The 72,089-nt window shown below is 36.6% G+C and overlaps 2 protein-coding genes across 5 annotated transcripts in view; one reads left to right on the top strand and one right to left on the bottom strand.

Annotated features, from left to right (window-relative positions):
* Nucleotides 1-1,587, top strand: part of LOC122314713 (clathrin interactor EPSIN 2-like) — a 9,667-nt gene extending 8,080 nt beyond the window's left edge. For both annotated transcript variants that reach the window (XM_043130277.1, XM_043130267.1), the window contains exons 13-14: nucleotides 1-506; nucleotides 695-1,587. The exon at nucleotides 1-506 is cut by the window's left edge and continues 419 nt beyond it. In XM_043130277.1, the coding sequence (XP_042986211.1) occupies nucleotides 1-506; nucleotides 695-1,167 (979 nt within the window). In that variant the 3' untranslated portion in view covers nucleotides 1,168-1,587. The remainder of the gene's footprint in view (nucleotides 507-694) is intronic.
* Nucleotides 1,588-42,508: 40,921 nt separating this feature from the next.
* LOC122314701 (2,3-dimethylmalate lyase) lies at nucleotides 42,509-66,199 on the bottom strand. 3 transcript variants are annotated; one of them, XM_043130236.1, is made up of 8 exons: nucleotides 65,721-66,198; nucleotides 63,657-63,868; nucleotides 62,037-62,318; nucleotides 59,181-59,303; nucleotides 48,312-48,462; nucleotides 47,645-47,865; nucleotides 42,954-42,990; nucleotides 42,509-42,856 (listed from the first exon to the last, which is right to left on the bottom strand). In XM_043130236.1, exons 1-8 carry the CDS (start codon nucleotides 66,055-66,057, stop codon nucleotides 42,738-42,740), a joined length of 1,482 nt encoding a protein of 493 aa, XP_042986170.1. In that variant the 5' UTR covers nucleotides 66,058-66,198; the 3' UTR covers nucleotides 42,509-42,737. The 3 variants fall into 3 exon arrangements, with proteins under 3 accessions (XP_042986170.1, XP_042986178.1, XP_042986186.1); XM_043130244.1 differs by lacking the exon at nucleotides 63,657-63,868 and having other exon boundaries at nucleotides 62,037-62,305; nucleotides 65,721-66,199; XM_043130252.1 differs by lacking the exons at nucleotides 42,509-42,856; nucleotides 42,954-42,990 and having other exon boundaries at nucleotides 47,700-47,876; nucleotides 65,721-66,199.
* Between the last annotated feature and the right edge of the window lie 5,890 nt (nucleotides 66,200-72,089).

Raw genomic sequence — 72,089 nt, 5'->3', positions numbered from 1 at the left:
ACCTGTAGCACCTCAGATTCAAGCTGGTCCTCCTGGACAGCTCAGCAGTGGAAGCTTCCTTCCACATGGTGGATCTATGTCTCCCCCCACTTCTCAAATGGTTCCTCAAACTCCAGCTGGACCAATTGCACAGCTTAATGGTGGAAACTTTTTTCCACAACAGGGAGGATCTATCACTTCACATATGACTCAAGCATCTACTGGACCAACTGCGCAGTTTAACAGCATGAACTTCCTTCCACCACAGGGTTCTGCACCTGCAGTTACTGCACATATTGCTCATCAAACTCCCACTGGACCAGCTTTACAGCAGAACAATGATTTCCTTGGTAATTTGCTTCCTCAAGCAGGACCAAATGCCCCTTTGGCTTCACAGCAAACTCTTTTGTCTTCAACAGGATCACTTTCAATTGTTCCTCAACCGGCCAAGGACAAGTTTGAGACCAAGTCAACTGTTTGGTCTGATACACTAAGCAGAGGGCTTGTCAATTTAAATATATCTGGACGTAAGTGCATGCTGGTATCATTGTTGTCGTCGTCATCATCATCAGTACTACTATTTTACTACTGCTACTGTTACTACATATCATAACCGACATTCTCAGAATATTAGGGCACCGGGAAAATCTTTGGTTACAAGTTTTTTGAATATCTATTATATATGTGGTATTTGACGTGGTTTCTTTTTCAACAGCTAAAATAAATCCTTTGGCGGATATTGGAATTGATTTTGATGCGCTTAATAGGAAGGAAAAGAGGATGGAAAAACCTACTACAAGTCCTGTTACATCTACTGTCAACATGGGTAAAGCTATGGGATCTGGTTCTGGGATGGGCCGTGCTGGTGCAAGCGCCCTCAGACCTCCACCAACTCCTATGATGGGCTCTGGAACCGGTATGGGCATGGGCATGGGCATGGGTGTGGGCATGGGTGGTAGACCTGGTGCAGGCATGGGCATGGGCATGGGCATGGGGGGTTATGGAGGCATGAATCAACCCATGGGTATGGGTATGGGAATGGGAATGAACATGGGTATGGGCCAAGGAGTTCAGATGCAACCACCAACTGGATTACCTCCTGGTTCAAGCATATCTGGTGGTTATAACCCCATGATGGGCACAGGTGGTTATATGCCTCAGCAGCCTTATGGCAGCAGCTATCGATGAGTTTGAGCCAAAGTCTCTCATTTTGTGTGGGAAAAAAGTAATTAATACCTGTTTTGTTATAGGGTGAAAAAGAAAAGATTGACATAGCAAATCCAGCTTTACTATTGAATCAGTCTACAATCCACTCTGGTCCGACTTTTGGTATACAGTTCTGTATTTTTGCTCAAAAATGTCAATCTTCTGGAAAAGGGTGGAATGGTGTATGTCAATTCATTCTCTCTCTTCCTTACCCAAGCATTCCTTTTGGGTCAGGAGAGTTGTGTAGGATTGCTGATTTCAGCTGTTGTGATATTGTCTGTTGGTGAGGATGACCTGTCTCTCTCTCTCTTTCTCTCTCTCTCCATATATATTTTTGTTACCTGTCAAACATGTTTGGCTGCATACTGAACAATAAATATAATGATTCATTTTTCTACCTTATTTGATTCTTTGCCTCTTTGTGGAATAATTGATTTTGCGATTCAGGTGATGAACATCAGATGTTTTTCCCTGCTAGCCACTGAATGTAGCATTTCACATTTATAATTGTGTCCGCAGTTATTCCAATGTATATATACATTGGGATTATAGGTTATTTTACCACAAGCTGCATCAAATGCCATTTTAACACAATCTCCTGTGCCAAGCTTAATCTTTTAGATAAGGTCTCTCAAAGTGGTAACAGTGAAAGGTTCCTTGAAATAATGGTACTTTTGTTATAGGAGTTTTCATCCCTTTTATTAGTTATTACTCATTACACTCCTAGTGACTCCCCTTATTTTAATGTGCAAATAGTTGTAATTGCCAGAGAAAGGTTTCTAACTTTTTATTATGGTGTCTAATAGCAACTGAAGGCATGAATCCCTCGTGATCATAACCCCCTCATTATCAAAACCCTAATTCCCTCGTGATCATAAACCCCTCATGATCAAAACCCTAATACTTGACTCCCAGTCTTAGCCCCGTTTAGATGTGAGATGGTTTTAATTCATCTTATCTTATCTCAATATTCAAACACTATTCAAATATAAACACTTTTCAATTTAAAATTTTTAACTTACTTTTTTATTTCATCATTACTTAATCATTTCAGCTTTTTCAAATTAAAAAAAAAAATATATATTTACTTTTTTAAATTTCAAAATAAAAATAATATTCTAATTATATTTTAATTTTATATTTTTTTATTCAATTTGTTTTCTCTCATTTCTAAAAATTTCATAGAACATGTCAACTCAAATCCACTTTTATTTACAGATTTTCCATCTCATTTTAACATCCGAATGAGTGTTAGTGATATTGTCAATTATATCCATATAACAATTGTATTGGTCATTACGAAACTCAACTTGTCTAAAGTTTATTTTTGTTTATTAATAATTAAGCTAAGATATTTTGTTATTAACATCTAGCAAAAGAAGCTTGGTCAGGGTTGAGTTTATGAATAGGCTGGGAATTCATTTTTCTTCCAACTTGATCTTGCATTGCACGCCTACTGCTCGAATGTATTGAATGGACTCAAGGAGTAGGTTAGATTTTATACCTCTTCACTAATTGAATAATATTCTCTTTTAATAGTTTTGCTATGTATAAGCGAATTCGCATACCAATTTACGTATTAATGCTGTTGTCTATATATTCAAAATTCAAATTTATTAGACAGTGTACACAAGGCCCAACTCCCAGCTCCAAAAGCCCATGATCAAGACACCAAAGCCCATGATCAAGCTACAAACTGCCTCCACGTTACAACAAAAATAAATCACCCAGACACATTGCATAAAAGAGAAAAGGGATGATTACATTTGTATCCCTTACCTTTTATTTCATTCTTTGTAAATACTTTTAGATAAATGAGCTGTATTCCATTTTAGGAAAAGGACATTCTGTTAGGTTGTTAGGGAAAATCGTGTATATGAGGACCTGCTGTACATTCTTTTTAATTCATTCAGAAAATGACAGAGCACTAAGCCTTTTCAGCCTTTGCTGTGCACTTGTCCTCTGCACGTCAGTGCCTTCTTCTTCTATTTTCCTTCACTGCTCTCTGCACGTCAGTGCCTTCTTCCTCTACTTTTCATTTACTTACATGGTATCAGTCGCCTGAGAGCACATTTACATGGCCAACTCCCCTGAGCACTCTGCCGATACTACCTCCCACCACTCTGATACTCACTCAGTTCACTCAAACGAAAACACAAACACCTTTCATGCCAACAATATGGCTCATTTCTTGAATCTCAGTGACCATGGCAACCCTTTCCGCCTTGACAATGGCGATAACCCTGCTGTCATTCTTGTGACTGACCTGCTCACCACTGACAATTACACCACCTGGTAGCGTGCCATGCGTCGCGCTCTTCGTGCCAAAAATAAGGTGGGTTTCATCACCGGTGATATCCCACGACCCCATGACCCAGCTGACCCCTTGCTTGCCCTTTGGGAACGTTGTAACGACATGGTCGTTTCCTGGATACAAAATTCTATCAGTTCTTCAATTAAATCAAGTGTTGTGTTCGGTGATGATGCACGGGATATATGGCTTGATCTCCAGCACCGCTTCTCTCAACAGAACGGACCACGCATATTTCAACTCAAGAAGACCCTTGCTAGCCTCCTCCAAGAACAAGAATCTGTAAGTGTTTACTATAGTAAACTCAAAACATTATGGGATGAGCTATCCATTTATGATCCTATTCCCGTTTGCAATTGTGGTACAATGTCAACTCTTTTGGATCGTTATCAACGTGACTGTGTTTTCCAATTCTTAATGGGTTTGCATGATAGTTATTCTAATGTACGTGACCAAATCATGTTATTAGATCCCATACCCCCTGTTACTAAGGTTTTTTCACTGATACAACAACAAGAAAAACAGCATCAACTTACCCACCATGCTCCATCTTCTGACTCAATGGCCCTCACCATTAAAAAGCCCTTTTACCCTAAAAAATTCCCACCCCAACCATGGCCTAACCAGAAAAGAGAAAGGCCATTTTGCACTCACTGCAAAACTACCGGTCATACACTTGAAACTTGTTTTAAAGCTGGCAATGCTGAAGCACCTCTGTGTGCTCACTGCCATTTGTTTGGTCACACAACCGACAAATGCTACAAATTACATGGCTACCCCCAAGGCCACAAACTTTTCAACAAACCTTCCACCAATGCTGTTTTTTCTGCCCAATCCTCCATATCCCCTTTCCCACAGCATGAGGAAACCAGTGAGGACAAAGTGGGTTTCACTAAGGCACAATTTCAGCAACTAATGGCTTTGCTTCAACCAAGGGAGTCTTCCATTGCTGCTCAGCATTCAGCTAATCAGATTCAGTCCAAGTTACCTCCTACTTCCAATTTCTCTGGTATATCTTTTTCCCTCTCTACATACACACACAATGCACTGCCATCCAAGACTTTCCCTTGGATAATAGACACGGGTGCAACAGACCACATGGTCTGTTGCCCCTCCTTGCTCACTTATGCCACAACACTTGTTTCCCAATCTGTGAAATTACCTAATGGAACCGAAGTTCCTGTCTCGCACATTGGCCAGGTTCAGGTCACAGATTCCATTTGCCTCACTGAGGTGTTATGCATTCCTTCCTTCACTTTTAATCTTCTTTCAGCAAAGAAACTTGCCTCTTCTCACACTTGCTGCCTCATTTTCTTTTCTGATTTCTGCTTTATTTAGGACCTTCTCTCTTGGACAACGATTGGGAAGGGTGAAGTAAGGGATGGCCTCTACCACTTGCTCCAAACTCAAGTCTCTCCTTCAAGTCTAGCCACCACACTTTCACAGTTTTCCAACAGCCCTTCTACTATTTCAGCTTCTGTTCTGAACAATGTTGGTGTTCATGACCTTTGGCATTGTTGCCTAGGTCATTTATCTTCTCCTTGTCTTAGTTTGATTACTGATCCTATTGTAAAGAACAGTGCCTCTACTCTTAATACTAAGCCTTGTTACATTTGTCCAATGGCTAAAATGCATCGTCTTCCTTTCCCTACCAGTCAACATAAAACATCTCATGCTTTTGAGATAATACATTGTGATTTATGGGGACCTTGCTCAACAATTGCATATGATGGATCCAAATATTTTTTAACTATAGTAGATGACTTTACTAGATGTACATGGTTATACCTTCTTCAAAATAAATCTGAAACTAGAAAATGCATTGCAACCTTCTACAATCTTATTCAAAATCAATTTAATCAGAAAATTAAAATTTTAAGAAGTGACAATGGGGGTGAATTTCAAATGACTGATTTTTTTAACACCAAGGGCATCATTCACTAGAAAAGTTGTGTTGCCACCCCCCAACAAAATAGGATTGTAGAAAGAAAACATCAACACTTGTTAAATGTGGCTCGTGCATTGAAATTTCAAGCTGGTCTTCCACTTGAATATTGGAATGACTGTGTTTTAACAGCCACTTATTTGATTAATAGAACACCTAGCCCACTTCTTCAAAACAAAACACCATATGAGCTTTTATTTAACTCCCCACCAACTTATGCTCATATGAAAATTTTTGGATCCTTATGTTTTGCTTCTACCCTTTCTCATGGTAAAAAAAAAGTTTGATCCCCGTGGTCGCATATGTATTTTTCTTGGCTATCCTTTTGGTATTAAGGGTTACAAACTCCTTGACCTTGAAACCAAAACTACCTTCATTTCTAGAGATGTTGTGTTTCATGAATCAATCTTCCCTTTCCATTCATTATCCTCACTCACTTCCTCCACCAATGACCCCTCAAATCTGGTTTTTACTAAGCCTCTATCTGACTGTCTAGATTTTCCAGCTTCACATTCTACCTCTGACCTCACACCTCATGCAAATCATGATGCCCCTTCATCTTCCATTTTACAATTGGATTCCCCCTCCCACCAAGACCCCCATATTCCTATTTCTCCAATTTCTGGTTCCACTCCTCTTCTTTGCAGGTCCACTAGACTAAGGACAGCACCTCAATACTTGCAAGATTTTCACTGCAAGCAGGCCTCCCTCCACGAGCCAGCTCAATCATTGTTTAATTCCTGCATAAACATAACTGGTACATCTCATCCTCTAGCTCACTATATCTCTTATCAGAAATTTAGTCCTTCTTTTAGAGCTTTTTCAACCTCCATTTCTACTATTTCTGAACCAGCCACTTATAAACAAGCACTAAAACACCCTGGTTGGTGCCAAGCTATGGAAGCTGAATTACATGCCTTAGAACAAAACCAAACTTGGCTTCTCACTGATTTACCCCCTGGAAAACAAGCCATTGATTGCAAGTATGTATACAAAATTAAATTCAACTCTGATGGGTCGGTTGAAAGGCTAAAAGCAAGACTTGTTGCCAAAGGTTTTACACAACTAGAAGGCATAGATTACACAGAAACTTTTTCTCCCGTTGCCAAATTGGTAACTGTCCGGGTTCTACTTTCTGTGGCAGCAATACAAGGCTGGTTATTACATCAATTTGATGTACACAATGCTTTTCTCCATGGGGATTTAGATGAGGAGATTTACATGAGAAAACCCCCGGGTTAAACTAAAGGTCAACCTCATCAAGTTTGTAAACTTGTTAAAAGCCTTTATGGCCTTAAACAGGCTTCAAGGCAATGGCACTCCAAGTTTTCCTCTTCTCTCATTGCTTTTGGGTTCAAGCAATCTCGGGCTGACTATAGTCTCTTCACTAAAGCAGATGGTACCTCTTTCACTGCCTTATTAGTGTATGTTGATGACATTATTGTGGTTGGAAACTGTTCAAATTCCATTGCATCTCTGAAAAATTTCCTGCACACCCAATTTAAGATAAAAGATCTTGGTTGCTTACGCTACTTTCTTGGTTTAGAAGTTGCACAATCCTCTAAAGGAATACATTTATGTCAAAGAAAGTATGCATTGGACATACTTTCAGATTCGGGTTCTCTTGGATGTAAGCCACTCAAACTGCCCCTTGAACAAAACTTGAAGCTGAGTAAGGATTCTGGGCAGCCCCTTTCAGATCCCAGTTCATATCGTAGACTTGTTGGACGTTTGTTGTATCTCACAATCACAAGACCTGATATAAGCTTCACTGTCCAGCTTTTGAGCCAATTTATGGATCACCCCACATCTGTACACCTGTCCACAGCTCACAAGCTCCTTCGATATCTCAAGACAGCTCCTGGTCAGGGAATACTACTGCCCTCCACATCTCAGTTACAACTTAGAGCATATTGTGATTCAGATTGGGCTTCATGCCCCAACACACGTCGATCCGTCACGGGTTATTGTGTTTTTCTTGGAAACTCTCTTATTTCTTGGAAAACCAAGAAACAAACAGTGGTCGCCCGCTCTTCCGCTGAAGTTGAATATCGTTCCATGGCTTCCACTTGTTCTGAACTTACTTGGATCAGATTTTTACTAACTGATTTGCAGGTCTCACATCCACAAGGTGCCTTGCTCTATTGTGACAATCAAGCAGCTTTACATATCGCCGCCAATCCAGTATTTCACGAAAGAACAAAACATATAGAGCTGGACTGTCATCTCATCCGAGACAAGATTCAAGAGGGCAGCATAATCACCTCTCATGTTCCCTCACAAGCTCAACTGGCAGACATCTTCACCAAAGCTTTACCAGCCCATATCCTTCAGCTGCACTTGTCCAAGATGGGAGTAGTCAATCTCTACTCACCATCTTGCGGGGGGCTATTAGACAGTGTACACAAGGCCCAACTCCCAGCTCCAAAAGCCCATGATCAAGACACCAAAGCCCATGATCAAGCTACAAACTGCCTCCACGTTACAACAAAAATAAATCACCCAGACACATTGCATAAAAGAGAAAAGGGATGATTACATTTGTATCCCTTACCTTTTATTTCATTCTTTGTAAATACTTTTAGATAAATGAGCTGTATTCCATTTTAGGAAAAGGACATTCTGTTAGGTTGTTAGGGAAAATCGTGTATATGAGGACCTGCTGTACATTCTTTTTAATTCATTCAGAAAATGACAGAGCACTAAGCCTTTTCAGCCTTTGCTGTGCACTTGTCCTCTGCACGTCAGTGCCTTCTTCTTCTATTTTCCTTCACTGCTCTCTGCACGTCAGTGCCTTCTTCCTCTACTTTTCATTTACTTACAAAATTAACACTATTTTTATTAAAGTCTAACCTTTTGACCAATCAAATCGAATGTTTGTACATATTAGTGTACAGAATTGTTTACAACTAAAATTTTCCATTTATTCTATGATATTTAAAAACGTTGTACATTGATCAAACCTGTTTTGTTAATTCAAAATTCTAGTCCAAGTTAGTTTAAGAGGCCCATTCAATAGAGGAAAAAAACTAAACTAATGGAGGCTCTCAAAAAAAGCAACAGTCTTCCATATCAAAGTTGCTGCTTGGAATTAGTCAATTTGATTGATCACAACAGATATGATGATTGCAGGAAGCACATAGTCTGGATTCTATATAACTTCAAATATCCTTATGCAAACATTCTCAAATAAAGTATTACAATTTTTCCAAAACAAAATAGTTATTTGTTAGTAGCTGCAGTATACTAAGGACATTTGAGGAATTCCAGATCAGCTTTCCAACTGTTTCACCTACGAGATAACAATCACGTGTTTGTCATAATGGTCACGTGTCTGGTTAGTTACCTGAAGGGCTGAGTATTAGCGAGGTAGTTGAAGTAGAAAGTCTAGGACATTCGGCCCGCAATTACAGTGTTTGTTATTCAATAGCCCAGTCCATATGTTATGATTCTTGCAAACTTGTATTGTAATCGAAGCCGAGTGTAAGTGATGAATGGGAAGGGATATGAAATTAGTGAAGAAGATGATGAAGGCTACAGTAATTTCATGAATTGGATTTTTGAGGATTTCAAAACCTTCCAAAGATCAAAGATCTATAATTGTCTAGATTCAGAATAATTCCCTTGTATCTCTTTTTTCAGACTTAACCCACATGACCTAATAGAATTTGAAGTAAAATGACTAAATGACCCCCAATTGACTGCTGTTAAAGACATTATTTTAATAGAAATTAAATAAACAAAACTACACCATTTACATCATCAAACCCTGCCTTATAGGATTAAAATGACACCCTAAGCCCCTTTTCAAATACACCATTTCATACACACTAAGTCATCCCCAAATCTCGTAGACTTCCATTTGCCTTAACCCCCTCACTCCTTCTATTCTCTTTTTTTTTAGAGCTAAGATCCCAGCTTTCCTCCTTTCCTGTACTGACCTCTTCACTGAAACCCCTAACAATCTACCCTCTCTTATAAGACCTTGCTTACGAGGTGTGAGTACAAAGTTTTGAGCTTCCATAATTTTTCCCAGGTGCTATCCTCCGAGGGGGCTCTAAACCATTTAATCAGAGCTTCGGTCATAGCATGGTGGCCTTGCTAACTCATGCGGCACTCTCCTCAGGCTCAAGTATGATCTCTCCCGTATCATTTGTAGGTGGAAGAGTAGGGATGGGCTGAACTCCTTCTCCAATCTACTTCTTTAAGCAGGATGTGAAAAACAGGATAAATCTTGGAAGTAGATGGAAGATCAAGGTGGTAGGCCACAGATCTAAGCTATTGAATCACCTTGAATGGCCTATAGAAACAGGAAGTGAGCTTCAAGTTGCGGCGTATAGCCACTGACTTTTGTCGGTATGACTAAAGCCGTAGGTAAATCCAGTCTCCTTCATTATATTCCCTTTATGTTCTCTTCATATCTACATACAATTTCATTTGATCCTGAGCTACCTTGAGGTTGTTCTTTAACAGTTCCAAAACTTCGCTTCTATTTCTCATCAACTGATCAATTGCATCATTACTTGAGGTTCCTGAAATGTAAGTAATTTATTTTGGGGGTTGGTACCCGTATAGAGCCTCACAAGGTGACAACTTGGTAGAATTGTGATAATTGCTATTATATCACCACAATGCTAGTGGTTGCCATTGTCCCCAAGTCTTAGGCTTCTAACCTGCATAACACCTTAGGTATCCCTCCAAACTCTTATTCAAAGCTTTTGTCTATCCATTACTTTAGGGGTGATAGGCAGAGCTAAAACTTAGTGTATTGCCTTGGAGGGCAAACATACTCTTCTAGAAAGAGTTGAGGAACACAGAGTCGCAGTCTGATACAATGGTTATTGGAAACCCATGTAACTTAAACACCAAAGTCAAGAACACCTGAGCCACATCCTGAGCCGTGTAGGGATGGGAAAGTGCCATAAGATGGCCATATTTAATGAATTTGTCCATAACCACAAAGATAACAGTAACTACCTAAGAACTAGGCAGACTTTCTATGAAATCTATAGAGATGTTGGTCCATGCTTGTTAGGGTATGGGTAAGAGATGAAGTAGAATAGTTGGAAGGATAGCTTCATATTTAACAGCCTGGCACACATCACATTCTTGCACCCACTTTTTAATGTCTTTTTTTCATGCCAGGCCAAAAAAAAAAAAAAAAAAAAAAATCCATTTTTGATCTCTAGTATGTTTTAAGATATCCCGAATGCCTAGCCATAGAAATAGTATGAATGTAATGAAGCACCTTTTCAGTAAGAGGGGACCCTAGTACTAACATCAACCTTCCTTTATTTAAAATGAGCCCTTGCACTATAGAGATCCCTTTAGAGTCTCCTGTTATTCCCTTGCCTTAGCAATCAGATCTATGAACTCCTTAGACAGCTGGTGGCTCAGCTTCAACTCTTCCACCCAATCAGGTTTTGGAAACGTGATCTGAGCCAAAACCCTTTCTGTGGAGTATCATCCTCCCCTTTTCAAGAAAGAGCATTGGTAACTCTATTCTCTTGGCCCTTATTTTATTCGATCTTAAACTCATACCCTATCAGTTTAGTACGTCACTTTTGCTGTGCTTCCATGCCTATCCTCTGTTCTAACAGAAACTTCAAGGCTTGCTTGTCTATTTTCACTATGAAGGATTGTCCCAATAGATAGGGATGCCATTTTTGAACAGCCGTCACCAAGGTCAATAGTTCCCTCTCATATGTGGAGAGGGGAAAAGCCTTTTCCTTCAACATCTTGCTTAGAAAAGCTATAGGTTGCCCGGACTGCATCCGTATAGCTCAAATTCCTTTCCCACTAGCAACACATTTAATGGTGAATGGACATGTAAAATCAGGGAGTTTCAGTACCGGGGGCTGGGTAACCACTTCCTTTAACTTAATAAAAGAATCCTCAGCTTTTGTGCTCCATATAAAACCATTCTTTTTCAAGAGGCCTATTAGGGGGGCTACCAACAAGCCGTATCCTTTAATGAACTTTCTATAATAGCTCATTAGGCCTAAAAACCCTCTCAAGGCCTTAGGATTCTTAGAAGTGGGCCACTCAAGCATAGAAATTATCTTGGCAGGATTTGCCCTTACTGCTTTGGCAGAAATAATGTGACCGAGATAATCAACTTCCTCCACCCCAAACATGTACTTGGACAGTTTTGTGTAAAGCTTGTGATATTGCAGCAATTCTAGCACCTATCTCAGGTGATCAAAGTTCTCGTTGCAGCTGTACACTAAAATATCATAAAAAAATACTAAAAAAAATCTTCTCAAAATATGGCTTAAATACATGGTTCATCAGCCCCTAAAAAGTGGAAAGGGCATTAGTGAGCCTAAAGGATATCACTAAGAACTTATAATGCCCTTCATGAGTTCTAAATGCGGTCTTCGCTATATCCTCGGGCACCACTCTTATCTACCTTGACCCTAGATCCAATTTTGAAAACACTGTCACACCACATAGCTCATCCAGTAACTAATCTATTATTGGAATGGGAAACTTAGCTTTTACTATTTGTTGGTTCAGTGCACAATAATAAATATACATTGGCCAACTCCCAACTACCTTGTGCACATGAAATATCGGGGAGGAGAAGGGGCTGGAACTAGGCATGAGCATCCAGTTTTAAGTAAGTCAGCCACTATTTTTTCAATCTCCAATTTCTAAAAAGTATGGACATTGATAGGGTTAGTTAGAAATGGGTGGGTTACCCTCTTTTAGCACTATTATGTGGTCATGACGTCTTGGAGGAAGGAACACCTGAGGCTCCTCAAAAACCCCTTTGAATTGCTCCAATAATTACCTAATTTCTGCACTGTCCACAACACTGTATCCCTCATTTTCTTTCATTGGAATTTGTAGCAAAAATCCATTCCCTTTGGTTACCAAAGTTAACATTGCCTTACTTCTCCCCTCACGGAATAATGGCTGGGGTTTAAGCCCTCTAAGCTCAACATTCCTATCACATTTCATAAATTGTATTGATAGTTTGAAGAAATTCCAAACAATGGGGCCAAGAGTTTCTAACAAGTTCACCCCCAGGACAACATCACATCCACTTTAACTCAAGAATATAAAGAGAAGGAAAAAGTTGAGTACCTTGAATTTTTAGGAGGACTGAGTCACAATGACCTTCACTTTGAATTGTTGCCCCATTTGCCACCCTTGCTAATTTTGTGGACTTGTTTACATTCAATCTGTCCCTTCTTGCTACAATAGGGTCTAGGAAGCTATGGGTGCTTCTCAAGTCCACAAGAATCACCACTTGTTCCCCACTAATCTTCCATATCAGCCTCATCATACTTGGGCTAGAAGTTCCAGCTATTGCATTCAAGAAAATCTCAAGTGCCGCCTCCACCTTTGGGCCCATTACTACTTCCTCCTACAACTAATTTTTCTCCCTTTTGTTTCTAGTTGTTTCATCTTTAGCCTCATCATATCCTTGCAATAAGTAGATTTTTGGAGATTTACACACATACACTGGGTGCCGCTTTTTGTCGCAATGGTAACATAACCATTTTCTTCATTTTTCATCCATTTGAGTTAACAATATTTTCCTTGCAAATGCAAATGGTTTGGACCACTTATTTCTCCCTTTAGTGGATTGTCCCCCATATGATGTATTACTAGCAGAGGTAAGATACCCTTCTAACACCCTGTTTTGAGACTTTTTCATGTGCTTATAGGATATTCTTCTTGTATTTTGGCCAATCCAAAGGCTGCATTTAAGCTAACTGAGCTGAACATCCTCAATGGTAGGTGGTTTCATCTTTCAACCCGCTAAGGAAGCATCTGAGTTTGTTCGCATCTAAAAGTCCTTTGAGCCTGTTAGATAGTGCTTCAAACTGTGTTTTGTAAGCTGCCACTATAGAGGCCTATTTTAACCGCGTCAAGGCCTTTATTGGGTTGTCGTAAGCTATGGGACCAAATCTAGTTTGGAGAGCTCGGGGTAAAAGTCTACCCATTGGTAAAATGACCACTATCCCATGCATAATGATACCAGATAAATGCCTCCCCATACATGTGATATGAAGCCATTAATAAACATTGTGCTGGATGTGTTTGATGAAATTTAAAATAATGGTTTGTTTTAAATACCTAACCTACTGAGTTGTCCCCATCAAATTGTGGAAAATTTAATTTAATAGCCCTTGTTAATGTTCTTTTAGGGTCATTTACCTCAAGGTCTTGGTTTGGTTTTTGTTTTGGTGCTTGTAGTAGGTTATGGTGTTCAAAGAACGTGCGTAGCATGTCAGTGATATGATCTACATGCTCTATGAGCTGCTGGATGGCATTTTCTTGTTGTTTCGATTTGCGCTGCTTGGCATCTTGGTTAGATCTGGTGCTATTTGCCATTTGGATCGAAGGGCTCTAAGATATCACTCGTTATGATTCCTATAAACTTGTATTGCAATCAAAGGTGAGTGTAAGTGATGAATGGGAAGGGATATGAAAGTAGTGAAGAAGATGATGAAGGCATTTCATAAATCGGATTTTCGAGGAATCCAAAAGCTCCCAAAGATCAAAGATCTACAATTGTCCAGGTTCAGAATAATTCCCTGGTATCCCTTTCTTCAGACTTAACCCACGTGACCCTAACAGATTTTGAAGTAAAATGACTAAATGACCCCCCAACTGATTGCTGTTAAACACATCGTTTTAATGGAAAGTAAATAAACAAAACTACACCGTTTACCTAATCAACCCCTGCGCTATAGGATTAAAACGACATCATAATCCCCTTTTCAAACCGTACTGTTTCACGCACAATAAGTCATTCCCAAATCTCGTAGACTTTCATTTGCCCTAACACCCTCCTTCTCGTATTCTCTTTTTTCAGAGCCAAGATCCTAGCTTTCCTCCTTTCCTGCACCGATCTCTACACTAGAACCCCTAACACCATAGCAATATAAACAAGAAATCACATTATAGTAAGAACTCGAGAAAGAATTCATTAGAAAGTTCTAAGTGGAGGAAGAGTAGCCTTGAATGGATAGAAAATATAACATAATATAAAATAAGATAGAGAAGAGAGGATGAGGGACATAGGCTTTGGGGGCTACATATTTACTATTCTCAATTGTTATTGAATACAAGACATACATCCTTATTTATAGATAAATTACATTGAGATAAGGTAAATATCTTAAAAATTGTGAAAATCAAATCAAGGTAATATCAAATCAAGTTATTGATTTGATATTATTTTCAATATCCACCCTCAAACTCAAGGTGGCAAATTTTGGAATCTTTAGTTTGAAATTTGAAAGTAGCATGCATATTCTTTAATTGATCGCTGGTGAGATGATGATGTTGGTGATTAAGTGACTGGCAACTGGAACATCAAATATAGAATTGTAGCCAACAATGGGCTATATATGACCTTGGTCAACTATTGGACCAAAATCAAAAGGCCAAAATTGGATTTGAGGCTTCAAACAATGCTTACAGTTGATCAAAACCCAATAAAAAATGTCTCAAAGCTAATAAAGATACTTCAAATGTATTGATTTGAGATAATACATAATTGAACGGTGATAAAAATTTTGTGAAAGGTAAAGCTAGTAGAATAAATATTCTATAGGATTGAGCCTAACGTTAATCAAGGGCTTTGATATCATGATATAAAATAAAATATAATATAAAAGAAGATTGAGAAGAGAGGATGAGGGAGAAAGGTTTTGAGGGCTACATCTTTACTATTCTCAATTGTTATTGAATACAAGGCATATATTCATATTTATAGGAAAATTACATTGGTAAGGTAAATATCTTAAATATTATGAAAATCAAATCAAGAAAATATCAACATGAATATAGACATTTCATTTCAAATTCTTCTTGTTTTCCCTCTTGTATCCCAATTTGCTCTAGAGGTATATTACAAGTTGGCATCAGAGTAAGTCGATCCACTCAACTATGCCCCGATGACACTCAAAATTCTGTCCAAATTCATGAAAGCATTGCTGTTGTGAAGAAGAGTTTCAAGGATTCTATTGTTGCCTTGAAGAAGACTTTGAAGGAGTCCGTTGCTTCTATAAGAAGGACAATAGAAAGTCATAAGCGGATGTTAGAAATCACCTATCAACTGCTAGCTAGAACTATTGAAAGGTTAGGTCAAGGAGAATCTACTACGGTTGAAGAAGAAGCTTCATGTCAAGATGCAGAGAGGAAATAAAACACAATGAATCATGGTAGACAAAGTGAATTTTCCAATGAAGAGTATGAAAGTATCTTTCCAAGGTTAGTGTAAATATATTTTCTAAGCTTTGGTGGTGAGGATGCTTCAAGTTGGTTAGACATGTTGGATTTGGAGAATCCGAATACAACAAGATCTCATGTCAAATTATTGTAGAAATTTGGTAGGGAGAGCATACTTGTAGCCATTGGATAGAAGAGCATAGCAGTTTAATCTTCCACATCCAATATTCAGTCTTTGTAAAAACTCAAAGTGATGGGATACATAGAGTCAATAATGAATCTGAAGTGGGGACCATAAATATATATATATATATATACACATATACATATATATTACCCGAGTTTTAATTTTTTCCATCATAAGATAATGGAATTACATTGGTCTTTAATAGGTCTATATACATGAATTGAGCCCATACCACTTTAATGCTCATAATCTCACTAAAATCAGGAGCTTCTAGAGATGTGTCAATAACCCAGTTATATCACTTTACTGATCACATTTAATGGGCTTTACAAACATTATCCAAACCTTATATTTGGCAATTATACAATGTATAATTTATGATCTATGTAGACCCATTAATTAAAATATATCTAACAATACAAAGCTAACCAATTCATTAAATTCATAAGTCAACTGCACATCAAAAGGTTTTGTTAGCATCTTCTCATATGGAAGGGAGAGCCCTAATCTGGTTGGGAATCTTTCATCAAGGCTTTCGTGGTGAGATTGGCTTGGTGATGCCTCAATGTCTACAAGGTTAGCTTTAAGTGCTCGACATGCTCCTGTTTTGTTTTACTATACACCAAAATATCATAAAAAAAACCAAAATAAATTTCCTCAGGTAGGGCTGGAATACCTCATTCATTAGGCATTGAAAGGTTGAAGGGACATTGGTTATCCCAAAGGGCATAACCAAAAACTCGTGGTGCCCTCGTGGTTTTGAATGCGATTTTGTGCACGTTAGCTGACTTGACTCGGATCTAATGGTATCAAACCTTTAATCTAGCTTAGAAAAAATTTCTGCTCCATAGAGTTCATCCATCAGTTCCTCCACCACTGGAATAGGGAACCTATCCTTGATAGTGACATTATTAAGGCCTCTATAATCCACACAGCCTCTAGGACCCATTAACCTTCTTGACTAGCAATATTGGAGAGGAATATAGGCTTTGGTTGGGTTGTATCACCCCTGAACTCAACAATTACTGCACTATCTTCTCAATTTCTTGCTTTTGAAAGTATGGGTATCTTTAGGGTCTAATAGAAATGAGCTTGGTGTCAAGAAATTGGTTTATATCAGGGTCATGGGTTCTAGGGGAGGAAGTCCCTTGGGTTCACTGAACACATCAGCATACCCTTCTTGTAGGATCTAAATCATTGCATGAATAGCACTGATTGGCAACTAGAACTATTCTCAATCATATGCAAAATGACTCCCTTTTATTCTAATTTTTTGGACTTATTAAGCAGGAAATATTCAATCATCTACGCTATAACAAGCCCTTGCAGCTCTACTATTCTTCCTCCATAACTGAACTTTATGAGAAGCTTCTCAAAATTCCATAGAATAGACCATAGTTCACTAAGCCATTGGATGTCTAGGACCATGTCACAACCAGTTAGGACCAATACATGAACATCCACACTAAATTATGTTCCTTGGACTTTAACCTTCACTCCACTGCACTCTCTTTCACGAGGGATTAATTCCCCATTTGCAACCCTCACCCTCACCTTCTTAGTGTGATCTAGGGGTAGTCAGCCTTTTTGGTTATAGATGGATCTAAAAAATGATGGGTTGAACCTATATCCACAAGGATGGTCTCCCATTGACCTCCATGGTTCTAAAATTTACAAATCCTATCAAGGCATGGGGAGAAGTTTCAAGGTTGCTCCGATTGACTCTCAACTCTACTTCAGGTGCTACAAATCTCCTCCTCTGACTTTGGCACCATCTCAATTTCCAGATTTCCTTCTGAATACTCCAGCAGGATTTCTTCTAGTAAATAGAGCTTTGGGCTTTGACACTTATGCCCTGGCTTTCACTTAGACTCACAATAGTAACAAAGTCCTTTCTTTCTACACTCCATCTGATTTTGGTTAATTTTCTGGATAGGAATGGTTGTTTTGGGTACTTGTTTGGGGTTTTGAGTGTACTAGGGTTAGGAGAGTAAGTCACATTAGATCTATAGGTTTTCTTGATTAGGTTAGGGTTTTTTTCTTTTATTTTAGCTAGGATGTATGCAGATGTTAAGTCGTTAGGGTTACACACCATAACAGGTAAATGAATCTCATCCCTAAGGCCATTGAGGAAACCAATGTTTTTAATTTCGTTCCGTACCGGCCGATATGGCTAGAATTTTCTATTTCGGTGTAGTGTCCGGTACACTTTATATCCCCATTCCGTTTCGTTTCAAATTCCGACCATTCCTATCAATTTCTGGCAGGAATTGGTGCTTGGTCCCCATTTTGTTTCAGGCTATTTTTTTCTTGTACTTAAATGACATTTTTGTAAAATTTAAATCTAGATGGTATTTAATTAATTCTAGAATATAAAATATATTTACATAATTTTAATTTTTTGTAACTTTAAATATGTCCCATCGTCCTTTTTTTTAAATATCATTATTTTTAATAATTTATCTATTGTTTTATTTATTTTTTCTTTGTTTTTGTGTCTCAATTCAAGTTTGTGATTTTTTCAACATATATTCATTTTATAAATTTTCAATTATTCCATATATACATATACACACATATACATGATACACTCTTACATATATATATATATATATATGTATTTATTCTATTAGTTCTTAGTTTATATATACATATAAATATTTATATATAATATATAATTAGTTCCGAAATGGTACCAGTACCGAAATATTTCGTTCCAGTGTCTTAATCGAATTTGTCATTGGACCTGTATTCAAAACTTTGGAGGAAACACCTTAGCTTGTATATATCAGAGTCCTTTGAGTTTATTAGAGATGGCTTCAAACTTGGCCTTATACTTTTTCACTGTCTCATTTTGCCTCAGCCTGGTAAGGGACTCCAATGGATCATCATAAGCACTAGGCCCAAACCTCACTAGTAAAGCTTTGATGAAAGACTTGTCTTTGTCATCCTACAGTTTGACAAACAAGATGAAAATGCTCCTATCCAAGCATACCTAGAGTCAGAGATCTGGTAGAAATGACATCTGAAAATCTTGTTCTATTTAAAGTACCTGGACATGGGATGAGATCTCACTTTTGAAACTTTAATTAACCATGAGCTTATGAAGGCAACTGTGTCGGGAAGTGTTGAACCCAAAGTTTCAAGATTTGTGTAATTATATATCTACACATAGATTTTGATGATAACAAATGAATTCAAAGAATAAAAAAGTCTCAAGCTCAAGTTGTCTACACAATGGAGTCAAACACATCAAGGAAACAAGCATGAGCAAGAAGGGAATAAGTTCACATTAAAGTTATGTTGTAAATCTCTTAAAAATTCGAAATTAGGATTAAGGCTCAAAATTAATATTTTATCATAAAGTATTAAAATATATTTTCTACATGTGCATGAATATTTTGAAAATTAAATTTGAAAATTTTGAAAGATGATTGATTGTCATCTTTCACACGTGCATACCTTGATTAAAGGGTTGAACTTTAAAAATATTAAAGATGATTGATTGTCATTTTTCACATGTGCATGTTTTATTTGAATATTTTTAAAAGTGATTGATGCTTTTTTTGACTTATGCAAAAAGTAGATTTTGTTTGAAATATTTGAAAAGTAAAGTGTGCTCATTTTGTCATATGCAAAAAGTAAAAGATTAGGTTTGAATATTTTGAAAAGTAAAGTGTGCTCATTTTGTCATATGCCAAAAGTAAATATTAGGTTTGAAATTTTTGAAAAATGAATGATGTTGTCTTTGACAATTGAAAAAGAAGAACCTTTTATTTGAATTTTTTGAAAAAGTGAATGATGTTGTCTTTGACATGTGAATCTTTTTAAATTTGAATATGAAGTCTCATATGCTTATAAATAGATCATTTGAGAGCTTCACATTCACAACATCCAGAGCATAAAACATTTATTCAAAACTTTCATTCTCGCTTCTCTAAGCATTGAGTCTTAATCCTTGTTCATTTTGAGAGATATAGTTTGTGCTGTATTGTTCTTATTTCACTCATTGAGGAGTTTTTTTTTCTGATAACCTACCCACTATCAGCTCTTGTATCAGAAAAAGAGTGTGTATAACCCTTGTGCATGTAGAAAGTGTTCTACATGGGGAATAGTTGAATCACCACGTGTAAGGTGATTGCAAGTGTAGAGGGTTTTCTACACGGATCTTTTGTAACGGTGTTATTCAAAAGTGTAATAGGTTTCTATCTCCAATTGAAGGAGGTTGAATAGTGAATTTGGGAATCCTCAAGGGGTAGCTTGAGGCGAGGACGTAGGCAGTGGGGTCGAACCTATTTAACATACTGAGTTTGTTTCTCTTACCCTTACTCTTTATATTTATTGTTATTTCATATTTTGTTTATATTTTATATTATATATTTGATTTATAATTGTTATTTTTTTAATACAACTCAATTCACTCCCCTCTTGTGTTAGTCATCTGTACAACAATTGGTATCAGAGCTAAAAACTCTATTATAAAATTAACTATCTTTTGAGTTAAGATCTTATAGCTAACATTGCAGTTTTATTTGGTAAATGTCAATCTAGCAGTCGGCCTCCACTCTTTTGTGGAGATAATTACTCATTCTGGAAAGTTAGAATGAGAATATTCCTTTAGGCTCAAGGTCGAGAAATCTGGAAATGTATTGTAAATAGACCTTATATTCCAATAAAAGTGGTTGATAGAGTAAAGGTCAAAAAGGAAGAAGAAGAGTTTGATCGTGAAGACGATAGACTTTATACTTTGAATTTAACTGCTATGAATTTATTATTTAATGCTCTCAATGAAAATGAGTTTAATAGAATAATGACTTGTGCTACGGCAAAAGAAATTTGAGATAACCTGGAAGTTACTTATGAAAGAACTTCGCAAGTCAAGGAATCAAAAATTTATATTCTTACTCATGAATATGAAATGTTTAAGATGAATGATGATGAATCTATTTCTAGTATGTACACTCGTTTTACTAACATCATAAACAGCTTGACAGCTTTTGGTAAAGTTTATTCCAAGGTGGAGATAGTAAGAAAAATTCTCAACTCTCTACCAAAACGCTGGGAATCAAAAGTGACAGCAATTCTTGAAGCTAGAGACCTCAAGAAGCTCGAAGTGAATAAACTCATCGGGTCATTTATCACCCATGAGTACACATTGAAAAGAGGAGAAGAAGAAAGAAAGCTAAAGAAGAGCTTGACACTTAAAGCTGTTCCTCATGAAAGTGAAAGTGATGACGATGAGGAAAATGAAGACTAAGATGAAGAAGTTGCGATGATAACAAGAAGAATTTAGAGGTTTTTAAAGAAAAATAAAACTCCTCCGAAGATATAATACCCCGTTCCCATAGGATAGAGATGTTACTAACGTACATACATATATAGCCCGGTAAAGAGATTCATATCCTGGAATATCGCATTTATTGAAAACATTAATTAAACTGAATATAACTGTTTAGTTGAAAACTTAAAAACTGAAAATGTAACATAAAAACATAAACTAACCCATGCGTGACTTTTTATCATAAAAACATAAAAGAACTAAATCTTTGCACTAGGCCTACCCCTAGTTCTCCAGCTTTACGACCTTACAATCATCATCTGTAACATTTAAACATAGAAGAGAACAAACATACAAAGAAACAAAAAAAAAAAAAAATGAGTCGAATGCTCAGTAAATAGTACATCATACCGTAAAATATAACTTAACAAGCCTTAATTTTTGAAAGACTTTTCAAATAAATATTTATCATTCACAGATTTTCATAGCATGTCTATTTATTATCAACATGAGCGGAAACATACATGATCATGGTGAACATTTAAACGTAAATGCATAATTTACTTATTTATCTCGTCTTTCACTTATTATATGGTGAACCGCGCTTTGGTCCGTGGCACCCCATAACTTGTCATAACATAGAGTGAAACACGCTTGAGTCCATATTTCACTTTACATAAGGTGAACCATGCTTGAGTCCATGACACCGCATAACATAATTTGTGGTGAACACGTTTAGATCCGTGTCACCCTTAACATAACTTGTGATGAACACGTTTAGGTCCGTGTCACACTTAACATAACTTGTAATGAACACGCTTAGGTCCGTGTCACCCTTTACATAACTTGTGATGAACACGTTTAGGTCCATGTCATCCTTAACGTAACTTGAAGTGAAATACGCTTAGGTCCGTATTTCACTTAACATATGGTGAACCACACTTAGGTTCGTGGCACCGTCTTAACATAACTTGTGGTGGACATGCTTAGGTCCGTATCACCCTTAAACATCTTGTCTTTCTTAATGCATGAGAACTTATTTAATATCATGAACTTTTCTAGCATGGCATATACTTGTAAATGGCATAGGATAACATGGCATATCCTTGTACATGGCATGACATAACATGGCATATTCTTGTACATGGTACAATGTGATCTAAACATAAACATTCCATGGCATACATGATCTAGGTACTACACGAGCATGGCATACATAATCTAGCTACTTTATTATATGGCATAGTTGACTTAATGAACATCTCAAGACTTCCATATGATTTTAGAATTGTTTACTCTATCACACAACAATTCATTCATACAATCATAATGTCATAATTCATCAAAGATCATAAAAAGGAATCTAACCTTGACTTAGCTCGTAGCATAGCATAGACAAACATTATATTTTCACATATTATTAGAGAATTTACAGTATACATGCAATTGTATGATCATACTAATTACCTCTCAGCGCTACTTCCAAAATCTTACGTCGTAGCTTGTGACCTATACGAGACACTAATCGTCACTAACATTTCTAGAAAAACGTGTTGTAGCATTCTAAATACTTAAAATAAAATCAAAGAGATACTTTAATAACTATTCTATTATCCAAAGACTACATAAGATAGTATTTTTCAAAACTTAACATATTCGTTGGTGTTCTAATTAAAGTATAGCCTAATAAGTTCACTAAAATCTTATCTAAATAGACAATGGGAATATTAACTAAAATAAAAGGCTCAATAATATATATTAAAATATGCTTTAAAACATACTTTAAATCACTTAAATAGTTTCTAATAAAAATAAGTTGTAAAACTTGGTCTGACTTAACTTTCAGCCTAGCCTCAAATAAAGAAAACAACCCATTTAAGTTGCTAAAATAGTTTCTGTAAACACAACCAGTCCACTTTAAAACAATATACTAATTTGTGAAAACAGCTTCTTTAGAAGATAGGAAGGCCCAAGGCTTGTGGAAAAAAAAAAAAACAGTCCTTTTAAGGATTAACCAAGCATCTGGCCGAATGGGCTTAAGGCCCAAGGGCCCATTAACAAATTAAAGGGTGGCTACCCTTCTGGAGATCACACGGGTCAGAGAGTAATGAAGGAAAACAGTGATGCAATGCAAATGTGAACTCACCGAGAGAAGGAGAATCAAGGTGCTGGTGGATCTTGGTACTGGTCACAGAGGCACAAGCAGGCCGACAGTTTCTGGTGTGCGACATGAGAGAGAGAGAGAGAGAGAGAGAGAGAGAGAGAGAGAGAATCTGTCAAACCGAAACAAAGAAACAGAGAGAGAAGATTCCAGCGTGGGCTTACCGAAAGGGAGTGGGTTTGACGGGATTGGGCTGGTCGACACTTTCTGTGGCTGTTTCCGGCGAGTTGGTTGGCTGTAAGGGTGGTTTTCTTGGTTGCAGAGGCAGTTACACTGGGCTGGTGTGTAAAATGTTTTCTGTTTTTCCTTCTGAGGGTCTTGTGGGTTTTATAGAGAGGAAAAGGATGAGGTGCACGAGTGATCTGGAGATAAAGATAAAGTTTGAATTTGAAGTGTTGGTTCTAATCTAGGAATCTATTCAAACTGGAAATTGAAGATAACTAAAGTGATAAAGAGACTCCCAACAGAAATACAACCCTCTAAAACAGATCCACTGACAAAAAAAAAAAAAAACGGAAGTAATTAAAATAATAAAAATAAATAAATCAAAATAATGAAAATAAATAAATAGGGCATATTTTTAGGATCGGATGTTACAGAAGAAATCTTTCAAAAAGTTTTTCAAGAAATATTCAGGTAAAAATGACACTTTAATTTGTTATAAATGCAATAAACCTGGTCATATCAAGTCAGATTGTCCTCTGCTAAAGAAAGATCAAAACAAGAGCAAGAAAGTAATGAAAGTTACATGGGATGATGATTCAAGTAGCTCAGATAGTGAAGCAAGCAATGGAGAATCAGCAAATCTTTGTCTTATGGCTAAAGATGACATTGAGGTAACAAATCTTGATAATATTGAAGATCCTTCATATGAAGAATTGCAAAATATTTTAGAAGAGGTTTATGAGGAATTTGAAAAATTGGGTATCAAGTATACTGCTTTGAAAAAGAAAAATTCTTCTTTAACAAATGAAATTGATATTTTAAGAAAAGAAAGTATCATTTTGAAAGATGAAAATCTTGATTTGAATAAGAAGAAAATTGATTTAGAAAATATTGTTGATAACTTTACGAATGGAAAAAGAAATTTTGAAAAACTTCTTGGTAGTCAAATATGTGTTTTTGACAAGGCAAAGTTGGGATATATGCCAAAATAAAAATACAAACTTTATAAAAATTTCTTTGATAATCCTTCTACATCAAAAACCAATATTCAAAATTCTTTTCATAAAAATAATTTTGTAAAAAAAAAATATTATTATAATCATTCAAGTTCTTCATATATGTCACATGCTATTTGCAATTTCTGTAATAGAAATGGTTATAATTATCATACTTGTCCTATTAGAAGAAATCATACAATGACTATTAGGGTCATATGGGTACCTAAAAATCTTATTTCTTCTAATACTAATGAATAAAAGACCCAAAGAATTTGGGTACCAAGAAAAATCATTTTAATTGTTTTTATAGGTATGCATGAAGTTATCCACAAGCAAAAACAAATGGTTTTTAGATAGTGGATATTCAAGACACATGACGGGAGACAAGACTAAGTTCTTTGATCTTAGATCTAAAGAAGAAGGACACGTGACATTTAGAGACAACTCGAAATGGAAGATCATGAGAATAGGTAAAATTGGTAATGAATCTTCTCTCATAATTGAAGCTGTTCTACTTGTTGAAGGTCTAAAACATAATTTTTTGAGTATAAGTCAATTATGTGATAAAGGATTTATAGTTACTTTCAAAATAGATAAGTGAATTATTTTGAATGATCATGATTGTAATATTTGTTTTATTGCTTTTAGAAGCAATAATGTTTATACAATCGATTTTGAAGAAATTACCTCACAAGATGCAATTTGTTTTTCAGCTCAAAATAAAACTAGTTGGTTATGGCATAGAAGACTATGTCATGCCAACATGGAACTTATTTCCAAACTTTCAAAAAATTATCTTGTGAGAGGTTTACCAAAAACATATTTTCTTAAAGACAAAATTTGTGATGCATGCCAATTTGGTAAACAAACAAAAACTTCTTTTAAAAACAAGAAACATATTTCTACTATTAGACCATTGCAACTGATACAAATGATCTTTTTGGACCAAATAGAGTTGCAAGTTTAGGAGGAAAATATTATACATTTGTTATTGTTGATGATTTCTCTAGATATACTTGGGTCATCTTTCTTGCTTATAAAGATGAAGCACATAATGTCTTTACCAAGTTATGTAAGAGAATTCAAAATAAAAATGGTAAATACTATTTCAAGTATCCGAAGTGATAGGGGAAAAAAGTTTGTTAATAAAAATATTGAAACATTTTGTGATGAAAATGGTTTTGTGCATAATTTTTCTGCTCCTCAAACTCCTCAACAAAATGGGGTAGTAGAGAGGAAAAATAGATCTCTTCAAGAGATGGCAAGAATAATGTTCAATGAGAACAACTTGCCTAGTTATTTTTTGGCCAAAGCAGTAAGTACTGCATGTTATGTTATAAATAGAGTTATATTAAGGTCTAAATTAGATAAAATCCCCTATGACCTTTGGAATGAGAAAAAGCCCAACATTGGTTACTTTCATATATTTGGATGTAAATATTTTATTTTGAATGACAGAGATAATTTAGGCCAGTTTGATGCAAAATCTGATGAATGTATCTTTCTCGGGTATTCTACTAATAGTAAAGCTTATAGAGTATTCAATAAAAAGACTTTAACTGTACAAGAATCTATGCATGTAGTATTTGATGAATCTAATCCTCCACTATCCAAAAAATCTATTGATGAAGAAACAGGAGGTATAAATAACACGGAAAGTCTCAATCTCAACAAAGAGAACACAATAGAAGAAGTTCAACATGGAGCCATCAGGAAATATCATCAAAATTTAATACAAGATGCAACCAAATAGTGCAAATTTGTGAAAGATCATCCAGTAGAACAAATTTTGGGAGAACCTTCACGAGGTGTAAGTACTCGATCATCTCTTAGAAATATTTGCAATCATACTGCTTTTCTATCTCACATTGAATCCAAAAATATTGATGACGCACTTCTTGATGAATTTTAGATTCTAGCTATGCAAGAAGAGTTGAATCAATTTAAAAGAAATGATGTTTGGACACTTGTTCCTAGACCCAAAAATCATACTATTATTGGAACAAAATGGACTTTTAGAAACAAGAAAGATGAGTCCGGAGTCATTACTAGAAATAAGGTTCGACTTGTAGCCCAAGGTTTTATCTAGAAGAAGGAATCGATTATGATGAGACATATGCACTAGTCGCAAGATTAGAAACTATTCGAATGCTACTTGCATATGCTTGTTATAAAGATTTCAAACTTTTTCAAATGGATGTTAAAAGTGCTTTCTTAAATGGTTTTATAAATGAAAAGGTATATGTTGAGCAACTTTCAGATTTTGAAAATCATATTTCTCTAAATCATGTTTTCAAACTCACAAAAGCATTATATAGACTTAAACAAGCTCCTAGAGCTTGGTACGAGAGACTCAGTGGTTTCTTTATTGAAAAAAGTTTTTCAAGAGGAAAAATCGACACAACATTTTTCATTAAATATGAAAATGATGATATTCTTTTAATTCATATTTATGTTAATGATATAATATTCGGTGCTACTAATGAAAATATATGTCAAGTTTTTTCTAAGACTATGCAGGAAGAATTTGAGATGAGGATGATGGGAGAACTTACATTCTTTCTCAGATTGCAAATTAAGCAAGCAAAAAGTGGGACATTCATCAATCAATCAAAATATATTAAGAAATTACTGAAAAAGTTTGGTATGGAAAGTGCTAAGAAAATTGGAACACCAATGAGCCCATCAACTAAACTTGATAAAGATGAATCCGATAAGCCAGTTGACTCGAAAATATATCGAGCTATGATTAGTAGCTTATTATATTTAATAGCCAGTAAACCAGATATTATGTTTACTGTGTGCTTATGTGCACGCTTTCAATCATCTCCAAAATAATTACATTTAATTACAGTTAAGCGCATTCTTAAATATCTTAGTGGTGCAATTAACCTAGGGTTATGATACCCTAAGCACACATCTTTCGATCTAATCAGCTACACAGATGCAGATTATGCTGGCTGTAAAATAGATCGAAAAAGCACTAGTGGAGCATGCCATTTCTTAGGTCATGCACTAGTTTCCTGATTTAGTAAAAAATAAAATTCTGTTGCACTATCTACTGCTGAGGTAGGATATGTTGCTGCGGGTAGTTGTTGTGCTCAAGTTTTCTACATGAAGCAACAACTTGAAGATTTTAAATTCATGTATAATCACATTCCAATCAAATGTGATAATACAAGTGCTATAAATCTTTCAAAGAACCCAATACAACATTCTAGAACTAAGCATATTGAAATAAGATATCATTTTCTTCGAAATCATGTGCAAAAAGGCGATATAGTACTAGAGTTCACAAACACACACGATCAGTTAGCAGATATTTTCACAAAGCCTTTACCAGAAGATAGATTATGTATAATCAGAAGAGAAATAGGTATGATGCATGCTATGAATATCTCTTAAAAGATAAACCAGAGTCAATAAAAATAGAGATAAATTTTTTGAATACTTTTACATAAACTTGAGATTCTTAGCCTCATGTTTGAGACGCTCATTCTCTTCATACAATATCATGTCATTCTTATCCATGGGAACTGGCAAGCAGAATGAAAAATCTAATAAATATTTCAACTGTTTATTCTTCTGCCGAATGATTCATTCCCTTGTGTGAGACTCTTGAACAATTCGTTGAAGTACAATAATTTGTTCTTTGAGCTTTTCAACTTCATGATTTCTGGCTTGTAGCCGCTAGGAAAAAGCAACAATAGAGGAATAGTAGCGAGTCCCAAGACTCACCAAGTCATAGATAGCATCAGAATATGACTTATTAGTCAAATTATTATTTTCTTGCTGCAACATGGCACCAATGGTAGCTGCAGAAAGGACAGGAGATTGAGGTGCAGAATACTTCATGGATGGATCTAGAGAAATATTAGAAGAATGAGCCATTGAGAAAAGAATAGAAGGCTTAAAACGAAAATGTTGAAGGAATGCAGATGAGTTATAGAGATGAGAAGAAAACTTGATGCGGATTGGATGAACTTTAAGACTGATTTTATAGATATAGCATAAAGAACGAGACGAGCTATCATCTAAGTCAAAGAGTAATGTGATTTTTTTTCCCAATCGGTGAAAATTACATTTTTTAGAAACTCGAAACCTTCAATCTCGTTTGTCAACAACATCAGGCGATTTTTTCAAATCTCTAGCCACACTTGTCGAGTCACGGACGGATCCGATTCTTTTTTTTTTTCAACTATCTACAGTTTATGCACCGTTTTCTTTAGTCCATTTACTTGCTGCAGATCCTTTTTAATGAAAGGGGGAGAAGTCTTAGACTAGAACATTAACATTATTTGAATTGCTAAACTTGTTATATATGCTTGTAATTATATTTATACTTTTGCTTGAAAAACTAATGCACATTCTCAGGGGGAGCTTAAGTATTAATACAGGCTTCAGGTTCTATTAAATATTTGTCATCATTAAAAAGGGGGAGATTGTTGAACCCAAGGTTTCAAGATTTGTGTAATTATACATCAACACATAGATTTTGATGATAACAAATGAATTCAAAGAATAAAGAAATCTCAAGCTTAAGTTGTCTACACAATGAAGTCAAACACATCAAGGAAACAAGCATGAGCAAGAACGGAACAAGTTCACATTAAAGTTATCGAGTAATGTTGTAAATCTCTTAAAAATTCGAAATTAGGATTAAGGCTCAAAATTAATATTTTATCATAAAGCATTAAAATATATTTTCCACATGTGCATGAATATTTTGAAAATTAAATTTGAAAATTTTGAAAGATGATTGATTGTCATCTTTCACATGTGCATACCTTAATTAAAGGGTTGAACTTTGAAAATATTAAAAATCATTAATTGTCATATTTCACATGTGCATGTTTTATTTAAATATTTTTAAAAGTAATTGATGCTTTTTTTGACTTATGCAAAAGGTAGATGATTTTGTTTGAAATATTTGAAAAGTAAAGTGTACTCCTTTTGTTATATGCAAAAAGTAAAATATTAGGTTTGAATGTTTTGAAAAGTAAAGTGTGCTCCTTTTGTCATATGCCAAAAGTAAAAGATTAGGTTTGAAGTTTTTGAAAAATGAATGATGTTGTTTTTTACAATTAAAAAAGAAGAACCTTTTATTTGAATTTTTTGAAAAAGTAAATGATGTTGTCTTTGACATGTGAATCTTTTTAAATTTGACTATGAAGTTTCATATGTCTATAAATAGATCATTTGAGAGCTTCACATTCACAACATCCAGAGCATACAACATTCATTCAAAGCTTTCATTCTCTCTTCTCTAAGCATTGAGCCTTAATCCTTATTCATTTTGAGAGATATAGTTTGCGCTGTATTGTTCTTATTTTACTCATTGATGAGTGTTTTTCTAATAACCTACCCACTATCAGCTCTTGTATCAGAAAAATGGTGTGTATAACCCTTGTGCATGTAGAAAGTGTTCTACACGGGAAATAGTTGAATCACCACGTGTAAGGTGATTACAAGTGTAGAGGGTGTTCTACACGGATCCTTTGTAGCGGTGTTATTCAAATGTGTAATAGGTTTCTATCTCTACCTAAAGGAGGTTGAATAGTGAATTTGGAAATTCTCAAAGGGTAGCTTGAGACGAGGACGTAGGCAGTGAGGACAAACCTCGTTAACATACTGAGTTTGCTTCTCTCTTACCCGTACTTTTTATATTTATTGCTATTTCATATTTTGTTTATATTTTATATTATATATTTGATTTATAATTTTTATTTTTTTAATACAACTCAATTCACCCTCCTCTTGTGTTAGTCATCTGGACAACAAGAAACAAGGAGTAGAGAGGCAATGAAAAAATTTTCAACTTAAAAAGGTTAGTTAGCTTTTAAGACAATGCTGGGTAATGTGAGATGAATGTTGTGTGTAAGAGGCATAACATATTTATGTAACTTATTCCCTCATTCTACAAGCATCAATAAAGATTTCAATCATTGTGTTTATATCTTTACTCATTGATTTCCCATGTTTTCGATATTTTAACTAGTTTTAATACCTGATGCTGAAACTCTAAGCGGTAATCCTTGATCTCGATGTGAGTGTGTCTTTCTTTGTGTGAGAAGTCAATAGAAAATCTATACTCATGGTACGAGACGGAGAATTCCTTGAGACCATTGCTTGAAATATTACCATGTACGTCACACAAGAAGGAGAATATCTAGTGGGGAATGGGGTGGAACGATGTCGTAGTTGGCTACACCTGACAGTCAGGATGTGGGATCCCCTAGCGTATCACATGATAGTGTCCTTGAGTTGGTTGGCCAAGTAGAGCAGCATTCCTGGTGTAACAAGTTTCTTTGTGTTATGAATGAATGCCTATGTGGCAAATACTTGCATGTGTGGTGACTGAATGCTTGTATGGCAAATAACTATGTAATGAGCACCTATGTGATGGAAGATTATTTCTGGGTTGAAATAGGTTGAATATTGATTTTTACAAATTTTATATTTATATGGGGATGGATTATTTCTTGCTATAACATTACTAATGTGTTTTTCTCTATTTTGCATAAGGAAAGGGTAACGTCTTGAGAGAGTGATTCCTCACCAGGTTTTGTGGATGCACGTAGTTATAAGAGTGAGGGTGATTCCTCATTAGGATTTCTAGTAGTATGTTTGGTGACTCTTTGTAACCAGTCTGCCATCCCATGGTGACTAATCTTTTATACTTCGGATGATATAATATTTTGAGATTTTAATGAAGGACAAGAAGCTCCAGTTTTGTTAAATTTAGTGTTCTAGTACTTAATTGTAAATGTTGTTACCGCAACATGTTCTACTTAAATTCTGCTGCGATTTCACAAGCTAAACATCTTATACGTGTACTTCTCTTTTGAAAATTATACCCCTATTCAATTCCTCTTAGGTGTTGATTGATTGTCCAGCATTCTTGGCACTATGGATCCTCATCTAGACTTTCATGAGGAACGGGACGCCACAGGAACTGTGCATTGGTAGATTTCTTAAGGGCAGTGAGCCCATCTTGCAAGTGGTTTAGCCATTGTCTTCACAACACATACTAATCTCTCTGATACTAGCTTTGTTAGAAACCTAGAAATGAAGAGAAGGAATAACAAGCTCACTTTGAAGGGAGCGCCTGTGCAGATAGAAAAAAGAGGATGAAGGAAATAGAAGATTTGCAATTACCTTTTCAAATGTTGTTGCAATGCTTTCCATCCATTACATATACTGTTAGAGGCAGAACTGTCTTCACCAAGCTATTTGCTAAGGCCATGGCCTCTAATTAACTGGACTAAATACACAACTGGACAATAAAAGTAATAAGGGTCGTTCAACAAGCGATAAGCCCAACTCATAAAATTGAACTAATAAAACTAGACTTATTATTTTTGAAGGGTAAGCCCGACTTAAACCCATTTTGGAAGCCCCACAATAATGCAACATACTAAGTGAACTAAACTCCTAGGTAACTCAGTTAAACTGGAGCCCTTGACCTTCTCAAACCCTTCATACTTGTCCCTTTGTCCTCCACAGAAATCCTAGTTCGGTGGGTGTTACAATTTTCATATTGATCATATTGATCTTAGGCTCAAAAGGAAGCTTATCATTGCCGGTGCCATTTTTGGCATTTCGGTTTCATAGGCAAGGCATTGGGTTCCTCAAGGCTTTTTATTATTGAAGTGGGTTTCTTTATGAATCATGATCACATTTATTGTTTTTCTTCTTTTTTTTTTTTTTTCTCAGCAAGAAAGTACTTCATTAACATAAATGTATTCCATACAAAGATAGAAATAAATAAACAAAATTATACAATAGGAGGATCCTTTCCATTGTGGAAGTCCAATAGACATTACAGGATTTTTATTAATGGGATGCTTTTGTACAAGTTGTTAGAAGCTGCCCATTGTGCAATGGAATGCACACATCAATTCTGGGATCAATGTATTTTAGTTGTTACCCAACTATCAGCTTCATTAAGGAAGAATCTTATGTCCGTTACTATTCCTTCCATTGTCCGGTTAGAAGCTTTTTGGGGTTGCCCAAAAGCTTGGATTGTAAGTAGTGAATCCCCTCCTATACGTAATGATTTTCTTAAATTGCTGCTCGAGTGCTTCTTGGATTCCTATGAGTGTTGCCATGGCTTCCCCTTGGTTAGGATTGGTACTACTGCTAAACTTTGTTATAACAAAAATTGTGGAGCCATCATTTGCTGGAAATATTGTTGCTGAAGTACTGCTAGTTGTTCTTATAGCCACATCAAAGAAAATTGAGACATGCTCTGGTGGGGGAGGAGTCCAAATGGGATTGTTGTTTATAGATTTCCATTCCCAAGACGTTCAGTGATGTTTATAAGTAGTGAGAGTTCTGGTAATGAATTTATCAATGGTCATAGTAGAAGCCTCATGAATAATTTGATTTCTCAAGAACCAAAGAATGTCCATGGCTAGCATAACAATAAATGAAATTAATGCACTTTTGAAGTAGCAAGTCTAAGCTTCTTGTTAGGATTGAGAATTACCAAGATCTAATCACAAATATCTTGACTAGTTATTAGGGATATATCAAGAGGCTAAGGAGATTGCCTCTACAAGATCTAGAGATTGGATAATTTAGGAACATATGAGAGGTGGTTTCTTCCTCCATTTGGCAAATTGGACAGAGAGTTTGATCATCATTAAAAGGAATGAATAATTTTAATTTAGATCTGGTAGGCAAGATGTTGTTTGTCACTTTCCAGAGAGAACGTTTAAGTCGATCTTGCATTTTCAAAAAGCAAATTGTTTTCCACATGGGAGACAAGTTGTTGGGGGTTAGAATGGAGAGTAATTGCAGCATAAGTTGATTTGACAGAAAATTTTCCATGGGAGTGATGGATCCATTTGAAAAAGTCTCTAGCATTATGAAATTGATACTCACATTTTTGAGAGAACAAAGAGTGTAGCAATAGGGAATTCCATCTCCTTGGTTCCTCCAATGTTAGGTCAGAAACTCTTAGATTAAGGTCTTGAAAGGTGTTGAGAGAGATAAGAGTTGGAGAGGAGGGCACCAACTTGGGAATTCAGGGGTTTGTCCAAACTTTATTGTTAATACCATTATTGATCTAAACCAAAAACTGGATGCTGGAAAATCTCTTTGTTTTAAGAGCCATTTCCAAAATCTAGAATCAAATTGTTTGGCAAGAACAGTTAGCCAAGATGAATTTTTCAAATATTTTGATGAGAGAACTACTTTCCAGTTGCTGTTAGCCTCACTGAGCATGTGCCATCCTAATTTACTGAGCAAAGCTTTATTGAAATGGGAAGTAAGCCTAAATTCCCTAGCTCCAATAGATTTGGGTTTGCATATTGAGTTCTAAGATTTGGAAGTGAAATTGTTGGACTTTTTAAAGCCCCACTAGAAATTCTCAGAAGCTTTGTCAATTTTTCTGGAGATGGTTGCAGGTATTCAAATAGTTTCAGCTTCTCCAGTTTTCCATTCTCTCTCTAGGATGAGTTTCTCTCCATCTCTTGAGTGATTCTTTCCTCTCTCGGTATCTACCCTTATATTCATTTTCTTCTATCTTACTTGTACCCAACCTTCCCAATCCAATCCAATTCAATCCTCTACCTCATCCTCATCCTCTTCCCCTGCCCCACCTTTCCAATCCACAAGCAACCCAATCATGTCTCCTAACCCTACTAAAATTGACAAACTCATTTCCCAAACTGCAGCTCTATCTTGGAATGATCTCAATCTAGAACCAGCCATAGGACCTACAACTCACTTCTCTAACCTGGTACTGATTGGAAGACTTATTTCTTCAAAGCCTCTCAACAAGCATACTTTTCATGCTACTATCAAGACGGTATGGAGCCTTGTAATAGGTCTTACGACAGAGGATATAGATTTTAACACATTTCTATTCACATTTGCAACCTATCAAGAGAAAGGCATAGTTCTTCCCAATCGCCCGTGGAATGTAAAAGGCTTTCATATGGTGCTTCGAAACTAGCTCCCGGAATTAAGCATACCAAAGTTCCTCTCAACTACTCAATATTCTGGATTCAAATCCATGGTTACCTCTGGAAATGCTCTCAAATCAAGATGCTGAGAAAATAGGTAATGTTCTAGGCAAATTGATTGAGTTTGCTAATTTTTATATCTTTGGAGTTGCATTTAGATGGTTTCTAATAATCAAAGTAACCAACCACTACTCGAGGGTTTTACTCTAACTCGTCCAAACAAGGAACCAAAGCAAACTTTTTTAAAGTATGAACAACTTTTTGATTTTTGCTATTGCTATGGCTGATTAGGCCATATTATACAAGTTTGTCCACTCCATAATCTAGAGAATGATAAGGTTCGATAGGGCCCCTAGATGAGGGTAGACAACCAAAGCCGTCATAGTCTGGCTTTTGATTGGCAGCAAAATGTAAACCCAATCCCAATTAGACCAATTCCAACCTCTCAGCCATTTTAGCATCAACCTCCTATTCTTATTATGAAAGCAATAACAAAAATTGTCACAACAATCCATCCAACCAAAAAAGAGAAGGAGAAAATTCAATTTAGTCAAACGAGCCTTAATGTCTGCATAGAGGACTGGAAAAAGCCCTACACACTTCCTGCATTGGTACAGGAAACAACATTGTTGAAGGCCAAGTTCAGGCATCCATGGCTGAAGCTATGTCAAATAATCTGGAGGTTACACGTGGCGGTAAGCAACCATTCACATTGGCGGAAGATATAGCTAAAATTTTGGCAACTCAACTTCTACATTGTTCCCTCTAGCATTGAAACTTGGAACTGAAGCTATCACAACAATCCTTCCCTCCGGATCTCACATTGGTCACCTCTGTCCCTGGACCCTAAAAAATTACACCAAGCCACCCCAACATCATGTCCTCCTTTAATGCATTTCACTCCATCTAATCCCCCGACATGGGCTTGTGGGCTTTATTTCATCATCCCTTGGTCCAACCATCTTTTAACAAATAATAGCCCAATTTGACAACCTGTCGGGCCCTTTATTGAGTCTAAATCCTTTTGTAGATAAGAGAAATAGCCCAACAGAATAGCCCGGTTTGTCCATCATGACCATCCATTCACCTCAGGGATCCGAATCCTACCGAAATTTCCCTATATGCTGAGAATAAATCCAAAAGCAAAATCATTTCTAATTTGATCCCTAATGAAGAAAATCCAACCCACTTCCTCCCATTTGTTTCTCACATACCAGAGAACCTATCTCTCATCCCTATTGAAAACGCCCCTTCAATTAGAAAGAGAGGTCTATTTCACTTAGAGGAGGAAATTCCTCAAAAAGAAAAGAAAAAAAAAAAAGAGGAAGAAAACAAAAAAGAAAAAAAAAAAGATCTTCTAATTATGTGGTCTTTTCAAGGGTTATTAAAGATGAGAAGGTAGCAGTAGAAGAACAAATTCATGAATTCGTTATCTTAGAGGAAAATAATCATACATTGGCTAATTTTGTTCAAGAAATCGCGTGGAAGAAAGTAAAAGCATTTGGATGCAAAGGAAAGCAAGAACTCCAGAGTCACTCCATACCAGAGGTGTTTAGGAGCCTCTCCAGGTGGTAAAAATACTCAGACCCCACCATCTCTTTCAATCCAGTTTTCTGATGCGACCATGGTGGCAAGGCCTAACCTGCCACCAAATCAGTCGTTAGGCTACTATGCTGGAACTGCAGAGGTATCGCCCTTCCCTTTACAATGAGAAGCTTAAGGGCACAAATCAGGTCTCACCAACCTGACATGGTCTTTCTCTTAGGGACCCTTTTGTCTGATGTAAAAACCAATGGTGTTGTAAATAGATTAGGTTTTTCTTTGTTTTTCTATATTCCCCTCTATAGTAAATGGGGTGGTCTTTTGTTAATGTGGCACTTGGGCCTAGATGTAGAACCTATTTATATTTCTTCTAATGTAATGGCAATTTTTTTTGTATTCAAATCCAGCTCACTTACCTTGGTTGTTTGTTCTCATGTATTGCCTTGCCCAACAAAGTCAAAAAGATTCCTTTTAAAATACCTTGAATTCAATCTGAGAAATGGGAGGCAACTCTTTTGCCTCATCTTCTAGCCCTAGTAGACTTCAACTCTTCATGGACCAGAATGGCCTAGCTGACCTAGGTTACTCTAGTCCTAAATTCACTTGGTCCAATAAGATACTAGGATGGGGTAAAATTCGGGTAAGACTGGATCGGGGCATTGCCAATTCCCAACGGACCCTTCGCTTCCTTAATGCAAAGATTATCCATCTCCCTATAAATTCTTTAGATGATGCCCCCACTTCTTTTAAACACCTATTGGTCAGAAAATTCTCCAAAATCATTCAAATTTAAAGAATTTTGGGCTAGGGAACCTGGTAGCCCATAATTTGTCAAAAAAACTTGAAATTTTCCTTTTCATGGTTCTCCAACCTATATTCTGTCAAGAAAATTAAAATTTGTCAAAAAAGCTCTTAAATTTTGGAATAGAAATAGCTTTGATCATAACCAAACACTCATAAAAGATTTAAGCTCTCAATTATCCCACCTCCAGTCTTTGCATAATTCTAACAGTTCTTCTGTTATGGAAGATCAAGTTAGATAGTCTTAATGAGCAGTTTAAAAGGGAAGAGATTTTGTGGCCTCGAAAATCTAGGAGCAATTGGTTAACTACCATTGATTTAAATACAAAATTCATCCATATGTCTTCTGCCATCAGAAGAAGAAGGAATGACATAGACTATTTAAAGGATAACTCAAATCAGTGGGTCTATAATCCCAAATGCATTCAAGATATGTTCCTCAATCATTTCCAAACAATATATCAGTCCTCTAATCCCATTGTCCCTAAAGAGTTGGAAAATCTCTTCTCGAACAAAATCTCTAATCTAGAAAATAATTTCTTATGCACTATCCCATCTGAAGATGAAATCATTTCTACCATCAAGCAAATCCCCTCATCCAAGTCTCCTGGACTTGATGGATTTACATGCTTTTTCTATAAGATTGAGAGATTGTTAAGATTGATGTCATTGCTACCATAAAATGTTTTTTCATCAATGGTCATCTTTTGAAGGAATTAAACCACGCTCATATAGCCTTAGTCCCGAAAAACAACTGCCCCAATACTATGCACCAATTCAAGTCCATTAGTCTTTCTAACATGTGCTACAAAAACATTGCCAAGATACTAGCGAACAGGTTGAAAGTGGTTCTCCCAAAAATTATCTCACCCCATCAGACTGCCTTCCTTCCTGGTAACACCATCCAAGCTAATACCATCCTAGCATAGGAAGTCTTTCATCATTTGACCAAAAGAGAGGGAGAAAGGGTTTCACGGCTATCAAGATAGATATGGAAAAAGTTTTTAATTTTATGGAATGGGAATTCTTACTTATTGTGCTTTCCTATTTAAGCTTCAATTCTATTTGGATAAATTGGATCAAGAATGTATATCCTTTGCTTCATACTCAATTATCATAAATGAGAAGCCATGTGGTTTTTTCCATCTTTCTAGAGGGCTCAGAAAAAGTGATCCTATATCTCCTTTCTTATTCATTCTATGTAGTGAGGTTTTATCTAGACTGATTATTAGGGAGGAGCATAATGGTAATCTAAAAGGGGTAAAAATCAGCAAAGATGATCCTACTCTCTCACACCTTCTATTTGCTGATGATTTGATCCTATTTGGGTCAACTATAGCTCACAATGCACAAACCTTTCTTGACTATCTAGACCACTATTCCCTTTGGCTAGGACAAAATATTCATCCAAGAAAATCATCTATCCAATTAAGTGGAAATTCCTCGCCCTCCACTATCAACTTTGTTAAAGAAGTGCTCAATTTCAAAATATTCTCTTCCAAGATTAAATATCTTGGTCTTCCCCTCAATTTGGATGCATCCAACAAGTCTCACTACAAAGAATTGTTGGATAAAATTCAAGATAAGTTAGTTGGTGGGAAATCCAAACTTTGATCCCAAGTAGGGAGAACTACATTAATCGGAACTGTTTTTCTTGTTTGATAAATGAAAATACCCAAAGTACCAACATATGAAAGAAAAAATCTCTAATCCCTCCAACCAAACCTTCTCTATTGCAAAAATAAGGCCCATTATTATCATTCCAAATACACCACATAAGGCATAGATGCACCATCTTCCAAACACCCACAATTTGTCGATTGCCCTGAATACCTCTCCAACAAACCAAAAGATTCACCACCCTCTTGGGCATCACCAAGCAATACCAAGCCTAACAAAAACCTCATCCCATAAAGCCTTAACCACATCACAATGAAGAAGAAGGTGATCCATTGATTCACCACACTTTTTGCACATATAGCACCAATCCATTACAACAATACCACGCTTTGTCAACTTATCAAAGATCTAACTGAAAAAATGTTATTTCCAAGATGAATCCAAAGAAACCTATCAATGATGTCCCCCACCTCCCAATCCTAAAAATAGCTCTAGTAAACCATACTGACCACTGAAGAAAACTAGTAGAATTATCTATATAATCAGCCACAGAAGCACCATCCAAAGCAATCCTGAAAAGGGAAGGGAAGACACTCTCTAGAGCATCATCTCCACCCTATAAATCATGCCAAAACCTGATATGGGTGTCCTTACCCACCTCAAATCTGAAATTTTTGGAGAAATCCCCCCATCCATTCCGGATGAATTTCCACACTCCCACACCATACTCACATATTTGACATCAATAACAGGCCTCCAAAGGTTTCTAAAATTGCCTTATTAAAAGTTCTAAACTTTCTAACCCCCAAACCTCCATAAGATAAAGGAGTACAAATGTGTCCCACTTAAGCAAAGAGTGCAAACCTCCATAAGAAAAGCATGAAAGATCTTTTCCATTATATCAGTCACTCCTGCAAGTAAAGGAAATGAAGATAGAAAAGAAGTTGAGAGGTTAGATAAAGTGCTCTTGATTAAGGGGATTCTTCCCCCTTTATACAAATAAATCTTTTTCTAACCAACCAATCTATATTTGATCGTTTTGATAACCCCATCCCACATTACTTTGGATTTATGAGGTGCCTCCAAGGGAAGACCAAGATACTTCATTGGCAAAGAATACGCCTTACAACCCAAAATACCAGCTAATTCTCCTAAATTATTAACCAAACCAATGGGGACCAATTCATGCTTCGACAAATTCACCTTTAAGCCAGAAACAGCTTTGAAACATAGCATAAGTGCCCGCAATGAACGAATATGATCAGGGTTTGACTCACAAAGGATCAAAGTATCATCAGCAAAGAGTAGATGGGAGATATTAATGCTGCCATGCAAAGAACCACCCACTGAAAAGTCCGAGATAAAGCCCCTTCTCTAGTGCCGCCCTCAACATTCTGCTCAATACATCCATTACTAAAACAAAGAGGAGAGACAAGGGGACCATCTTAATCCCCGAGAGCTATTAAAAAAACCCACAGGGGTGCCATTAACGAAAACCAAAAATCTAACAGTAGAGATGGAATACTTCATCCACTTACACCACCTCCCCAAAACTATACCTGCCAAGAATTTACACCACAAAGTCCCAGTTAATATAGTCAAAAGCCTTCTTCATGTCCAGTTTACAAAGAATACCTAGCGCTTAGTGATGAGAGAGGAGAGAGGGACGCCGCCGGGGGGGGGCCATGGTCCCCCAAGGGTCTATAAAAAGGAAATTATAGTAACTATTTTTTTCTTTTCCTATTTTATTTCAATTAGAATATATTATTTCTCTTTTTAAAAAACTTGTAATTATCTTGATGAAAAATATTTAACCAAAACCCTCACATTCACTTATAGCTGCTATGTGGCATGTAATTGCATTACATAAAAATGTTTTAAATGTATGTTTTTGCTATACATTATTTAGTGAACTACAAAACTTAGTTTATGGTTTACATATATTATCTTCTGCTTTTTTTTAATAATTCCTATATAGATCGCTTAAACCGCACCTTTTAATTGCAATATATGAAAAACTTAAATATAAAATTACTAGTAGTCATGGAGAAATACAAATCTAAGATTTATTTGTTACTTTCTTATTTTTTACATATTTTTTTTATCACGTCGTTAAAGATATTCCTAAAAGTCTCGATTCAACTATTTATTCTAGATATATATTAAAAAAAAAAAAAAAAAAACTAGCACCCGGCTCCTCCAAACTTATAATCCTGGCTTCATTCATGCTAGCACTCTAACTCTTATTCTACTTTCCAAACATGGATTAGCGATGAGAATTAAGTCAAGAATTTGCCTTCCCTTAACAAAAGCATTTTGTGACTTTGAAATGATCTTCCCTATGACCTCGCACAAACGATTAGCAAGAACCTTCAAGATGGTCTTGTACACCCCACTGACGAGACTGATGGGACGAAAATTTTTCACCTCCACAGACCCAGTCTTTTTTGGAATGATAGCAATGAACATAGCATTAAGACCTTTTTCAAATTTCATATGCTAGTGAAATTTAAGAAATACCTTTATGACATCCTCCCTAACAAGGTTCCAACAAGCCTGAAAGAAGGCCATGGGAAAACCATCTAGTCTCAAGGCTATATTTTTCCATTCCTCTTATAAGATTGAGCACCTTGTCTCAAAACCACACTAGGCTGATCAATCGAATCAAAAGCCAACCCAACAATCTTGGGTCTCCAAAGATATTGCTATGTAAAAAGCTTTTCATAAAAATGAACAATGTGATCCACGAACAATTCGTTTATAACGACTCAACCCAATATTATTAGGGAAAAATTAAGGATAATTTTATTGGACCTAAATTAGATTTAATCAGCTCTTTGAATGAGCCCATGAGCAATAATTATTGAGGTTGGTTAAGGATTTTAATCAGATCCAAGAGCCAAAAAGTTTATCTTATGGCCCGTTAAGTTTATCTTATGACCCAAGAGAGCGAGCGCCTAGTTCACCATATGCCAACCTCGATTTGGAGGAGAACTAGTTGAAGACCCACCGTTCCTCCCATCCAAGTGACACTGCAACCCAACCTCCATCCACCGCAGGTCCCTTTTGATCTTCGGGAACCATTGTGAAGACATCGTGAGCCAAGCCAATTCGTGTGCACCATAAAGAACTGTATGAGCCTCTCTCTCTCTCTCTCTCTCTCTCTCTCTCTCTCTAAACACCCCCTCCCTATGATAAAGTGCATCAAATCTCCATCTCTCGTGAAATCACCCTCTTTCATGGTTTTGATATATGGGTTGAGGTAATTTGGTATGTACATGAGTGTAAGGGTTATGCATTAAAATATTTATGAAATCGTGGAATCTATTTAGATTCACTAACCCTAACTCATGGGGGTCAACAATGGGTATCAACCTACGACAAGTGAAAGACAAGTAAATGCATTTCATGCACAGATCAGATTCATGTTCATGTTACTATGTATGTAACTATGAGTATGCATGTTTTCCAAGAATCCTTACGTTTTTATTATGTTTGCTGTATTATGTGTTGTTTATTGAATATTCGACTCATTTTTTTTATGTTTTAACCTCCTCAAGTGAGAATCATGGATGTGCAAGACAAGACTTGGTCCGGGGAGCAGGTGCCTAGACAGTTTCAAAACCCTTAGGGGTTGGCTCAGGTGGTAAAGGCCTTAGTTTTGAGGGTATACTCTCCCCAAGTCTAATGTTCAAATCCCCTTAAGTGCAAATAATCTCTAGGGACTATCGGACTGAGAGATTTTCCCCTTGAATTATCCAAGGTGCACTTGCGGATAATTCTTTAACAAGGGCCTGTGCACTCCCGAGATTAGTCGGGACATTGTTACTGGACACTCGATGTCAATAAAAAATAAAAAATAAAATAAAATAAAGGAGAGTGGTTGACCTTGCATATTGGAATGGGCTCCTTGGTTGTTCTCAAGTGGATGCGGCTTAAAAGATGGTTCCTTTGTCTTATATTATGTATTTGAATGGAAATGAATGAACGGTGTTTTACTGACAAGAAGCGTACATTGGAGCAATTTTGGAATTTCCAGTGAACGAAGCTTCTGTTCATGATATTCTCGTACTGCTTTCTGTTTCCTAGAATGTATTTGGGTGTTTTTTGTTGTATATTTCCTGTACACATGGGTTTCACCCATACATTCGTCTCTAATAAAATTACTTCTTATAAAAAAAAAAAATCTAGATATAACTGCGACTGGACAACTGGGTTCTAGACAGCTATCCATAATATATAATATTTAAGATTCTCTCAACAAATGCAATGGAACATTTTTACCGTAGGTAAAAAGAAATAAGAAATGCCATGGACCTTTAATTATGCTTAGGATAACTTTACCACGAAAACTCTGGAAGTCAACAGTGGAAAAGCTACTCCAGAAAAACTTGAATCCTGTCACCCATTGTGTCAATAAAATCTAATAGCTGCTTCCCACCTACTTCATCTGCTGCATCATCCAATAATTTTTTGATATTTACACCTCCCAATGCTGTAAACAAAAATGTGCAGAGTTTTTCATTTAACCGTCCAAGGACTTATCTGAGCAGACATCTGTTTACAAGAAGTTTGTAAAATACAGGGAATACCTGGTACAATATTTGTGATTCCTTCCAAGAATCCAGCCTGTGTAACATTTAAAAGAAACAAAAGATCACTTCTCGTAAATCAAGAGGATTTAGCATAGTATAATTCCTGACGCAAATACATGAAGCATGGTGTCCCCCCCAACCACTGGGGGGCGTGGGGGGGTGGTGGGTGGAGATTGGGGTTTCTAAAGCAAAAATTTAAATAAAACAATATCTTTCCCAATTTTCATTGTCAAAGATCATTCACAAAAGCTTAAGTAGGTGGAGAACAGCAATTACATAACCGATTACCAAGCTCACTCCCAATTGCATATGGGAGGGACTTCAACTTCAACACCCCTCTCATGTGGTGGCCTAATAGAATAAAAGAAGCAAAACCAAATGGACTAAGCATGAGGAGCTGGCTCAGATACCATGTTAAGAACATCTAACTGATGTGAGACTTCTCTTAATAAGAGCATTTGCTCTAAAGAGTACCTTTAAGGTTCAAGTTATGTAGGAGCGTAAACTAGAAAGTTCGAGGTTGAGAAATCCAGCTATATGTGCCAAGCTGAATCAATCAACTCTATAAGATAAAAATTCAAGATTTTGCACATGTTCATGTGCTGAGTGTTTCCTGCTGTTCTTTTGGATAGCACTTAAGACACGTTTGGCTTGCAGAATGGGCATTCTGATCCCTCAAGAAATTGGAAAAGGAATTCCCATTCCTTTAGGAGTAGGAATGCCCTTCCTATTATTTTGTTTTTGTAGTGACAACACATAAATGTATTAACGGAATTGAAGAAGTGATATACCTAAATTTCATCGGGTGGCTAATTCCCACCAAAGAAACAATGCCATCGAGGTACTTCATTCTGATGGAAGTGTTCTTTCAGACCATTTCAGATAAAGGATCCTACTGTTCAATTCTATGAAAGGCTTCTTTCAGAGCAATATTCTTGGAGAACTAAGCTTGATAGGTTAGTTTTTTATACTATTGATCGTTCGTGCGCAGTTTGGTTGGAAAGAACTGTTGAATAGGTTGAGGTTCATAATGTGATAAGAGGGATGTCTAAAGATAAAGTTCCAGATCCAGATGGTTTTTCTATGGCTTTCTTTCAGGCCTATTGGGGAATTGGTGGATATCATCAAAGTCTTTCTAGAATTTCATTCATTCATGAAATTGGAGAAAAGCCTTAATGCGACTTTTATTGCCCTCATTCCTAGGAGGGAGGAGGCATTGGAGGTGAAGGATTATCACCCCATTAGTCTTATGAATGGGTGTACAAGATTGTATCTAAGGTTCTTGGCAATCATATGAGCTTGATTATGGAGAAGATCATTTTAAAGTTGAAAAAAGTCTTTGTCAACGGGAGACAAATTCTCGATTCGGTGCTCATTCCTAATGAATGCTTGTAAAGGAGAATTCAAGCCAGAGAGTCGAGTATTCCTTGCAAGTTGGATATGGAGAAGGCATGTGATCACATAAATCATAAGTTTCTATTGTACTTACTTGGGAGGTATGGATTTGGAGAGAGGTGGTGTAAGTGGATTAAGCATTGTACTGCCACTACTAGATTCTCAGTTTTGGTGAATGGAACCCCTGTTCCTTTCTTGTATGGTTCTCGAGGTTTGAAACAAGGGGATCATTTGTCTCAAATTCTCTTTATTTTAGTAATGGATGCATTGAGTAGAATGGGGGAGGAGGCAGTGGATGAGAGTTCTCTTTTGTGCTTCTTGTGGGATGGCATTGGGGATGAGAATAAGTTCCATTTGGTTGGTTGGGATAAGGTTTGTACGCCAATTTCAAATGGAGGATTAGTGATTCAAAAGCTGAGAACTTTTAATAGAAAAATGATGGATACAAGCGGCATGCGTAACCGCGGCGTAAGCAGTGCCTAGGTGGAAAATAAAACGGTTCATTTTGATCTTTTGGATAAAACACATCGTTTTGGTTCAGGTCAAGGAGAGCTCCCATTCTCCCTCCCTCGTCTTCCAGAGTCTCCCTCTCTCAGAAGCCTTCCCTCCCTTCAAAGAACTTATTCCTTTCCTCCGAATCCTTCCCTCCCCCAACTACCCTCAGGCTTGCCCTCCTTTCTTAAGAAAATCGAAAAGAAAAAAAAGTGATGAGAATGCTATCATGAGAGCTTAATCTGTACTACTATGACCATAATTTTGGGTTTGGGAGCTCTCAAAGTTGGACAACATTAACCAACGGACTGCTCCAGCATCAACAAAACAAGCAACAAACGGAAATGGGTTTGGAAAAATTCATGAAATGAGTTTTTGAGAAATTGTCAAAATCGGTTTGGGAGAAATCTGCTAATCATAAAATCCAGCATTTTTTTCTTTTCTAGATGAAATCTAAGAAATGGGTTTGGTTTTCATGGGGGAGAAATGTGTTTTTCTTCTTTCCCAGATGAAATCTAAGAATGGGTTTGGTTCTTGTTGTCACAGTTTTTCTTCTGAATTTTTGGAGAAGCATGATTAGAGTGGTTTCTGGTGGTACAAGGTCTACTTTTTGCCTTTCTATTTCTTATTTTTATTTTTTTTCCTTAGGCAAGTTGATACTGCCACGTCCTACGCTTACATGCCGCTTGCACAGTAACGCTTGTATTTAGCGGAATTGTTTTTAATAAGGCACTCTTAAAAAAATGGTTATGACAATATCATCAGAAGGGAGATGCACTTTGGAGGATTCTTGTTGATGCCAAATATGGGAGTGTTTGGGCAAGGTGGTGCTTAAAGAATAATTCTACTTATCATCCCCGCATACAACACACCACATCTATTTTATTTTATTTTTTCATTTTTTCTATAATAAGTATGCGGTGTATGGATGATAAGTAGAACAACTCAATTAGTTTAACAAGAATAAAATAAAATACAAATTAAAAATAATAAAAAATAATTTCAAAATTATGTAAAGTGTGTGGTGTGGGATGATGAGTAACATTCCTTGTGTTCAAATTAATTGAGAGGCGTGTATGGTGTCGGATTGTGGAAATCTATTCATAAGGATGGGGGGATTTTGTTAGTCATTTAAGATTTGTGGTGGGTGGGGAGGACCTTGGACTAGATTTTGCATTAAATTTGGTGAGTGGATATGCCCCTTCCGAATGTTTTTCCTTCTCTTTTTAGGATTGCCTTTGATGAGGATGCTCCCATGGCGAATTATATGGACAACTCCAATGCTTCTCTACAATGGAATGCGAGATTTATCAGAGCTATTCAGAATTGGGTAGTAGGTGATATCTCCGATTTTTTCAACATGTTGTATGCTTCAAACATTGATAGTGGTGGGGTGGATAGGTTGCTATGGAGTCATCCTAGGAACAAGAAATTATCGATCAAATCCTTTTTTTTTTTATAAGTAAGAGAAGATATTATTGAAGTGAATGAAAAAGGCATAAGCCATGTACACCGGAAGTGTACAGAAGAACACCTAAATACATTCTAGCTATGCTGAATTAAGGACAAAAAATCATGAGCATTATCCCCATTTAGTACAATAGCCGAAAACCAAGACAATAGAGTGTGCAGAAAAAAATTCTTCAGCTCCTCTCTTATCGATCAAATCCTTGTATAAGGCTATTCTTGCCAATTCAATAACCCTTTTCCTTGGAGGGCATTTGAAGGAGCAAGGTGTCTCTCAAGGTTGCTTTTTTTGGTTGGCCGACTTCTCTTGGGAAAATTTTGACAGCGGAAAATTTGAGAAAGTATGGTCTCATCATTATGGATTGGAGTCCCATGTGTAAAAGAATGAAGAATCTGTGGATCACTTAATACTCTATTGTGAGGTGGCAAGGATTCTAAGGGATGAGATCTTAAGTAGGATTGGTATTGCTTGGGTGATGCCTAGGAGGATAGTGGATTTTCTGCCTTGTTGGAGAGGTATCCAAGGTAACCACCAAATTGCTGCTGCTTGGAAGATATGCCTTATGTGGTGTATTTGGCTTAAGAGGAATGGATGTAGTTTTGAAGATAGAGAATGCTCGTTGGGAGAGATTAAAGATTTTTTCTTCCATTCATTATTTCTTTGGGCATCTGCTATTGTACTTGATGGGGCTTGTTTACATTATTTCCTTGTTTTTTCTAGTTCCTAGTTTGTAATTAGGTGTTCTCTCTTGTATACTCCATGTGTACTTGGGCTATGCCTAATTAATTGATTTAATAAAATTTATTTTTACCTATATATAAAACGTAAAATTCCTAAAATATCCAAACCCCACAATTTTTTTTTCCATAAAAAACCATTATTCTTAAATTTAAAATAAAAAGATACATGGTGACCGGCCACCTATCAAACCCCAAGGGGGCGGCCAGACCAACCTTGGTATAGCACTCTAGTGTGGCTAGAGCCTTAATGGACATAGTGGGTGGCCCAATGGCAGAGGACCACCCCTTTGGGTTTTGTTGGGTGACTGACCACCATTATAATTTTTGAAAAAACAAAAATGGTAACAAATTGTACACCAATGCTCTAGGGAGGAATAGCTATTCCTCATTTTGGAGACCATTCCTTATCCTAAAATATAATCACACAAAAGAATAGCTATTCCATAAAAACAGCTATTCCTTTCTATCACCCTATTCCACTAATCAAACACACCCTTATTTTATCCAAGAATGGAAGAGTTCTTTAAACTTTGCACATATCAGGACCATTTCAAGGCAGTAGTATGATGTGTCCAAAGAGGATAACGACTTACAGGGATCCTAACATCGAGCCTCTCAAATCCATCTCTTCCAGTTATTTTGATTCTCAATGTCCGTGACCAGATCTGCGAAAAAGGATCCCTTGAACCATCTGCACCATTGTTATTGTAGACATAAGGAGTTATCACTTCTACAATGGGATCATCAGGACCTCGACCTCTCTTCTTTGTATCATCTTGAGCACTATTTTGCATAGAGTATCTGCTACTGCTGACTGACAAATATCTTTAATTATAAGAATTAGTAAGAAGGAAATCTATAACTGAAAACACTTTTGGTTAAAATCAAGTGAGAAAATTGTGCTTTTCTAAAATCATCTATAAACTCTATTTGGTATCAATAAAGAATGCATTCTAAAACATCTTACTATTCTCCAACAAGGACCTTACATTATCTTTCCTTAAATAAATGAGAGGTCCTTAGGTTTTATAAAACTGATCTTATATCCAGCATCAACAGTTGCATTCACAAATTACTAATAATCTGCATGAGAAAAAAGAGGAAAGGGGGGGGGGGGGGGGGTTTGTTTGGGAAAAAGTACTGTCTAATGTCCAGTTATTAATACATTCAAGGTTAGAGGATTATGCTCTCTATTAGAAGCCAAGTGAGATCAGAATATGTACGTTGCATAGCCAGTAGGGTGACATATTTTCAGCTCACCTCTCTGCGAAGACAGCTGATTAGTACTGGTAGCATAGCGCTGCTCTTCTTTGTAATAAGTGTTGAAACCTAAGATTTCCTTTATTTCCTCAAAAGAAGGCATGCTTCTCGGAGGAGGAATACGACCTCCTCTAAGGGCAGCCAATGAATCCTGCCATTGAGTCAACAGAGAGGGCAGTCAAAGAATTGAGATATGTGCTAGGTAAAATGCTTAATATTCAAGCAGCAATAGCAATAAGAAAATGTGCAAATGTTAACTATGATCTCTCTAAATCTCCAATCGGTAAAACATCTCAGACACTAATAAAATCTTTAGTTTCTTGGGGAATATAATACCCATAATAACACTCCAATGACAAATTGTAACCATGTCCTAGGAGTGCAAGATATTCCCAACACAAATTTCTAACTAAAAAATAAATCAATTATAAAAACAAAACAGCTGGTTCTTGAACTCCCATCTTAACATAAATACGATAATTTACTTTTGTGCTGCTGCATATTCTTGAACTCCTGTCCGATGCTTGCACTGATTAAAGATAAATGAAGACTACAGCAGTGCAGTACGAAATTTTCTCAAATAATGATATTTTTATAATCTATGTTACTATGCCTATTTTTGTATTAACAAAATTTCTTTTACTTATAAAAAGTTTACAACCTATTAAAATAAAAAGTTTACAACCTATTTTACAACCAACCATTGTGCTGATGCCACTTAATAAAAAAATACTGAAGTTTTTTTTTATTTATAATTCAAATTTTACATAACTACCCTCCATTTAAAATCAAGTCGTAAAAAGAATTGTACATGTATCATTACTCAATTTTCTTACCTTCGAATATTTTAAACTAGCAAAATGATTCAGTGAAGAAGACTAAGCAACAGTTCTTAAAAAAAAACAAATGCTTGAAATTCTTTAACAAATGAGCTTGACCTGCAGTTTTTTTTTTTAACATTCTATTGAGACTATACTTGGATTCGTATAGTAAGTTAACATGGATGTATTGACAAGTGCCAGTCTTTTCTTTTATAACAAGGAACTCGGAGACCGTGCAAATACAACATGTCTTTTACCCAATTAAACTCTGGACACATGTAACACGCCCACTTTATATGAATTAGATAAATCATTGGCCTTTCACCTATGAGACGTGACCCTAGAAATTGTTTGAATCCATGGTTCGAATCTAGACCTGGGGGAGCATACCCCCAAGACCAAGGTCCTTACCATTTGAGTCAAAGCCTAGGGTTTGACAAGTGCTAGTCTTTGAAGTAATATTTCATGAACAATATATCATGATTATAACTGCTCCAATACATCTTGATGTGTCCCCCTTTGGTAAGTGTAACCATACACCTCAGGATGATATATGGGTAAATAAAACTTTTCAATGTATCACTTACCCCATAACTTCACGAAGTTTTGGTGCCAATTCTCCCACCACCATAAAAATGGCAGAAATGAAAATACTTTTTTTGACAAGAAAATTTATTGATCCTCATAATTAGGCATAGCCTAAGTACACGAGTAGTATACAAGAGAGAAACACCTAATTACAGGCTATGAGCTAGAAAAAGCAGCATAAAAATCATTAAAGTTAACCCCCTCCAATACAATAGCCTTAGCCCAAAGTAACAAAGAATGGAAAGTAAATCTCTAATCCCCCCCAACGAACGTTCTCTATTTTCAAAACAACGTCCATTCCTCTAATTCCATATGCACCACATAAGACATAATGGCACCATCTTCCAAAGAGCTGCTATTTGATGAATGCCCAAAATTCCACTCCAACAAGCCAAAAGATCCACCACACCCTCCTGGGCATCAACTATGCAATATCCAACCTAACAAAGATCTCATCCCATAAAGCCTTCACCAAATCACAACGGAGAAGAAGATCCACTGATTCACCATTGCTTTTACACATAAAGCACCAATCCATAATAAAAATACCACTCTTCCTCAACTTATCAATGGTCAAAAGTTTCCCATGCGAGGCCAATCAATCGAGAAAAGCAACCTTTAGAGGCACTTTACTTTTCCAAATGTACTTCCAAGGAAAATCAGTAGATGAATGTGTTGACATAATTTGTTTTTTTTTTTTTTTTTTTGGCACTGGGTGTTCAAGAATAGCATCCTGACTGATCTCAAGGGTAAACAGGCCCTCGACAAGGAGTTTCCAGCAAGTGAACCTATGATAATTCAAGGGGAAAATCTCCTAGTCAGATGGCCCCATATGCACCCAAGAGGATTCGAACCTTAGACCCAGAGGGAGCATACCACCATGACCAAGGCCTTTACCACTTGAGCCAACCCCTATGAGTTGGTCGACATAATTTGTACAAGGATCTGACTGAGAATTTCTTATTCCCAGGATGAATCCACAGCTATTTATCCTCCCCAGCACACTCCCAAGTTCAATGCATACAAGGTCATGTAAAAATCAGAAATGTCCCCACTTCCCAATAGCAAACAGCTCTATCAAACCTCACATTCCACTGCACCAAGCCATTTGAATTGTCCATGTAATCTGCTACAGAAGCTTCCTTGTTCAATGCAATCCTGAAAAGAGAAGGAACAGCATCCTTTAAAGCAACATCTCCACACCAAACATCATGCCAGAATCTGACCCTGGTTCCTCAACCCACCACAAATCTGAAATTGCTAATGAAGTCCTCCAATCCATTCCTAATAAATTTATGACCTGGTTCCTCAACCCACCACAAATCTGAAATTGCTAATGAAGTCCTCCAATCCATTCCTAATAAATTTATGTACTCCCACACCATACACTCCTCTCACTTTATTAGAGCTCCAACCTCCCCAAATTCTCCCAAATTTAGCACCAACAACAATCTTCCATAAAGCTTCCCTTTCCTAATGATAACACCACAACCATTTCCCAAGTAATGCCTTACTGAAAATACTCAGCTTTCTTACCCCCAAACCTCCAAATACAAATCTTGTCCCATTTAATCAAATGGAATGAGAATGGCTTCTAATGCTCAAGATGCCTTCCCTTTCTTGTGGGGAGGCTTGGGGGATGAGAAATGGAAATACTCAAGATGCCCTCTAATGCTCAAAATGGCATTACTTGTGGTGCTGAAGGGATAACTAAAATGCCCTATAACATTCATTTAAAATTATAAAATAATCCCTAAATAATCAAGATCACTAAACTATTTTCAGTGAATTTTTCAAAACATACGGAAGTCAAACAAATTTTCGTCGTCCATGAACATTACATCCTTTTGTACTAATCGCCATTTTGCAAATTGATGCCAAAGATCTTGGTACCCAATCATGTATTGAGGAGTAAAGGATTACTAATCTTCTAGTTTTGTGAAATCCTCTCCGTACAAGTGTGAAAAAAAAAATTTCTTAGTTTTGAGAAGGCCGAGGATGGCCGTTAGTTAGTTTGTCTATTACGTCGACGGTGGTTGAGATGGGCATCGCCCGGGAGCTAGTGATGAGATGGGCATCGCCCGGGAGCTAGTGATTGAAACTAAGTTATTTTCTATCGGTGGTTTGATCCGCACTACTAAGGGAGGAAGGAGGTTCAAGTAGGAGTTATTGCTTGGACTGGGAACTACGCAATGATTAGGGGGAGCATTGGAGAGGTGTGTGACAGATGAAAGAAAAGATTTTTATTTGTCTAGGAGGGAGGGTTACCGGAGCTTCATCGTACAGAGATGCTCGAATAGCAAAGGCCATTTCGTGGAGGTGGTTGTTTAAGGTGATGGGGGACAAAATAGCTCCATTTATATTCCAGAAGAGGAGGGTGGTCATGGATGGAGTAGAATGTGTGAGGCATTGAGGGAGGGTTTACAGACGGTAAGAAGTAGCCATGGCACATTTGGTGATGCTCTGAAGCAACCATGGGTAGATAAGCCGAAGTCATACAAAGAAGCTTTATCGCCGTCAAGGATGCATGGTTTCAGCGGGAGATATGAAGTCGGAGCTTTGCATCGAGCCCCTCAAGGCCAGTCTAGGGAGAGAGAAGGTGGAGGAGACATGAGGGAGACACTGTGTTTGGTACGTGACTTGCAGGTCCAAATGGAGAAGTTGCAGGGGGAGGTGGCTAAAGTGAAGAAGGTGGTTGAGGCTAGTAAGGCAGGGGATGAAACGGTGAGTTTTAGGGGAAGTAAGCAGGCCTTTCAGAGGCTAGGGGCTTCGGGCTCTGGAGTTGGGCTGAGTAAGCCCATGGCCATAATTACTCAGGGAAGGAAGATAGGTCTTTGGACTGGGTTGGATATGGGCCAAATAATAAGCCCACGGCCTGTAACTACGCAAAGGACTTTAGGCCGGCAGGCTGGGCTGGATCTGGGCCACAGCACAAGAGGAAAGGACCGGGTCGACAAGAATGGAGGATACGGGCAGAGAGGAAAGGATCGAGTCGTGGGCTCAGAGCAAAAAGGGCTTCTCCACCGCCTGAATCCTCGTCGCGACAACAACAAAACTTGCCGTACAACCAACAGACGATGCCAATGAAGCTTCTGGAAGGAATTTGGAGTGAAAGACCAACCAAAGCTTGTCGACAGAACCCCTGGTGTTTCCCCCCCCCCCCTTTGGGTAGTGAACAAAACCTGCCGACGGGGCAAGGGGAAGAAGACGGTGGCCCAGAGAGATCCCTAGTGGTGAACAGTGATGTCGTCGTGGTGGGAAACAGCAACAAAGGGGAAACAGATGAGTCGGTCAGTGAGGATCTTTTCCTATCCTACGAAGAGAGTTCACAGAGGCTATTTCAGGGGCTTAGTGACCATGGAGGTGAAGTTGGTTTTGTGATTGGATAATTGAACATGTAGGGACAGAGGGAGTTTAGGGTGTAGAATCCAATCCCTCTGAATTGTTTGTATCTAGACCCATCCAGTGTCTCAGATTGGGTGTTCCAAACGGTGAATGGTATTAAGGATATGGTGGGACTGAAGTGTGAAGGTTATGAGGAGCAATTCATGGCATTACTTGCCGCCATTGAAGTGGGTCACCAACAACAAAGGAAAATTGGTTCCAAGAAACAACGAAAACTCAATAGGCTAACATGATCCATGAATTCTGAAGGTTGCTCAAGCAGGGATAGGTCTAAAGGGAAGGGGCTAGCCTTTTCCAATAAATGAAACCTAAAATCCTCTCATGGAATTTTCGTGGTCTAAATGATGCCAATAAGCGTCTTCAAATAAGAAACTTACTGCATGGGTAGAAGGCGGACATTGTTTGTTTACAGGAGACGAAATTGAAAGTTATTACTACAAAAATAATATGAAGTATATGGAGCTGTGTTCACGTCGATTGGGTGTATTTGGCAGCTGATGGGGCCTCAGGAGGGGTGTTGTTGATGTGGGACCAGCGGGTGGTGGAGAAAAGGGAGGAGGTAATAGGGGTATTCTCAGTAGCATGTTCCTTTAGGAGTGTGATCGATGGGTATGTGTGGGCCTTTGCAAGTGTATATGGCCTTAATTCAGACGACCAAAGATTACTGTGAGACAAATTAGTTGGGTTACACAGCTGGTGGGATCTCCCATGGTGCATTGGTGGTGATTTAAACGTAACAAGATTCCCAAGTGAGTGTAATGGAAATAGAAGAATGCGCCCAGCAATGTCCGATTTCTCGGAATGCATTTTGGAGCTGAACGTAGTGGACTTAGCTCTGGTGCGGGTTATATATACGTGGGCCAATAATCAGACATGGTCTCTATTAGATAGATTTTTAATTTCCACGGAGTGGGAAATTCATTATCCGGAGGTATGGCAAAAGAGATTGCCTCGCTTGTGTTCGGACCATTGGCGCATCATGTTGGATTATGGGGGGATTCAAAGAAGGCGTCGGCATTTTAAGTTTGAAAACATGTGGCTGAATCAGAAGGATTTGTGGATAGGGTAGGACATTGGTGGTCGTCTTACCAGATACAGGGTACTCCTAATTTCATATTTGCCGGAAAACTGAAGGCTCTAAAGCAAGATTTAAAGCTTTGGAATATGGAATCTTTTGGCAATATCGAGTAACACAAGAAAATCAAGCTAAGGGAGATCCATGAGCTAGAAAGACTACAAGAGTCAAGGCCTTTGAACCCGGAGGAATTAGCCCAAAAGTTAGTGTTGGGTGCAGAGCGCGAGAGGATCATCCCTAGAAGAGATCTCTTGGAGACAGAAGTCTAGAGCGCTATGGTTGAAGAATGGGGACCGTAGCACTAAGTTTTTTCATAGGGTAGCTAATTCTCATAGGAGATCCAACAACATTGAGAAGTTGAAGATTGATGGGGCAGACTGTAAGGATGAGCAGGTGATTAACAATCATGTGGTTGGTTTTTTTGAACAGCTTCTTTCAGAGCAGGAGGGTTGGAGACCTAAACTAGAGGGGCTGGCTTTTGACTCCGTTGGGCCTATGGATGCCAACCGTTTGGAGAGGCCATTTGAAGAGGTGGAGGTGCTAGAAGTGGTTAAGGAAAATGGCTAAAGTCAAGGCTCCGATTCCTGACGGATTCTCTATGGGCTTCTTCCAAACATGTTGGGAGGTATTAAAGAATGATCTTATGAAGGTTGTTTCAGGAGTTCTATTCATTTGGAAAGTTTGAGAAAAGTTTAAACGCCACGTTTCTAGCTTTCATACCAAAAAGGGTGGGGGCAGAGGATATTAAGGAATTCCAACCCATTAGCCTAGTAAATGGGGTTTACAAGATTCTTTCCAAAGTACTCGTGAATCGCCTGAGTGAAGTCGTGGGAAAGATAATCAAAAAGCCCCAAAATGCCTTTGTAAAGGATAGATAGATTTTAGATGCAGTGCTTATTGCTAACGAATGTCTGGACAATAGACTGGAAGCTGGCTATCCAGGGATTAAATGCAAGTTAGACATGGAGAAGGCGTATGACCATGTTAACTGGGACTTTATTATTGACATTATGGGGAAGTGTGGTTTTGGGGAGAGAGGGCGCTCTTGGATCCGTTAGTGTATGTCTATGGTGAAATTTTCAGTCCTAATAAATGGAAGGCCAACTGGTTTTTTCAATACCACACAAGGTCTAAGACAAGGAGATCCGTTGTCTCTGCTAGCTTTTGTCATTGTGATGGAGGCTTTGAGCAGAATGATCTCAGTCCTAGCTGCAAACGGGATTATGACTGGTTACTCGATTGGATCCCCGGGAGGGGGTAATATTAACATTTCCCATTTATTGTTTGCAGATGACACTCTAATCTTCTGTGAGGCGGATCAATTCCAGGTTTGAATATTGAAGGCACTCCTACTTTGCTTCAAGGTAGTTTCAGGTTTGAAAGTGAACCTAGACAAATCTGAGATGGTGCCTATTGGAGGTGTTCAGCGGTTAAGACAGTTGGCTAATACTCTAGGGTGTAAGACTGCCTCACTCCCTATGACTTATCTTGGCCTCACATTGGGGGTCCCCTCGAGAGCAGCTGCTCTTTGGAATACAGTGGTTGAGAGAGTAGAGCATCGATTAGCAAGTTGAAAGAGAATGTACCTGTCAAAAGAGGGTAGGACTATGCTGATAAAGAGTACTCTATCTAACCTACCGACATATTTCTTATCCCTGTTTCCTATTCCAGCAAGGGTGGCACTTTGTATCGAGAAACTACAAAGGAACTTCTTGTGGGGTGGAATAGGTGAGAAGTTCAAGTTTCATCTAGTCAGGTAGGAACAGGTGTGTAGGCCTCTTTCGAATGGCGAACTGGGCATTAGAAATTTGAGAATCTTTAATCGGGCGTTACTTGGAAAGTGGTTATGGAGATACCATACAGAACCAATAGCTCTTTGGAAGATGGTGATTGAGAGCAAATATGGGGGATTATGGGGTGGATGGTGTACTAAGGAAGTGTGAGGGGCGCATGGGGTGAGATTTTGGAAACATATCAGACAAGGATGGGGGGTCTTCTCTTGTTACACCAGGCTTTGTTTAGGAGGGGAACAGGATCAAATTCTGGTATGACACTTGGTGTGGCAATTGTGCGCTTAAGGATCTATTCCCAACATTATTCAGGGTTGCAAGTGCCAAAGAGGCATCAGTGGTAGAGGTCATGGTGTTAGTGGGGGAGCAAATCCAGTGGAACATCAATTTTAGCAGGGCAGCACAAGACTGGGAAATTGATAGTCTTGAAGCCTTTTTCAGTCTTTTCTATTCAACCAAACCAAGTAACCAGCTTCCAGATTTATTGTGGTGGATACCTTCAGGTAGTCCTCATTTAAAATTCTTCTCGAAAGCCTAGAAAATAACCTTAAGATACTTAGGAAGTAGGAGAAAACTCTCTCAAGATTGTTTCTTATAGCTAATACTGAAAAAATAACAGGTGTTGCCAAACTAGCCTTCTTATGTGGAAGTAGAGTTCAGAATCCAACACTAACAAGAAATCATAATTCAAAATGAACCTAAAAACTCACTCGAGCAAAATCTGTGTGAAGGTTGAGCTGACTCTATTCAAGCAATTATAGCAAATTTGCTCAAGCTGGAATTGTGTGAAGTTTCAGCTTGAGCCTTATTGCAAATTCACTTGAACTTAGAATCCAGAGAAGGTCAAGTGATGTCTCTATTTGGGCCTGAAACTTGATCGAGAATGTCTGGGTAGAGCGAGACTCAAAAAATTGCAAATCCCCTTCAAGTTCGAAGGTGAGCCGAGCATGGATCTACATCATCCTTCCCACATTGGAGAGAATTCACCCTCAAATTCACGTAATCATTTGAAGAATCACCCTGGAACAGAACCAAATACTTGGTGTTGGGTATGGACGTCTCGATATGGCTTGGAAGCTTCAACTTTCCAAATGTATAGGAACCCCAGATGATCCTTCCACTTTTTTTCTTACTTGTTTTGCAAAAATCTAAAGCTAAATCTATACCTTTTAGTGTGATAATAAGAAATCAAACACAATTACCTTGCTCTTGTAAAAATATTCTTGAATTAAGCAAAATGTCACAATGAGCTAATTATCACCGCATTTCATCCAATGTCATTGCTCTAACAGTTGGCTTAATCTCACAATAATGCTTCTTGAATTCTGTTGAAGCACAGTCTCTTTGTATATGATCAATTACCACCCCGCTCTTATGATTATGGAGTATCTCATCCTGCTTAATCATGACAATATGAGAAACGCCAAGTATATGTATCTTAAGGAGGAAAAGAATCGACCTTTCCTAATGTTCACCTATTTGGATTTTCATCAAATAATGTGGGGCCTTCCAATCAACAATATCGAATCGCACACTGCTCTAAAAAGGACTTTTCTTGACACTTGATACGTGTCACGACCTTTATCTGTTTCCCGAGTAACTGTTAGGGAACTTACTTCTATTCTATGATTTAACTTTGATACTTAGCACCCTAATCCGATACTATATTGCCATTTGCACCATCCGGCATGTTTTGATATTAAATTGGATGAAAAGTACATAATGTGACTCAGACCATCCTTTTTCTGGTTTAAAATGAGCAAAGTGCCCTTATCATCCACCATTAGCAGTACAAGGACACCTTGGCTTTTAAGTCAAGAATTGACACATGCAAGTCACGTAATCTAATGCATGTCCATTTAATGTCAAAATCTTATGGATGGTGCAAATTCACATCAAAGTATCAAATTGGGATGCCAAGTATTGAATTGATTGTCTAAAGGCGTCATTGAAAATGGCTATTCATTTGGAGGGTGATAATTATAATTTCTCCATATATTGCAAGCAGACCAGAGCTATATTCTCATCCTCAATCAGAAGAATCATAGCAAGCATCTTCTTTCCTTATGGATGTGGATTAATTTGAAACAAATTACTTGATGGCTCCCACCTACTTGCCTTGTGAAATAGAGGCTCCTTTTATGGATGCTCCAGGTTGCTACGCTGGCCTTTCTTTTCCATGTGGGACAAATAGTATGTGGCTTTATTCCATAAAATACAAATCTTCACTTCTTTTCCTTCCATGTGGGACATATGACATCCAAAGTCAAAACTGAAAACTTTATTCTTTAAATTTAGCATGCTATTCCACACTAATATTTTTTAAAAATCACTTTTTTAACGACAACACTTACCTAGAATTGATTGCAGTATAAAACTGGGTACTGGAATAAAAACTTAACCAAACTAGCATGTGTAATACTCAAGTTCATTATACCGAGACAAGTTCCAAGAAATGAAAAAACCATTCAAATGAGAATGTGATAATACCTAATCAAAAGATTCGATATACACAAGACCTTTTTATTGTACAGTGGGAAAATCTTTTGAATAATTGAGAAATATATGCCAGTACATTTGATACGCACAAAGCCCACATCAATTCTTGGTTTAAATTTTCTAGAACACGTTACCAACTGTCTTGTACAATGTGGTAACAAAACAAATGCAGACTAAAGTGCGAGTAATTATATTTGGGGCAAGATCACTCTCAGCACATCTTTTCAAGTCAGCATAAACTACTGAATAGTTCATAGAATTACATTAAATGTCTAGCATAGATAGAGTTACAATCACCTAATTTATTTCCACCAAATTTCCATAATTCCTTAGAAAGTAAGAGCTTACTTTTGATTAGGAACTACTGACAGTAGATTTAATCCTTTATTTGAATGCATTACTTTCTTTGTGTATTGTCTGTGTTTGTGATTTTTTTTTATCTTTATGCATATATCTTTCCCTCATTCAATATTTCAAATTGTAAGGGCAGATTTCTTTCCAGTTAAGTAATCTAAATCATTGACAAACAGGGAGATCAAGGCACACGCTTTGGACGCGCCTATCTCCCTAGTGATTAGATATACGCGCCTATCTCCCTAGTGATTAGATATACTTTTAACCATTTCATATTAATATAACTCTAGACAATTGAAGATCATTGACCAGGAAGGAAAAAAGGTTAAGAATAAACCTGCATTGCTTGAATGGATGCCCCAATCAAGGAAAGTGGATAGCATACAAGTTTATATCCAATATCCTCAAGTTCAAGAGGATTAAGTATTGGTGTTTTGCCCCCTCCTTCAAGCATATTGGCCTAGGCAAGAATCAATGAACTTTATTAGTAACTACAATTTGTTTTCTAATATGACAACGTAAAGCTTCATGACTCTATGTAACCTCGAAGTCCTAGTTAATGACTGAGATCTATTAGGCCACTGATAATAAAAGAAAGCATTAGGAACTTCCATAGGGCGGGAGGGCCCTTTCGTGTTGGTACTGCCACAACATTTACAATAACAAAGTACATTCTCAACTAGCAGAAGTTTACATGTAAATGGTCACCCAGATAATTGGGCTAGCAAAAAATCAATACACATGTCAAAGGGGGTGGACCCAAGAGCAGAAAAGATATTCTTTAATAAGCAAAAACAGTTTTAATAAAAGTAAGAGAGTTGTTTGGTACATTCAATCCTAAAGATTTCTTTTTTCTTTTTTTATTGGTAAAAGGTGCCATGGTATTCAGTCCTAAAGATTTCAAGAAAAACATAACTGCTCAACAAAATCTAAAAGTGAAAAAACATGCATATGGCTAAAAGCAAGCATCCACTCCTACAAGGATTTCTGATCAAGCGTAGCAAGCTCCACCCAAATAGTCAACATGAGGCATAGGAGTAGCATTCCAAACCACACTGCAATTATACCATCAGAAAATCTTTTCCAATGGAACAACAATGCAGCTGCCCTTTTAGAGAACACCTCACAATATTTTGCAACAGAACAACACCAAGCAACAAGTGATCACCTGACTCTTCACTAGACTTACACATACAACACCAATTCACAAAGGTCAGCTTCCTTGCAATTAAATCATATGCAGTTAAAATTTAATCCCAAAGCAGTCTTCTAAACAATGAAAGCAACTGTTTCGGGGGATTTTCTATACCTAAAGAGAAATGAAATCTCATTAGACCCTATTAATTCCTAATTAAAGGGGAAAAAAAAAGATCAAATTCTCCAATTTGAGTATGACCCCAAACTTATCTCTCCTCCAACTCTCTCACAGGGAAGAATCAGAACATAAGAGATACAATAGATGATCTACTAATTCACCATTCTTCTTACACATGCAACATCAATCCAACACCATTACCTGGCATTTCCTTAAATTATCTGTGATGAGAATCTTGTCCAATGATATTGTCCAGACGAAAAAAGCTGCTTTCGAATGAGATTTCATCTGCCATATACCCTTCCATGAGAACGTGGTCATTCCAAGGCTCGTTAGAACTTAGTAAAATGATCTGACAATGAATCTGCCTTCCTTGGAGAGGCTCCAGTTCATCTTATCTATAGTACCCTTGGTCATGCTTACGGAATACAGTACCGCATAGAACTCTGTGATAGCCACCAAATCCCAATCTTGGGCTGCCCTAATGAAATCTATATTCCATTGAGGGGAGCCACTAGAAAATACCAAGAGGTCAGCTATCACTACATCCTTTGCTCGTGTGAGCACAAATGGCAAGGAAGATGTCTTGGAGGCTTCGTTCACCACAACATTTGTCATACCAAAATCTGAATGAGAGTCGTTGCCCACCACAATATATTCATGTCTTCAAAAGATCTCCCAATGTCTCCTAATGTATTTCCACAAACCCACCCCATATGGGCCGCATACCTCATTCGAGCACCTTCCTCCCTAAGCCTCCCCAAATAGTGAATCTATACGAACTTCCATAGGGCGGGAGGGCCCTTTCATGTTGGTACTGCCACAACATTTACCCAATAGGGCTTGGTTGAACTTTATCAAGTTACAAATCCCCAATCCCCTAGAAATTGGAGTGCGAACAATTGACCAATTTACCAAATGAAATTTGAACTCTTCGCCAATCCACTCCACAAGAAGTCTCGTTTATCTTCCATTCAATTATAGAAAGTACTTTCTCTCTTACTCTCACTTCTTCTCTCTCACTTTCTTTTTTCATTTTTCAGATCATATTCTCTCAACCCAATTAAATCGACAACCAACGTGGTGTGGTTAGTCCTGCACAACTCTGGCCGCCATCAGATCAATCTTCAACGCAACTACTCACTGAATAGCGAAGTCAGTTCACACCCCTAATGTTTTATGAAAGAACCAAGCATATTGAAGTTGATTAGAATTCTAGATAACATACTCGATGGAGATATATCTACACCATTTGTGAAGTCTAGAGGCCAGTTAATTAGCATGTTCAAAAACTCTGCCGTCATTTGTGAAGTCCAGTCCAAATTAAGATGTCCTCCATAGTCAACTCAACACCCTAAAATCTCTCTTTATTCCACATGGACTACACCGCAATGAGGGGTTACAATGAAGTTGAGATTATGAACTATAAAGCCCAAGAAACATATCTAATCTCCCTTACCCTCCTCAAACCTTAAGCTATATAGTTAGCTGTACTAAATTGTAGATATCACCCGATTTCTGTTCATAAGGACTCTCGTATATCACATCCATCATATATACTACTACAATTGATCGGTTATGAACAAGATGCATTAAAAGCATGAAAACAAAGCATTGCCTTGTGCTGAAACTGTTTAGAGTCTAACAAATCAGAATCCAAGTCTTAGAAACATGGAATTATATGAACAATGTGCAAAAAGTAGCTGTCAAATCTCTGTCAAGATTATACCATAAGAAAAAGGAATCTATGTTCCCAGATATATTTTAATTCAACAAACTACTAAATGTTTTTGATTTAAAACTTTAGAAAATTTGACAAAGCCACATCCTGCAGACAAAATTCCATGCAAACACTGCAATGAGGAAAGAATAATGTACCATTTTTGGAACTAGGGGAGAAATTTCACAGAAAGCCTTCATCTCTTCTTTTGAAGCCAGTGCATCAATAAAAAGAACGTCTGCTCCAGCATCAGCAAAGGCCCTACACCTCCAGAGTGATTCATCCAAAGATACTGCTTGGCGAGAATCAGTTCTTGCCACAATAACAATGTCGGAGCCACTCTCCTTCCGAGCATCAATAGCAGCCTTTATCTTCATTATGGCCTCCTCTCTGGGCACCACTTTTCTGCCTTGAGTATGACCACAAGCTTTTGGAGACACCTTGCAATGAAAGTTTATAAGTAACAAAAATCTTAAAGGGGTAATAACACAGATTGCATGCTGACTACACAAATTTCCAGTAACAAAAATGCTACGTAAAAAGTTAAGCTGTAAGTTTTAACCCACAGGAAGATAAGCAAACTGCTCCAGATAGGCTCTAAACTTGCAAAAACAGCCCATAGTAATTTACAAAGCAAGGCCACGGCAGACTTTCCAAATGATTTCACCTTTCCAATTGAACAATTACTGTGAAAAGCAATAGAATTGAACATCATACTTTTGGGTCCTTCAAATTCCCAGACACAGCAAATCTCAACAAGAAAAAAATCAATCATGAGGGTCTTATATTATGACCCCCAACAACCTTCAAGAACTTTCATGCCTAACGGGATATGGTATTGAAGCGAGAGTTATAAGAACCCTTTCCTTTACGTGAAAACAAAATTGTTATCCTACTTGCATGAATATTTTTTATACATTGTGAGGTGGCAAAGTCTTTGTGGAATGAGGTTCTTGGTCGAACAGAGTTATATTGGGTGATGCCTAAGGAAGTTGTGGATCTCCTTACATGTTGGCATGGTTTTGAGGCAAGGAAAAGTGTTGCTGCCAGATGGAGAATGATTCCTTTGTGTTTAATGTAGTGTATATGGCTAGAAAGGAATGGAAGATGTTTCGAAGATAAAGAGTGTTCTTTTGAAGATCTTTGTTATTTTTTCTTTTCTACTTTGAGTTTGTGGGCTAGGATCTTTGTAAGGAATGATGATAATGTACTGAATCTGTTTCTGTCGTAATTTCCTGCTTTCTAGTGTGTAGTAGGTATTTCCTTTGTATACTTCCTGTGTACTTGGGTTGTGCCTATTCTTGGTAACAAAATTCTTATTAACTATAAATAAATAAATCAATAAAAAATATATATATATATATTTTTTGCTAAAATTTTTATACTTTAATGAGAGGATTCAGACAGCACTAGAAACAAGGTTTGTTCACTCAACCCTATTCTCATTTCATAACTATGAATTTTCCAAAAGCCAATGCTTGGCAGCAAACACTTTTAAACAAAAATCTCAGGTTATATGACATTTTTCTTTTTCCAATCCTATTTTTAAAACCACCCGTATCATCACCTTCCACCAACTCATGCAGATGAACTAGACATAAATGTAAGGAAGTTAAGTAAAATATAATAAAACAAAGCCACATTAATCTCCTAGAAGCAAAAGACCTATCTATACTGTAATCAAGAAACAACATATAGAAGTTAATATAAATAGAGAGACTGGGAGAAAGAGTACAACATATCAATTCGTGAGTATTAAGAAGTACAATAATATGAACCTGATCTTCAAGAATGATCCCCGCAAAACCTGCACTAATATATCCCTTTACTGTTCTCTTGACATTCATTGCATTCCCGTATCCATTATCACCATCCCCAATGACAGGAATCGAGACAGCTTGGGTAATTTGTTGCCCCTGATCTAACATCTCTCCATAGGATATTAAACCCACATCTGGCAATCCCAATCTAGCAGCCGATATTGAAAATCCTAATGGAAGCACAGAATGGCATCAACAGACTAGCTTGTCTCCTTCGAAAATAGTTAACAACCCCATTAACGCCACAACAAGTACAGATGAATTCCAAATTACTTCTAAACCTAATTTCTTTAAAAATGATTTTCTGTCCACTTCAAAAGAAAATCCAGCAAAAATAAAACTTTCAAAGGAGAAATATAAAATTAAAACAGTTACGTATCCTCTGTTAATTGACTTAAAAAAAAATCATCCGTGAATGTGTAGTGAATGCTCTAATCTCTTATGTAACACATTAAATTTGAAAATTTTATAGAATTATCAGAATGAAAGGAAAATAGAAGAAGACAGACTCAAATGCTGTAAATCGAGGCACTCTTTCCCCTCATTCAGATGGCATCTGAAGTGGGAGATTCTGTGCTGCTGATGTCAATTTTGGTACACAGATCAAAATCTGTTGGTTAGAAATATTTCTTTGAATCCAGATTATTTAAGCACACCAAACAAGAACAGATCACTATGGCCAAGTTGGTGCATTTAAATTACAGCATGGAGGTTTTACCATCCAAACTATCAGGGATTTACAAACTGAAATCCAAATTAACTGAAAAAAACCTCTCATTATACTACCCAAAGTGATCAAGATCAGGAATACTCATAACCTCAGTAAACCAAGCCCCACAAAAAAAATGAAATCTTATAAATAAGGACATGATATTCAAGTCACAAAACAAATTTTAGTTTCAAAGTAATTGCTTAATTTTCTTCGCATATTCTCCGTAGTAGATCAAAATAATTATACAAAACATAGAGTCCAAGAAGACCACAATGAATTTTTTTATCAGTAAACGAAAACCACAATGAATTTTAACAAGAGAATTTAACACCCCCAGCAACCACAACCCATGGCCCCAGTATTGCTAATCAGGGTAAATTACTTATTATCTTGGGGTTGTCTGCACATATGATTGGCATTACACATTCCTTTAAACCAATAAAACAGCATCAATAAAACAATTCAGCTAACCATTAAACCCAAACATTAAAAAAATGACAAACAATCACTGAGAAGCCAATATCCAAGCCTTTTGAATCAAAGTAGGGTATCTATCTCTCATTGCACGTTATAAGTGATTAAATTCTTTTGATAGGTAAGATTTTTTTTTTATTATTGATAGGTAAGTGATCAAATAAAAACACACAACCACTGAAGTAAACAAAACCCTTATCTTATTGGACATTAAATGTAATTGTATTTATATGTAATCATATTTAAATGTAATCGAATCGAATAATAACCTAGAATATTCCCTATCACAATCACCAGAATTCATAACCAATCCAAATATGTAATAATGCAACCCAAATCTTCCACAACTCAGAACACAAGAATGAGAAAAGAACACTCGAGCTCCAAATATGTAATCAGTCTTGTTAAAGACTCAACCATTGATCTAAAAGTCCTAGGACTATTGGATACTAATTTGGTTAACTCTTTTAACTTTCAAGATCATAACATTCTACCACACTTTCAAATTCGACGTCCACAACAACTCACTCTATTTTCACTAACCCGGTGGTAGCCCTTCCCATTTTGGCAGCCTCACTCATTTATCAATATTCAATGACTTAACATCATGCTCATACATGATATCAAGACATTTTAATCCAATCTATAGGTTACCTCTTCCGTGACTTGAATTCGTGTCGTGATTCCTGTTCTGATACCAATTTTTAAAAATTTTGTTGAATAGTAATTTGATTAAACTTTTTAACCATATCATAACAGTCTTGTGCTGGAAACCCAAACGACATAATTCAATACTCTTGAAAAATAAAATTAAATAAAAAGAGGAAAGCACATGCCACTGCTGAAGCAATATTGAAATCCAGCCTTTTCCACAAGCTTTGCACTGAGAGCATCAAAACAAGCAGGGCCCTGGTGAACACCAGGCAAGTCGAGAATACGTCGAAGCGCCTTTGCTGGAGGCTCGGCTACGCTATGGTCTCTCTCAGCAGCGCGAGCTAGGGCCAAACGGGTGTGGGATTTTTGTTGTATGGGATTGCGGGCGAGAGATAATGACCACTGGATGCGTGAGCCAAAGGTGAAACCCAAAAAAGGAGGTAGTGACGTTGAGCGGATAGCGAGGGACGGGATGTGGGGCAAAGAGCCACCGCCGCGAAGTACTAATGCAGGCTTCATGCTCAGTCACTATGTCCGTGCGTATGGCTGTTGTGGTGCGTATCTAAAGACAGACCAGGCCCCCCTCCCAGTCTTACACGGCCTCTGCTCTGACTCGTCTTCGAACTGAAGGATTGCTGCGGCTTTCGTTTGGTTACTAAGATTGAAAAAGGAACGTGAAAATAAAATATTGTTAGCATATAAATTTTATTATAAAATTTTAAAAATTAAATTATTTATTATATTTTATATAAAAAATTTAAAAAATTATAATAATTAGATAAAATAAAATGATATAAAATAAAATAATTTGTGTAACTAAACGAAGTCTTAGTGTTGGCACTAGGAGTGTAAAAAAATGGATAAACGGGATCAAATTTGTGTATATGGTCCAGTTCGTAACCAATTCTAAATTAGTCTAGTATCGATTTTTATATTTTGAAAATCGAATTGCATTGAATCGGATATATATATATATGTTTTAATTTTGAATATATTATATATAATATTATTTATATGGGTATAACATGTCCGGTTCAGTTTAGTTTTATATATTTTATAACCGAATTGGTATAAACCGATTTTGAAATTTTAAATACTGATATCAAATCGATTCACTACCGAAATTGAAACTTTCAATTTTTTCTGATTCAGTCAAGTTCCATTTTATTTTATTTTAATATTAGTAATAATATGATGTTTATATATACTAAATTATTAATCTATTTATATTATAGTATAAATACGTTAATAATAATTAACATATATTGGTATAGTATTGAATTTAACTATAATCTAAATAAGTTATAAATTTTATATATGAGTATATATGATCAAATATGTAAAAATCTATATACACAAAATATATATATTATAATTTATTATGACAAAAATGTATCTTTGATATGAAATTTGTAGAAGGGGTCTGGGTCTTAGAGAGTTCATAGATGTGAAACTTTTTCTTCGTATGAAATTTGCTTGGCAACTATTGATTATGGATAATCTCTAGACTCGCTTTTTCAAAGCAAAGTATGTGAAATGTGGACACTTCTCTCTTGCAAAAAATATGCTAGCTTGCTCAAGGTTCTTAAAATCAGTGATGAGAGTCCACTCAGATGTTTTTTGATGATATCAGTTGGCGAGTTAGAGAAGGAAGAGTGTCTTTTTGGTTTGATCTGTGACTTGCATCTGGGCCATTATGTTTGCGAGCTTCAGTAATTTCTAATCTTTTACTTCAAATAAAAGATTGCTAGAATGCTTCTGGTTAGGATTTCAAAAAGTTGGAGGAGTTGGTCGGCACTGATGTTATGGAAGAGATTTTTTGTTCCATGCATGCACGAAAAGTAGGGATGGACATCCTCATATGAAAGCCGACGTCGGATGGTGTGTTCTTGTCAACAAGTGCGTGGGAGGTGATACGCCTGAAACAAGATAAATTTTCAAGAATGGAGTGGATATGGCATAAGCTTTTGTCGAAAAAAATTTCATTGTGTATGGGAAAGGCTCGCTTTCATTGTTTGTATGTAGCCTCTAGAGTGTAGCAATGTGGAGTACAATTGGCTTTTAGATGTGATTGTTGCATTACTAGGAAAATTGAGATACTTGAACACATTTTATGTTATAGTGAGATTGCGTCTCAGGTTTGAGACTGAGCTACAATGGTGATGGGTCTTCCAATTATGCTTGCAGGAACATGGTGGGGACGAGTGCTCAACAAGTTTTGTTTTGCAAAGAAATGTTCACAAAGGGGCGTTCTTATTGGTTTATTGCTGACTATTATAACTTGGCGTTTATGGCAACACCGTTGCAAAGTGCGCATGGAAGGTCTAATTGAATCAGTGGAAAGAGTGTGGCAATCTCTTAAATTTTGGCTAAGGAAAATTGTGGCAGAACAATCTAAGTTCGAATCAGTCTCTTCCATCAACGCACAGGTGTTTGCTATGTTGGAAATTCCTCTAGTGCCAATTCATAGACGCAGACCACGTTCAGTTGTGTGGAACAAGCCCACTCTTGGAAGCGTGAAGCTAAATGTTGATAGGAGTTGTAGGGCTAATTTGGGTTCTTGTGGGGGAGGCAATGTAATCTAGGATGCTTTTGATAACATAAAAGGTGTTTTCTCAGCTTGCTTTGGATAGGGAACGAATAATGAGGCTAAATTTTGTGCTCTCCTTAAGGAGGTGGTCTTATGTAAAGAGTTTGGATTATTTAATATGGAAATTGAATGTTACTCTAAAAATAGTAGTTGACTGGATTATTTCTAGTAATTGTACGGTTTGGTACCTTTGGAAGTTTTGGGAGGCGAGGATCCATTTCTCTATTAGGCATCTTTATAGGAAAACAAATTAAGTTGCGGATTTTTTGGCCCAGCAAAGTGAAGCAGGCTTGAGATACAGATATAAACTAGGGGGTTGCTACCCAGGCAGTTGCGAGGTATTATTCAGCTAGACAAGATTGGCCTCCCTAGTCTTAGACCATAATTGTGGTTTTTTTTGGTTTCTTGCTTATTCTGTGGTTTTGTTGTTATTGGTTTGGTTGATTCTTGTTTTTCGTTAAAGGTTTTCCTCCACCATAAGTGATGGTGGTTTTCAATAAAGCTCTAGAGGTGTCATCCTCATTTGATTAAAAAATTAATTAATAACTTAATATTAATGTTTATGTTTAAGATTAAAATTTATGTTATATTAATTTTATATTATAAGATTAAAATTTATATTTTATATCAAATCTTATATTAAAAATTATAAGATTATTTTTATGTTATATCACATGTTATATTATAAGACTAATAGACTTGAATAATAAGATTAGAATTTCATGTTTTATTACTTAGTAATTTATCATATATATATATAATATAAAATAATTATACATAATTTAACAAATTATAAATATATATCGGTCTGGTTCGGTTTAAACTGGTTTTCAAAATATGAAAACCAGTACCACATCGGTTTAGGATCGGTTTCTTTTGTTTGACACCTCTAATTATTTATATTATATTATATGCTAAATTTGTAATTAATATAATATAAAATTTTAATCTTATCACTCATGTCTATTAATCTTATAATATAAAATTAATATAACATTTGATATAACATAAAATTAGTTTTAAAAATTTTAATATAACATTTGATTTATAATATAACATAAATTAATCTTATATACATTTAGATTTTGATATTAACATATATAAAGTTTAATTTTATAACATTTTAGTTAAAAATTATAAAATGAAATATATGGGTCAATCACTTGCAAAACATTAATTGGAGTATGAATTTGTTAATTCGTAAAACCAGCCCAGACCTGACCGAAACTAGATAAATTGGAAGTTCTAATTTCGTTAGTTAATCCATCTTGTATCGGTTTTTAAATTTTTAAAACTGGTGGATACTGGTTCAGTTCACAAATTGTCTAAAATTAGACTAAATCGGACCGGTTACACTCCTAATTGGCACTCGATCATTATCCAACCCATCAATAACTCAAGCTTCTTGTAAAAAAGTGAGATCCGTAATAAAAAAAAATAAGTTTTTCAAAATTTTCACGTAAGATTCATTTTTTTAAGGACTACACAAAATCTATATATTTGAATTTGTATATATCATTATTTCATATATACTTTGGCCTCATTTGGACACTTGGGCTTGTTTAGACACTAGAATATCTCATAATTCTGTGAATAGTAATGAAATAGTTTGTAAATAATAGTGAAATGATTTAACTTAAAATGTTTTATTTGGGTTTTGAAAAATGAGAGAAAAAAATTGAATAAAAATATTATAAAATTAAAAAAGATTATTTTAAAAAATTAAAAAGAATATAATTTTTTAATATTATTTTTATTTTAAAATTTGATAAAGTTGTATTATTTTTTATATTTTATTTAGAAGTTTGGAAAAATTATATTGAGTTTTGTATTTGGATTATGATTAGGTAATAATTAGAAGAAAAAATTAAATATTTGAAATTGAAAAATGTTTTATCTTTGAAAAGTTAAGTATCCAAATATTGAGAATATTTGAGTATCCAAATGAGTTAGAATATTTTAGAATATCTATGAAAATTAGTTAAATAGTTTGAGTTAAGATGTTTTATTAAGTTTTGAAAAATGATAGAGAAAAGTTGAACAAAATTATTATAAAGTTAAAAAATCATCTCAATAGATTTTTTTAATATTATTTTTGTTTTGAAATTTGAAAAAGTTGTATTATTTTTGTGTTTTATTTTTAAATTTGTAAAATTTATAATGATTAGGTAATAATGAGATGAAAAAATTAAGATTGAAAGTAAAAAATATTTTATGTTTGAGAAGTAAATATCTTAAAATATTTTGTTACACAAACAAGACCTAAATTCTGTAAGTAAGAATTAACCGTTTTCTTTCTTAAATAAATTACGTTTATATTTTTTTAATAATAATTTTAAGTATTATGGTAAGTTTTAAATCAACCTTAATTGATTGGACGGAGAGTTATCCCTAGCTACCAAACCAACAAATCATCACTAGGGTTGTCCACATTCAAGTCACCGTGAGTGGCATGATGGCCAAGGTATAACAACTAGGAAAAGTCTTGTTGCAGGCAACTTGCAGACGAAACGATGCATCAATGCTAATGTGGACTAAATGAAACGAAGCATTTCATCTTAAGCGGGAAGAGATGAAATTGGCTTGCCTCATGCGTTTTTCCTTTTTAGTTCTTCCCTCTTTTTTGTTCTGAACTTCTCTCAACTCTCTTCCCTATCTGAAACTCCTAATTGAAATCTCCTTCCAATCAAGTTGCCCCCAAACTCACTCTCATTGAAGACTGAAGCACGAAAACTCTGTGGTTTTTTCTTCATTTTGATCTTTGTTGTTCGTGGACTCTGTAGTATAAATTCGAGGAGTTTGGGAAGCCCTAAATTGAGTTTAGGTATGTGGTGCAGTTCTCTTACTTTTTGCTTCTCTATTTTGGGTCCGTGTATTGCAAAGTTTGCCTTGGATTTCTCTTTTGTTTGTTTCTCGATTTTTTAGGTTGTGTTTGGGTCTAGAGAAATTTGTAGATATTAGGGTTTTAAAACTAAGACTCAATTTTCATATATTTCTCACTTATCTATTTTTAACCAAACAAGCACTTAATTTGAGAACATGGCAAAGAAAGTAATTGGCCGACTGTCGGCGAAAAGTCAAGATCCTATGTTTCCTAAAGCATTTAATTAATAACATGAATCTTCCCACACAGAGAAAATAGACACTTAAATCTTATCGAAATAATTCAAAATTTTTGCAGATCAAGAAGATTATAACAGGTTGAGGCCATTAAGTTACGGAGGAGCTGATGTTTTCCATTTCTGCATTTCTCTCATAAGTAGGCCTTGTTGTAAAGTCCCACAAGATAAATGAAATATTTGGTTCAACCAAAAGAAGGCAACCATGCATAACCTTGTTTGGTATGGTTTGTCCAGGGTTTCTTTTCCAAAGAACCTGAGCTTGATAGCAAGATGGAAAAAAGGGAGTGAAGATGTTCGGCCACTAGTCTTTTGTCAAGTGAAACCACCCTTATCTTACACTCACAACACACTTGTGTTCTTCAAACCATGTATATATATATATAAGTTATAAGAGTTACAAGAAGAACTTGTAGCCGATTAGGGTTAAGAGCATAAAATCCTAGTACATGCCACCCCAAGTTTGGTTTAATGCTTGATTCCAAAGTCTAATGGTTTGAAAACGTACACTTTCAGCTTGCTTGATCGTTGGCACTTTCTTTACATCGAGATATTTGTAAGTTAGCCTCTAACTTACTCTTGGATAATGTATTTATGTTTATGTGTAAACTCTGCATCTTGATTGTTTAAATTGGATTATGGAATTCCTACTCATTACATGCTATGATTGATGATTCATATCTGTTATGTGCATGCTATGCTCAAATGTTTGCTTGTTGAATGGTTGGTTCAAATGACATATTCAAATTTTGAGAATTGATATATGATTTGAACTCTCACATGATGTATGCAAGTATGTGTTTCAGTGTCATCCAAGACTCAAATGGCAAGGTTCTAGTAGG

The sequence above is a fragment of the Carya illinoinensis genome, chromosome 1 (genome assembly GCF_018687715.1).
Source record: "Carya illinoinensis cultivar Pawnee chromosome 1, C.illinoinensisPawnee_v1, whole genome shotgun sequence".
Classification (NCBI taxonomy): domain Eukaryota; kingdom Viridiplantae; phylum Streptophyta; class Magnoliopsida; order Fagales; family Juglandaceae; genus Carya; species Carya illinoinensis.
This window is presented reverse-complemented; position numbering and strand designations above follow the sequence as displayed.

Coding starts and splice junctions, on each gene's coding strand:
- LOC122314701 (XM_043130236.1), bottom strand. CDS start 66,057: ATGAAGCCTGCATTAGTACTTCGCGGCGGTGGCTCTTTGCCCCACATC. Junction 47,866..48,311: donor TCAGCTGTCTTCGCAGAGAG/GTGAGCTGAAAA, acceptor GATATTTGTCAG/TCAGCAGTAGCAGATACTCT. Junction 42,857..42,953: donor AATCACAAATATTGTACCAG/GTATTCCCTGTA, acceptor TTTTGTTTACAG/CATTGGGAGGTGTAAATATC.